Source organism: Giraffa tippelskirchi, chromosome 3 (genome assembly GCF_054371585.1).
Source record: "Giraffa tippelskirchi isolate mGirTip1 chromosome 3, T2T-mGirTip1v1.2.pri, whole genome shotgun sequence".
NCBI lineage: Eukaryota > Metazoa > Chordata > Mammalia > Artiodactyla > Giraffidae > Giraffa > Giraffa tippelskirchi.
In genome coordinates, this window is record NC_137277.1 from 48,708,514 (window position 1) to 48,780,213 (window position 71,700).

The window sequence follows — 71,700 nt, forward strand, 5'->3', positions numbered from 1 at the left end:
GGGAAGAGCAGGCTGTAGCTTCCCCAGCTGGCACTCCGCTCCTACATTGTAATTAATCACTGACAGTACCTACTCCTCATGCCCAGCACGTGCCTGGACCAGAGAAGACATCTGATACATGTATTCAGAAAGGAAGGAGTGAATGAAAGTGCCCCTACTCCAGTTCACCCCCTTTCTCAGCCACTCACTGCTTTCCTGGTTTAGGAGTCTCACGTGTCGGTCAGAAGAGGGTGTTCCCTTGGCTCAGAGACTTAGGTAACAATGTGGCATTACCCAAGGTACACATGGTGTGTGTGTGTCACATTTCTCTGGAAATGTCAGCTTCTGGGCAGGGCTTAGACTCCCGCAGCTCCTAGTCCCAGCCCCTGCCTTTCATTCCAGCTCAGAGGGTGGAAGAGGATAAATTTCTGCTCTTCTCAGCCTTGTTGCATTTTTATCCGAAGACCTCCAACAGCAGCATGAAGTTGGGAGGCTTCCTCCTGCTTGTGACCCTAGTCACCCTCAGCTCAGTGGTGCAGGAGCTTCAGGCTGCGGTGAGACCATTTAGAGTTTTTGGTGAGTCCATGCAGAAGGCAGCCCTGTCCTTTTTGGAATGAAGGAGCCAGAATGTAAGCCATTGGGGGCCAGTGGGTGCAGGGGAAGGAGAGGAAGAAAAGAGAGAGGGGAAGATATTCCAGGCAAGGAGTCACTGCAGAGACCCACCTTGACTGCAGGATCTCTGTGCTTCTGCTTTTCCTTTCTCCCCTCCTTTCCTCCAGTCACCCCTCTGTCGGGACTCTCCGAAAGGGAAGAATTTTGCCCTCTCATTGGCCTCCGTCCATTTCCCCAGCCTCTCTCTCTCTCCACCAGTTTCTTTGTCTCTTGCTACAAATAAGTTGGATTACTTACAGAAAACATTTTCTTAAAAATGTGAAACATGATTCATCTTTTCCTTTTACTGCCAACATTCTCAAAGGAGTAATCTTCATTCTCTGCCTTTTCTTCCCCATGACTCATCCCTTAATCCCCTGAAGGCTGACTGTAGTCTCTATTGCTGCCCCTACCACTCTCCCAGATCTTCTCCTTCTTCACCTTTTCTTTTCTTTTAAAAAGAACCTTTTTTTTTTTTTTTTAATTTACTTATTTGGGCTTCCTAGGTGGCGCTAGTGGTAAAGAACCCGCCTGCCAATTCAGGAAACATAAGAGACTCAGGTTCGATCCCTGGGTTGGGAAGATCCCCTGGAGGAGGGCAGGGCAACCCACTCCAGTATTCTTCCCTGGAGAATCCCACAGACAGAGGAGCCTGGCGGGCTACAGTTCGTAGGGTCGCAAAGAGTCAGACATGACTGACGTGACTTAGCACACAAGTGTTTACTTATTTACTTGGCTGTGCCAGGTCTTAGCTGCTGCACACAAGATCTTCCATCTTCATTGCAACATGCAGCATCTTTAGTTGCACCATGTTAGATCTAGTTCCCTGACCAGGGATTGAACCCAGGCTCCCCGCAATGGGATCGTACCGTCTTGGCCACTGGACCACAAGGGAAGTCTATCTCCCAGATCTTCTTAACAAACCACACAACTGTCTTGAGGAACCATTTAAAGGTTTAAAGTCTTTAAGCTCTGCAGCATCTTTTGGCTTGCCATTCTATCAATTCTAAAGCTTTTTTCTCTGTTAGATTATCTTCACTGTATCTTCTTCTCCCTAAATGTCATTGGAAACCTTTGCCCCTCTCTTCTTTGTTCTCCTTCCCTTACATTGGTTGCCAAATACCAGTCATTCTTTGAAACTAGTTCTTACACATGTTCCTTCCTTTCCGACCCTCATTGTCACACTGCCTTTTCAGCCCTGATTACTCCATGCCTGGCCCAGTGCAATGGCTTCCTGACAGCTCTCCCTGCCCCTCTCTTTTTTCTGAAGGTTGCCTGCTTGGTGAATCCTGGTCCATGCTATGCTCTTACACCAGTTAATCTTTGTAAGTAAACTGCCATCATATCTCTCTCTTGACCTACCAAGTGAAATCTCAATCCTAGGTCCCTCTGTAACTTCATCCCCTGCCTGCTGTGGGCTTCCCTAGAAGCTCAGACAGTAAAGAATCTGCCTACAATGTGGGAGACCTGGATTCGATCCCTGGGTTGGGAAGATCCCCTGGAGGAGGGCATGGCAACCCACTCCAGTATTCTTGCCTGGAGAATCCCATGAACAGAGGAGCCTGGTGGGCTACAGTCCATGGGGTTGCAAAGAGTCAGACAAGACCGAGTGGCAGGGAAGGAAGGCGCTGCCTACCTGTGTGCCTTGACGTCCAACTATTCCCTAGTACTTATCCAGCCTTCCGTTTTCTACTGTTCCTGTATTCCTTGTGTTTCAGGGTGAAGAGTGAGGAGATGAGGCACCTAGGGCACACAATTGAAGGAGGCGCTCACTCTCAGGGTTGTTCAAGGGCCTCCTTAAATGTTGTGTCCTGGGTGCCTCATGTACCTTTCCCGAGCCCCGCCCTGTTGCATTTTCCCCTTGTGAACTTTTGCTAGTAATTCGTTTCTCTTCTCCACCCTCCCTCTCCATTCTGCCTTTAAAAGATTCCTATACTTCAAGACTCACCTTTCCTGATTCACCAGAAGTGATGTCCTCTCTTTTGCAAGCCCCTTTAGTCCTTTGGATAAAGCTCTCTCGGGACATGTGTCACATACTGCTTTGCTTTTAGTACTTTAAACATAAACTTTATCTCCACTGTGAGTCTCTAAGCTGCTGGAAAGTAATAACCTAATCTTACATCTCCATGGGCTTCGCAGGTGGCTCAGTGGTAAAGAACCTGCCTGCTAAAGCAGGAGACTCGTATTCGATCCCTAGGTTGGGAAGATCCCCTGGAGAAGAAAATGGCAACCCACTCCCGTATTCCTGCCCGGGAAATCCCATGGACAGAGGAGCCTAGCAGGCTACAGTCCGTGAGGTTGCAAAGAGTCAGACATGACTTAGCAACTAAACAGTCCAATCCAATCCACATATCCATACTTCCTGTATAACTTAACCTCTGTGCTTTGTACATAGTAAGAAATCAACAAGTATTAACGAGTGATCAAACTGCTGTTAAGTGGAGACAAGAATTTTCCCATTCTCTCACATAAATCAACAACACCTAATAAAAGCATGGAGGGACTGTATTGATTTTCTCTGAGGTCTGCAAGTACATTGTAGACATCCCACCAGGCTCCCATCTTATATCATCAGACATTGCTAATCAATTATAACACTCTTTCTCTTTGAGCCTGGACAAGGCGACCCAGCCTTCTCCACACAGCATCAGAACAGTAACCTTCATTGACTGGAGCTGACATTGCAGAGTGAACTTCATCCAGCCCTCCTGGATCCAAGGACTTCATTTTACCTTTGAGAAAACAAAGGCCCAGAGAGGTTCAGAGACAGAATCAGATAGAGAATCTCCTGATCACAGCTGAGTCACCCACCCAAGCGTAGCACACATTCATCCACAGCTCTGCACACATTTTGTTAGAAACCCTTGCAGGGGCTTAACCAGCTCCCTGGACCTATTTCGTTGGTCCTCAAAGACTAACCTTGAGGCTCTGGGAGTGTGGGGAGCCTCCACTTGGGTCAGGAGTGACTCCTTGAAATCTGGAGATGGACTCTTCATGCCAGGGTCAGTTTCACCCTCTGGGATGGCAGAGAGAGCTTGGCCTAGGGACCAAAGAGCCTGGGTTGTATCCAATTTCTGTACTGACTTGTAGGAAAGTTATCTCAGTGCACCCCAGCTGCCATGTCTGTAAAAAGGGGCCAGTCAGACTCATTGAATAGAGTGACTGCAGGGCACCCTTGATGACATTCGGCTAAGTGTAAATCTTCCCTCCTCTGCCCCTTTACTTGCAGAGAGAAGTGAAGGCATTGAAGTGGGCTTCTCTGCACTTCCCCTACACAGATACAGTTAGCCTCCTTTTCAAAAAAATTTTTGAGTGTAGTTGATTTACAATGTTGTGTTAATTTCAAGTGTACAACAAAGTGAATTAGTTATGCACGTACATATATACACTCTTTTTTTAAAAATTCTTTTTCCATATAGGCCATTACAGAGCATTGAGTAGAGTTCCCTGTGCTATACAGCAAGTTCTTGTTATCTATTTTATACATAGCAGTGTGTATATACGAATCCCAATCTCCCAACTTATCCCTTCCCCTCTTATCCTCTCATAACCATAAGTTTGTTTTCTACATCCATGACTATACTTCTGTTTTGTAAATAAGTTCATTGGTACCCTTGTATTTCTAGAGTCCACATATAAGCGATTTCATAGGATATTTGTCTTTCTGTGTCTGACTTACTTCACTCTGTATGGCAATCTCTCTCAGTCCATCCATGTTGCTGCAAATGGCATTATTTTATTCTTTTTCTTACTGCTGAGTAATATTCCATTGTATATATGTGCCGTATCTTCTTTATCCATTCCTCTGTTGATGGACATTTAGGTTGTTTCCATGTCCTGGCTGTTGTAAACAGTGTGGCAATGAACACTGGAGTGCGAGTATCTTTTTGAATCACGGTTTTCTCTGGGTTGGAGAAGGAAATGGCAACCCACTCCAGTGCCCTCGCCTGGAAAATCCCATGGACAGAGGAGCCTGGCAGGCTATAGGCCATGAGGTCACAAAGAGTCAGACACAACTGAGAGACTTCACTTTTTTTCACTTTTTCTCTGGGTATGTGCCAGGAGTCATTAATTATTTTGTTCTTTAAAGTAGACCTTGCTTTGTTGAGACTGTGTGAATGCATTGCTTTTCACTGAAATATATAAGATGTTAATGAGTACTATTCTGTGATTAATCATTTATAAATTATATTATGTATTGAACTCAAAGAAGGTGGAACTGGCTCCTTAATCATGGGCTGGCCTCCCTAAACACCTGTGTCTATGGCACAGCAGTTTTCAGCTGGTCTGTTCTAATGCAGGCACCTGTGTTGACCTCTGCACTGGCGACTGGGACTGTGGTCCAGAAGAGCGCTGTGTCAGCAATGGCTGTGGCCATGTCTGTGTTTCAGACTAAGGTAAAAACATCAGGTCCTTCCTTGCTTCCTCATTCCATGTTGAAGCCAGGCAGGCAGTACACTTAGCCCTAATGGAACTTCCCAGAAGTAGATGAGACCAGAAGCCTATCTCTTGTGACCTCTGCCTCTTCACCCATCCTTCCCAAGAAAAAGAAGCACCTATCCCAGGATGGTGGTTTCCAAATCTTTAAAATAATTTCATTACCTGGTATATCCTAGAGAAAAATCAGACTATTCACTTGAGAGAAAAAAAAAAGAGATAAAAATCACCCACCCCAAAATGATGTTTGCTTAACACTTTGGTGCATATTTTAAGCACATAACACACATGTGTAATATCTATGTGAAACCGAAATAATTGTGTACCTATTTTGATTTCTTGATTATTTCACTTAGAAATAGCTAGTGAGAGAATTCCCTGGCAGTCCAGTGGTTAAGATTCCATGATTCCAATGCAGGGGACATAGGTTCGATCCCTGGTTGGGGAATTAATACCCCACATGTGTTATACTACAGCCATTTTAAAAAAGGAAGAAATAGTTAGTAAACAAATTTTAATATCAACACTGATGTTTCTATCTCATCATCTTTAATGTGTGCTCCATATGTGTGTCCACCATGTATGCTCATATACTTAGCAAGCTCCATAATACACATTTAACATGTTTCTTATTTTTAATATTAACGTGGATATAGTGAATACTGATTGGTGTACACACTGTTACTAATTTCCTTGGAATAAATTCTAAGGTGTATAGTTGACAATCAAGGAATATGCTTATTTTAAGCCCTGGATGACATTGTCATATTAAATGATAAGAACCCCTTTCCTTTAAAAATATTTCAGAGGCTCCACATGATAATTCCTTTACTGTCAGTAGCTATTGATTGAAAACAATGCAAAATAAAAAAGCTACCAGGATTCAGTTTTGATTACAAATTGTGTTAAACACAACAGAATCAACACATACTTTTAAGATAACCTGCTTGTGTTCAGAATGTATTATTTGTCTTATCCACCCACAATCCCTAGGGCATTTATGGGCTTGTTGGTTCCTGGCAGGTTCTTATTGAGTCCTAGAACCGGAAAATCTTGTTTCTCAATTGTATTCTGTGTATCCAGATCCCCAAACAGCAGGTCTCATGCATAATTGTTTTGTACATTTCACAGGATGAAGACTTATCCTAAGGGCCCTCTTTCTCTAGTAATTGTTCATTCCTTCCTAGGGTTCCTATTTTCAAAGATGTGACTATTCGAAGGTCCTTGCCCAGGAAGACAGATGAAAACAGGGACCTGTGGATGGAGTGGACAAAGGATGCGATTAGGAAGGGAAAATAATTGTTTCTTTTAATAAATCATCATCATTAAAAGTACCCACAGTACTTAAGTTGTTTGGTGAGGGGTGATAAGGAAGAAGACGAGGCAATGGGGAATAGATGACATTTGTTGACCACTTTCTATTCAACAAGGACTGTGTTATACACCCCACAAGTATCATCTAATTTATCCTACAACAATCTTGTGACTATGCTTATTATCACTACCATTTTACATATAAGGACACTGAAGTCTGGAGAAATTAATTCGCTCAAAGTCATCTAACAGACAAGTGCCAGGGCTTTAAGTATATTTCCATGTCAAACTTTAAGTCCTATACATTATGGCATCAGTTCAGTTCAGTCGCTCAGTCATGTCCGACTCTTTGTGATCCCATGAATCGCAGCACGCCAGGCCTCTCTGTCCATCACCAACTCCCGGAGTTTACCCAAACCCATGTCCATCGAGTCAGTGATGCCATCCAACCATCTCATCCTCTGTCGTCCCCTTCTCCTCCCACTCCCAATCCTACCCAGCATTAGGGTATTTTCCAATGAGTCAACCCTTCGCATGAGGTGGCCAAAGTATCGGAGTTTCAGCTTCAACATCAGTCCTTCCAATGAACACCCAGGACTGATCTCTTTTAGGATGGAGTGATTGGGTCTCCTTGCAGTCCAAGAGACTCTCAAGAGTCTTCTCCAACACCACAGTTCAAAAGCATCAATTCTGCGGCGCTCAGCTTTCTTCACCGTCCAACTCTCACATCCATACATGACCACTGGAAAAACCATGGCCTTGACTAGACGGACCTTTGTTGGCAAAGTAATGTCTCTGCTTTTAAATATGCTATCAAGGTTGGCCATAACCTCCCTTCCAAGGAGTAAGCGTCTTTTAATTTCATGGCTGCAATCACCATCAGTAGTGATTTTGGAGATCCAACTTGGAATTTCAAACCTAGGCCCACCACACAACTGTGTGATCTTCAGCAAATGTCCTAACCTTTCTGTGCTTCAGTTTCCTCCACTATATAACAGTATATACTTCATAGAGCTGCAAAGATAAAAGCAGTGAGTTCATGTAAAGTGTATTGAATAGCACCTGACACATGGGAAACATCCAATAAATGTTAATTAAATGACTGTTATTATTATCAAATTGATGGGCTGATGACTCTTAGTCCTAATTTTCTAAGACTCTAGAACAGAACCCAAGGCTAATTCTCCTTCCTGGCCTCTCCTAGTTTATCTCAATATTAAAAACCAGCCCCCCCACCTCCTGTTTTCCCCATTAGAAAATGTGGGAGATTAAAATAGTCTTAAAATTTCTTATCTATGTTTTTCACAGTCACAGATTTAAGATTCAGCTGGTCCTGGATATTCCCGGCCATCCAGTGGCTAAGACTCCGCATTCCCAATGCAGGGGACCTGGGCTCAGTCCTGGTCAGGGAACAAGATCCCTCATGCCACAACAAAGACAGAAGATACTGTGTGTTACAACTGACGCAGCACAGCCAAGTTAATAAATAAATAAAAGTAAATATGAAAAAAAAAAGATTCAACTGGCCCAGGTTGTAGTCTGATGTTGACTTATCTACTGCCTTCGTAGCCCCTGACAAACCATTTAAATTTTCTTTCAACCCACTTAAACTTTCTTTAGCTGTAAAAGGGAGAAATAATAATATCCACCTCATTTGAAACTTAAGGTTTATAGGACTTTACAGTATACAGAACATTTGATTTTCACATTAACCAACAGATGGCAAATAGGGGTTCTGAATAAATAATAGTGAATCAATTCATTCTGTCAACAGGTACTGTGGGTTGCCTGTTACATCCCAGGTGCTATGCAAACAATGAGGATACAGTAGTGAACGAGGCAGATGGTATCTGTGCTTTCATAAAGCTTACATTCTAGAAGAAGAAATAGGTAATAAACAAGTAAATAAAGAAGATAACTCCACATTATGGTCAGTGTTCTGAAGGAAATAAGGATGTGAATTAGAAATGGGGGAGGGGTAAAACAAAGCCTACTTCCATTAGAGTGATCCAGACCCTAATGAGGTGATAAAAATGAAGTTTTAACAGGGTTCCAAAATATGAAACAAGTGAAGGACTTCCCTGGCAGTTCAGTGGTTAAGACTTCACCTTCCAATGCAGGGGTGCAGATTCCATCCCTGGTCGGGGAGCTATGATCCCACATGCCTCTGAGTCAAAAAAAAAAACCAAAACATAAAACAGAAGCAATATTGTAACAAATCCAATAAAGACTTTAAAAAATGGTCCACATCAGGACTTCCCTGATGATCCAGTTGTAAAGAATCTGCCTGCCAATATAGGAAACATGAGTTCGATCCCCAGTCCGGGAAGATTCCACATGCCTCGGAGCAAGTAAGCCCATGTGCCACAATTACTGAGCCTGCACTCTGTAGCCTGTGCTCCGCAACAAGAGAAGCCACTGCAGTGAGAAGCCTGTGCACCACGACAAAGAGTAGCCCCTGCTCACCACAACTAGAGAGAGTCTGCATGCAGCAGTGAAGACTCAGTGCAGCCAAAACTATAAAGAAATACATATTTTTTTAAATGCTTAAAAAAAAAAAAAAGGCTGCATCAAAAAAAAAAATCTTTAAATAAAAAGAAGTTCCAGAATAAGGCTCCAAACCACTTTATGCAGAATTTATAAAAGGAAATGTCTATGAATTTCCGTTCAGTTCAGTTCAGTTGCTCAGTCGTGTCCGACTCTTTGCATCCCCATGAATTGCAGCATGCCAGGCCTCCCTGTCCATCACCAATTCCCGGAGTTTACCCAAACTCATGTCCATCGAGTCAGTGATGCCATCCAGCCATCTCATCCTCTGTCATCCCCTTCTCCTTCTGCCCTCAATCCCTCCCAGCATCAGGGTCTTTTCCAATGAGTCAACTCTTCACATGAGGTAGCCAAAGTATTGGAGTTTCAGCTTCAGCATCAGTCCTTCCAATGAACACCCAGGACTGATCTCCTTTAGGATGGACTGGTTGGATCTCCTTGCAGTTCAAGGGACTCTCAAGAGTCTTCTCCAACACCACTCAAAAGCATCAATTATTCAGCGCTCAGCTTTCTTCACAGTCCAACTCTCACATCCATACATGACCACTGGAAAAACCATGGTCTTGACTAGGTGGACCTTTGTTGGCAAAGTAATATCTCTGCTTTTTAATAAGCTATCTAGGTTGGTCATAACTTTTCTTCCAAGGAGTAAGCGTCTTTTAATTTCATGGCTGCAATCACCATCTGCAGTGATTTTGGAGCCCAAGAAAATAAAGTCTGTCACTGTTTCCACTGTTTCCTCATCTATTTCCCATGAAGTGATGGGACCAGATGCCATGATCTTAGTTTTCTGAACTTAGCATCCTTTAAAGGCTCACAATCACTGTAAGATTATAAAAATATTGAGAGTGAAGACAGGTAAGGATGTGTGAGGAGATATTCTTGGGAGAGCTTTTGTCAGGCTGTGAGTTTCATAGTTTGGAGGTTACTGCCTAAATATAAGCCAATTCCAGGGGGTTTCAAACCCCCTGAGAGTTTGATATATGTTTCCTTCAGTTGGTAATCACCATGGAGTAGGAATGTTCATTTCCTTTGAGAAACCACACTGCCATCCACAAGGATATGTTCCATCAGAAATCAACAGACAGGTATGGTTTACAACATCTAAGTCATTCACTCTTGAATAACACTAATTGTGGGTCATTCACATGTTAACTTAACATGAGCCACACCAAACCTCAGTCCTTTCTACGGTTTCTTTCACTCCACCTTCACTATGGTGATGACCAGGCCTCACCTCCTTCTAGCCCAGTGTGTTGGACATCTCTTATGCACTGCTTCAAATATTCTTGGCCTTACAATCTTATCCTAATTGTTGCTATGTGCTGTGCTTAGTCATTCAGTCATGTCCGACTCTTTGTGACCACAAGGACTGGGCCTGCCAGACTCCTCTGTCCATGGGGATTCTCCAGGCAAGAACACCGGAGTGGGTTGCCATGCCCTTCTCCAGGGGATCTTCCCAACCCAGGGATTGCAACCAGCTTATCTACTGCAACTACTAGCCCAGCACAACTGAACTTGTCAGACTTCTGACCCTAGTGGCTCACACCTCTCACTTGTGCCTCAGGACTTCTTTGTCTATGCAACAGCAGACTCCTGCAGGAACTACCACATATAGATGTATGCTCAACCCAGAAGCACAGCAGAATTAATGCTTAGTGGGGAAACATTTGACAATAGAGGTCAAAGGCTGGCAGATATAAGCTCCCCACTTCCATTCCTCAGGACAGGGTTTCTGAGGGCATTCCATAAGGCTTCTCATGACATCCCAAATTTTCAGCAATCATTCACCTCTTGCAATGATCAACTTGATAGCACATATATGTATAGATTCTCCTTTCCTGTTCATTCCTGAGTAAATCCCTCACATATCAACCTCACTTGAGGCTCTGTTTTAGAATTCAAACTAAAACATCAGTGACTAGTTCTCAGCTCCTGATCTCTGAGATGTTTGAATATCATACATAATATGTATGTATGATACATATTATCACACACACACATAAGTATACACACACCCCAAGAATAAACAGTAATAGACAAGCCTATCATGAAAACCAAATTCAAATGTAAAATAAGCATTTCTCCCCAAAGAATCCCAAAGTCTTCAGAGAGATAGCTTTTTTAAAATATATATTTATTTATTTGGCTGTGCCAGGTCTTAGTTACAGCACTTGGGATCTTCACTCTTCTTTGGGAAGTGTAGGATCTTCTTCAGTTGTGGCATGTGGAAACTTTAGTTTCAACACATGGGAATCTAGTTCCCTGACCAGGGATCGAACCCAGGCTCCATGCATTAGGAGTATGGAGTCTTAGCACTGGGCCACCAGCGAAGTCCCACAACTACCTCTTCTAAAGCATATCCTCTATTTTCATTGCTAAACGTAAATGTTTTATTCTTAGGATAAAACATGTATATTTAGCCGACTTCAGAGGTTTCTCTAGGAATCATGGGTGAGAGTTTGTCTTATATTTGCATAACTTAGATCCCTAGAGTTGGTTTTCCCAGTCTGCCCAAATACAAATTTCAAGCCATCACCTCTCCGGTAACTGAAAACTGTTTACCACTTTTAAATGTTTATTTATTTTGTTTGCCGCTTTTTAAATGGCTATTTTCTTTTTCAGCTTCTTCCTTTTAACGTTTCAGAAAATCTTGGGGTGTCCAGTCTCAACCAGGTCACCCTTAGGCAAGTTATATTTTACATGGTTCAGTTTGAACTCCCAAATTACTTTTGTGTGGTGAGGCTGCTTTAAGATCTACAGGATTCACGGTCAGCTGCAAAGAAGATTGGGGAACATAGTCTTAATTCAGGGTGCTTTTGTGTCTGGAGAAAAAAATTAGGGGCTCCAATACGATGTAAGAAGAGGAGAAGAATGTCGAACTAGCAGTTTCTGCCACTCCTATCCACAGCGGCCCCTCTGCAATCCTAGGGCGAATCTGAAACTCTTAGCACTAAACAGGAATGTCAGCCCTGCTGCTGCTGCTGCTGCTGAGTCGCTCAGTCGTGTCCGACTCTTAGCGACCCCATGGACTGCAGCCTACCAGGCTCCTCCGTCCATGGGATTTTCCAGGCAAGAGTACTGGAGTGGGGTGCCATTGCCTTCTCCGATGTCAGCCCTAGCCAGTAACAAACCCTCTGTGGGGGGAGGGACACAAATACAGTCTACGCTTTTTAGTCAGGGTTCAGGGAGAGGCGGGCGCCGAAACAGTCTCCCAGGTAATTTCTGATACGCTTTCACAAGGTACTAGTCCAAGGACCTTAGAACCCCTCCCACCTTAGGTTCCGATCTGAAACAGGCGTTTCCAGAACTGGCGCGTGGAGGCGGGGGACTGCCCCGGAAGTGTTTGCCTGTCGTCCTACGTAGGAAAGATGGCGGCGGCGCAAGTCGCGGGTTCCCTGCCTGGAGGGCCGCCGCCAGAGACGCCGCGGGAGCCACCCTTCGAGCAGGGGCGTGGGTTTCGCTGTTTGTCGGCCAGGCTCTGCGCCCTTCGCCCGGATGACAGCAGTTCCGCCCGCACGGAGATCCACCTGCTCTTCGACCAGCTCATCTCCGAGACCTACAGCGAGGGCAGCGCCGTGGCCCCTGAGGTAGGCCCGCTGGCCCGGGCCCCGCCCTTCAGGGACCTCTGCCTTTGCCTTTTCCCACCCTTGCTTCACGGTGCTTAGTCGCAGGCTTGTTTGCCCCCTCCGACCGTGGTACATTCTGTAGCCTCCTCTTTCTGGAAGACACTGCGGGGCCTGGTAAAGTCGCTACTTTAAAATTCCAGCTTGCTGACTTGTGCTCTGATAACATCGCAGGTGTCATCTCTGGTGCCGCTTTCCCGTCCCTCCGCTCCCCGCATCCGGAACACTGTGTGTATAAAATTCCCTACTACCACGTTCTTCACTTAACCGTGCACAGTTCCAGGGATTTTGGAACATGGGTGTTATTAGGTCTATTTTATTGATAAACATACGGACGCTTACAAGGGTCCACTCTAATATCGCTGGCAAAAGGCAGAACTAGAATGAGAACTAAGTCTCAGCGTTTTGGCCGTTTTCTGTTCCTTCATGCTAGTTCACCTTCTCTGCCTGTTTAGACGGAGAAGGCAATGGCACCCCACTCCAGTACTCTTGCCTGGAAAATCCCATGGACGGAGGAGCCTGGTGGGCTACAGTCCATGGGGTCGCTAAGAGTCGGACACGGCTGAGCGACTTCACTTTCACTTTTCCCTTTCATGCACTGGAGAAGGAAATGGCAATCCACTCCAGTATTATTGCCTGGAGAATCCCAAGGACGGCGGAGCCTGATGGGCTGCCGTCTATGGGGTCGCACAGAGTCGGACACGACTGAAGCGACTTAGCAGCAGCAGCAGCCTGTTTAAAAGTACTTTTCGTATATATTATTCACACGCATCAGGCCTTGGATAGTACTTACTAAATTCTTTAAACCCAGTCATAAGCTGTCTTCTGGTGCTCACAGGCATCTCAAACTTGACAGTTCTCAAAAATTAGTTCATAGTATCAATAACCTCAGATATGCAGATGACACCACCCTTATGGCAGAAAGTGAAGAAGAACTAAAGAGCCTCTTGATGAAAGTGAAAGAGGAGAGTGAAAAAGTTGGCTTAAAGCTCAACGTTCAGAAAACTAAGATCGTGGCATCTGGTCCCATCACTTCATGGGAAATAGATGGGGAAACAGTGGAAACAGTGTCAGACTTTATTTTTTGGAACTCCAAAATCACTGCTGATGGTGATTGCAGCCATGAAATTAAAAGATGCTTACTCCTTGGAAGGAAGGCTATGGCCAACCTAGATAGCATATTTAAAAGCAGAGACATTACTTTGCCAACAAAGGTCCGTCTAGTCAAGGCTATGGTTTTTCCAGTGGTCATGTATGGATGTGAGAGTTGGACGGTGAAGAAAGTTGAGCACCGCAGAATTGATGCTTTTGAACTGTGGTGTTGGAGAAGACTCTTGAGAGTCCCTTGGACTGCAAGGAGATCAATCCTGGGTGTTCATTGGAAGGAAGGCAGGAGGAGAAGGGGACGACAGAGGATGAGATGGTTAGATGGCATCACTGACTCGATGGACATGGGTTTGGGTAGACTCCGAAAGTTGGTAATGGACAGAGAGGCCTGGCGTGCTGCAATTCACGGAGTCGCAAAGAGTCAGTCACGACTGAACGACTGAACTGAACTGAACTGATCTCCATACACCCACTCCATCCCAAATCTGTCGCATGCCCCGACGCATACAAACATATCAATTGCGCCCAGTCACATAAGACACAGGTGCAGACACTGGTTCTTCACCTTTCCTTCCTTCCAGATCCTTCAAATCTGGATTCTTCAGAATCTATCTAGGAAATGTTTCTCAGTTCCATCTCCTCCTCTGTATTTGCATTGCCAATGCCTTAGGCAAGATGACTCTCCTGGACTGTTCACTAGTCTCCTCTAACTTATTGTCTGCAGCCCTTCTGCAAACCACTATTTGCTCTCCTGCGAAAGTGGTCTTTTCTTTAGTGGGAAAAGAATCTCATTAGAAAAGTAAAACTCGGATCTGGGAAGATCTTCAGTCCATATTGGTAACTGGCCAAAGCAAAGTTACAGTATGAGACCAATATAGGGTGGGGAGGGCTTGAAAATAAATATACATGTATAGATGCAAAAAGTTCAAAACAGTGTATGGGAGAGTTTACAATGCAGTAATAGTTTGTGTCACCAGGGAGCGTAGTGGAATTAAGGGAGGAGTCAGCGACTTTTGCTTGATTTGTGTAATTTGTGCCTTTCCAGTCTTCTGTCACTCTTGCTTTTGTGCCTTGTGTGCAGTCATTTGAAACTTGCCCTTCCTCAGGGAGGCACTGGTGTTTCACACCTACAGGTGTTCCAGACCTGCCCACTCCATTCCCTTTGCTTGCATTGTCTTTATGGCCTTGTCTGGCAGTTGTATTCATCCTTCAGATCATTCTAGTTTCTGTTTAAAAATTGTCTCTACAGGACTTCCCTAATTACTGTTTTCCCATAGAATTTGCAGTTGATTCTTTCAGCACCCAATTCACTTTAATTATTTGTGAGGAGTATTTCTGTCTCCCTTGCTAGATTGTGAGCTCTTTGAGGTTGAGGAATATGTTTACGTTTGGAGCCCAAAGACCTGGCACAAAGCAGGTGCTCAGCCTTTCAGTTCAATAAACATCAAGAGATGAATGAATGGTGTGATTTCCAGATAGTTTCCTTTAAAAAAAAAAAAACAAACAGATTTTCTAACTGCATTAAGTTCATGCAAGTGTCATTTCTGATTTTCCCGGTGGCCTTGCAAATTCGGTTTGCTTACCTTTGGTATTTTTAATTTTGGTGTGTGCTATTATATTCTGGAATCCTTTCTTAGGTTATTTATTTGTACTGTCTCTATATATGTAGAGACTCTGTGGAGTCTTTGACTGTATAAAAATCATTGATTCTTTTCCTTCTTTTTTAGCATGTGCTGTTTTTATGCTGTCATCCTACTCTCTGCCTCAAATTTCATCTTAACTCATTTTGAGTGTGAATGTTCACTTTTAGTTTCTCATTTGGCTATTGGGGGTGGGTCTTTCCCTTGACTAATAGGTGTAGCACCTTTTCATTGTCTTTTTTTTGTTTGTTTTTTGTAGGATGTCAGTACTCTTCTTGTCCAAGCGTGCCGACTCGTGCCTCTTAATCAGAATCATCTTGTCAGCAAACTGTCTCAGCTTATCCATCATTTACTTAATACGTTACAGGTAATCATGTAGGTAACTTTAGAATTCAGATCATGAATTTTGAGAATAAGTAACTATCTTTGAGATACTACATCTGTGTTAGGAATGATAGGCTGGTCTTTTCAAAAGCTGTGCAAATATGAGAAACAATTGCCTTACTAAGAATTCCGTCAAAACAAATATAACTGACCAAAAAAAAAAAAAATATTCTGCCAATTTGTCCATCAGAGGGATTCCTGTCTATTTCAGGTAACCAATATCATTCAAGCCCCCAGACCTTAGAATTTTTCAGGAAAGATGTATTAATATTTGACTAAAGGTATATCTAAGAATAAATTGAAATATCCTCAACCTCTTTCCTATCAATATTTTTTTCCCCTCTCCCAATGCTACCGTTTTTCTCATTTAACCTAAGAAGTTGCTTAGCGGGGGTGGGGCCCTAGATAAAAAGATCCCTGGTATCTTTTTTAGGAACAGTTCAAAAATTGAGGCTGTTACTGTAAACTACTACATGAGTATTTGAATGTAGTTAGCGCAAAACTTATCAACTGACATTATGTAACCTGAGGTGCTTTTGGTTGCAAGAAACAGAAGAGCCAACCCAGAATAGCTAAATAATTTTTTTTAAATTATCTTACATCACATGCCTCAAGGAGTGCAGCTTTAAGGGCACTTAATAATTAAGAAGCTTTCTGGCATCTTTCCATTCTGCCATGCTAAGTGGATGGGTTGTCCTGAGCTAACATCTCTCACATTCATAAGATGCCTAAAATCCAGGAATCCCATGGAAAATAAGTAAATAACACCCAGCAGAAGCAAAAGAGCCATTTATTTTGTGTCTCTTTTATTTAAGAATGAGGAAGCTTACCCCCCAGACTCTGCAGCACATTTTCCCTGATACCAGGCTGGAGCGACCTAGTTTGTATTAGGACCCCTCTGTAGCAGTCTAATCAGGGAATGGAATTACCATGAATGGCTTAAACCAGGGATTTCAACCTTGACTGCTCATTAGAATCACCTGGAGGACTTCTGCTCCGTAAATGATTAACAGTGTGCAGCTCAACCCTTCTATCAGGGTTTCTCATCTTCAGCACTGTTGATATTTTGGATTGGATAAATCTGTGTTAAGAGGGATTGTCCTGTGCATTAGGAAGATGTTTAGCGGCATCCTGGCCTCTACTCACCAGATGCCAGTAGCATCCCTCCAGCTGTGACAGTCAAAAGTGTCTACAGACATTGCCAGGTGTTCCCTGGCGAACAAAACTGCCACTGATGGAAAACCACTGTCTTAGCAGAATTGGGATTTATCTTCAGGTCTTATGTGGGAAAGGTGGACATCCAGATAAGATCAGTCCTCTGCCAGCAAGGAAAGAGGAGATGAATGCTGTAGGTGGCCAACTGTGTCTGCTACATGTGACTTCCTAAATGAAATAAGATGGTTTTAGAGTTTAGAATTTTTCAGACTAGTGTGGTGATGTCTGAACATTGGCTATCCTTAGCTATGTGTGCTAATAAGCCGCTTCAGTCATGTCCGACTCTATGGACTGTGACCCTATGGATTATAGCCTGCCAGGCTCCTCTGTCCGTGGGATTCTCCAGACAAGAATTCTGGAGTGGCTTGCCATTTCCTTCTCCAGGGATCGCACCTGCGTCTCTTATATCTCCTGCATTGGCAGTTGGTTTCTACCGCTAGCACCACCTGGGAAGCCCACATTCTTAGCTATATCATCTTTTTAACACTGACAGTTAGAAAAGTTCCCGATCACGCATGGCACCCACAGCCCTGAACAAGTTTCTGGCATTTGAAGACAGTTTATTTCAGTTGTCCATGAATTGATACTTGGATTAGTGTACTTTATCCAATAAAATCATAAACTCCTTAAGGACAGGAATATGCCATTTCTTCCTGTTATTTTCCCCATGTCATAGCAGAGACATAATAGCTATTTAGCAGGCATATTTAGTCACAGTGTGCTTGTCAAGCATTTACCAGGCATAAAGAAACATAGTTGAAACCAGTACAACACTGTAAAAATTAAAAAATAAATAAATTTAAAAAAAATTTCTTTTCAGTGGATCGAGACTTAACATCTGTGTATTTACAACTGCTAGTGTCTGGTTAGTTCAAGGAAAAGTTACAAGGACTTTGCCAGGTTCTACTTAGAGTTGAAGGAGTAAAGGGGAAGAAGGGAGCAGGCACTGGGGCAAGGAGAAGTTTCTCTCAATCAGACTTTCAAGGTCTCTAAAGCTAATCTTTTTGACAAAAAAAAAAAATATGAACACACGCATGCTCGCTCTCTTACACAGCTTGATTCAGGTGAGCATTCATGTCTGAAAAGGAATATCTTTTTAGAAGTTAGATCATATATATTTTTTCCTCTCGATAGGTGATTGTTGACGAGCAGAACCTGGATTTTCTGTTGGCATATACTATTTCTGCTATTCAGCAGTGCAGTTCCTGGACACACATGCAGATTCTCCAAGCTCTGTCAGCCCTGGTTTACTGCAATGGCTCAAAGTGTCAAAAGGTAAATTGTGTTCTCTCTTTTTCCTTTGAAAGGTTGGGAGCGCAGGCTCTAAACCCACAGGCATGTTTTCAGATTTCTCTCCTGCCATTACTTAAATGTGTAACCTTGTGTAACCTTTACAAAGTCACTCTGAGCCTTGTTTCCTCATGTGTGAAATAGTTCCTCTGGGGGTGAAGTCTCACTTTTAAAGTGCTTGGGACTTGGTACGTATCAGTTGTTATTATCATTATCTTTCATCTCTTCAGCCAAGCCAAGACAAGAGAGCTTTAGTAGCAGCCTTGGCTAAGAGTACTGAGCCTTACTGATGTTTTTTGGCATATTTTTGTATGCCTATGTGAAGGATTTACCTAGCAACTAGTCTTTTGGTACTTAAATTTCCTTTAGTTGGAAAAAAAAATGAAATCTGTTTAAAAAATAATATCTTCCTAGCAGCTTTTCTTCTGCCAACATTGGTTATGATTTTGTTTCAGTACCTTCCAGACTTGCTTGGCAAGAGTGGACTCTTGATGAAGTTGAGCGACTTGGCTCAGTCGGACCCTGAAGTTAGGAGAGCTGCAGTGCATTGTATGGCAAACTTATGTCTCAGGTATGTGTATTCAATCAGATTTCCCAAGCTGTGATAAGATAGGGCCTCTCATGGGCCCTTTTTAGGTGGTTCAATCTGTATGAAGCCAGAGCCAACTTAGAAAAATAATCTGTGTTGCATTTTTCATGCTCTTGCTAATAAGATCATCTTATGTTGCTTTAATTTTAACATTGCTTGTAAAGAAAGCTCATAAGGACGTAAAGGAAAAAACAGACTAGGGCCTTATTTCTAAAATATGGTGAAAATGATAATATGTGCAGTGTGTCGAGGTTTTGTTTTTCCGTTGGTATAAATTGTAACCGTATCAAGTCTTTTAGAAGGATGTATTCATACAAATTTCAGCTTTTGTGAGATATGTCTGTCTCGGCCAATTTGTTCAAAGAAAATAGAACCAATACCAGCTGCCCAGTTCTGGATTCATGCAATAGAAAGTGAGTGACCCAAGCTTGAACTGATGTATAATATCTTGTCTCCACATTGCTGTATGACTGTCCAGTGGCTCAGGAGGCAGTAGATGATTCTAGCTGGACATCTGTATTATTTCCCTTTAAGAACTGAAAAGCAGAATAAAAAAGATTTCTCTTTCTACATACTTGTTTCACTACAAACTTCTGTAACTTTTCCCTGTGGAAATCATTCTTCTTCCTGTTCATTCCATCCTTGTGCCTGTCCACAGCAGTAGTTAACCAAAGTGCATAATCTTCTGTGATAGTTTGATTCAGGATATATCCCAATTCCATTAGTCAGTGGTACTGTTACTGTTACTCTTTCGCAAGCCCTAGTTCAAAGGCAACTGCATTTTGAGTTGTTTTCTCTGTATGTGTTTTAGTGTGCCCGGACAGCCGTACTTGGAGGAGCCCTACCAAAATATCTGCTTCCAAGTTTTCTTGACCACTTTACAGTCTCCAAAATCATCTGACATGGATGACATCACGTTCTGCATGGTGGGTGAGACTACCTTTAATCTTATGACAGTTACCGATGTGTCTAGAAGCAGCAGTGGAATGAAAGCTGCTATTAAAGAGTTTAATTTGGTTGCTGTATTAGTTTTGTCTAGAGATACATGCATAAGGGGAATGTTTATAATCTAAAAAGACTGAAATCATCTTTCAGATTTAAATCACAAGAAATTGTTTTTATTTGTTTTGTTTTGCCATTGTTTTTTGTTTTGTGATTCTAAGTTCTTAAAACTACTTTTCCACTCCTGACTTTAAAAGCTGTACAGTTTCAGACTAGTGACTGTCTTTTAGATGGAAGGGAAACGGGTGGATTTCAACAATATCTGCAATATTTTATTTCTTTTTTAAAAAATCTGATGCAAAGATGATAGTTTATTAACATGATTTAAATTCAGTAACACTTTTCAAGAACTATAGATCAAAGATGGTGAAAATTTCTTATATAAAATCTGCTTAGATAAAACTACTGGGAGCAATTTATTCTCCATGCCCCCAGGTTTTTTTCTATATTTCTAAAAAAATGAGCATATTTTAAATTTTTAAATGGGATCATATTTAGTGTGCTGTTTTGCAACTCTCCTTTTTAAAGTTAATATATCTTGAACATCTTTTTAGTACCTGTTCCTGTACCTCATGCTTTGCAATTGCTATGGCTGGGAGACCTTGGCAGGATCTTGAGCCTATGGGTTCTTCATCTCTGGAATGAGACAAAGGTTATAACTACCTTGTAGAGGTCTTATGAGATGTATATGATCTAAAAACATTTAAAATGCTGTTATTGTTAAGTTTCATATGTAGCAGAGGGTTAACTTCTTAAATAATCATTGTCAGAACTGATGGAAATGAAAGTTTCTTTCAGCATTTTTACTACTTTAAACAAGGCTACAGTTCATATCCTCTCCCTGTAGGGAGTTTTTCTTAAGTACAGAATCCTATAAATGAGGTTACTGGCCAAAAAGTTAATCCTGATCAGAATTGCCCTCCAGAATCCTGTTCACATATGCATTCCTTTGCTTTTAAAAGCTGCTGTAAAAAAAAATAAGATAAAAGAGCTCCTGTGGTTACCACATGATAAAAGAGATTTCCTGTTTCTGATCTCTGCCGCCACATTTTTATTCCTATCATATTCTTCCCACTAAACATCTTTTTTTTTTCCTTGCTCACCATTAGTATATGCTGGCTTAGGAACATGTACGAAAAGACTGCTCATACTCAATAAAAGCACTCTGTTCTTCTAGAAAATAATTGGTAGTCAATCATCAGCTCTCTTCTCTGGATCCTCATCTTTGCTTTTCTCTCCTCCTCCCACATCTAAAGGTTTTTTTTTTTATTTTAATCATCTAAAGACCTTTTCTTTTCCATCCTACAAAGTGCTAGAAAGTTGATCCCTGGACAACCAAATTTCATTTACTTCTTTAACTTTTTCTCCTTTCCCCCCCAGTTGTTACAAAATGCCTTAAAAGGTATACAGTCTCTCCTAAATGGTGGGAAGATGAAACTGACACAGACTGATGAACTGGGAGCTCTTCTAGCTGTGCTGAAGGTAAAGCATTGCCTCTTTAAACCCCAAGTCCTCACTGTGGTTAGTGTCTTTCCTGTTGACACCTCAGGCATAAGGACCGCCTGACCTCTTTACTCCAAGGCTAGCTTTAGAGTATCATATTTTAAGAGAGAAGAATAAAATGTTCATGTTCAAACATATTTAAAGTTAAGAACTCAAAAGAATAAATCTTGCTTTAGTAGATTTATCAAAATTCTAAAATTTTATCAGAAATAGTTAATGAGGTATGATCTGTAGATTATTTTAGATTATCTTGAATCTGTTTGGACTTGGAAGAAGAACCAGATATTCTCCTTGCCTTTAGCTCCCATATATTAGGCGGGCCAGTCAAGATGTGTATAATTAGGGGGACTTCCCCGGCAGTAGAGCAGTTAAGACTCCATACTTCCAATGTAGGGGGGGCACGAATTCCATTCCTGGCCAGGAAACTAAGATCCCACATGCTGTGAGGTGCTGCCAAAAAAGACGTGTATCATTAGGCTGTCATCCTTTGGCTTCTGTGCCTGCCAGTCAGTGGGAAAGTCATGTCAGCATCTCTGAGGATCCAGCTGTCTTCATTTCAACTAAGAAATAGTAAGAACTTTGTGGTGGTCCTAGATCAAAGCCACATATGATAACTTAGCTTTATCATGACTGAAATTTTGATTTTTTTCCTGTGCCATCTCCCCTGCTTCCAAGTACATAGAGAGCTAGATTTGGATATGGATATGAGAGATGGGTTAAAAAAAAATTAGGTAAAACTGATTGGATAAATTTTTTAAATTAATAAGCAAAAGTAATAAGTAAATAAATAAAATTTAAAGTTAAACCTAGCCAAACCAGATCTCTCTGGACTAGATGAAATTAAACTCCTCTTTAAGCTCTAAACTTTCAGGGTATCTATTTTCTATCCCATTTTAGTTTTCTTTGTAAAGCTGTTAAACATCAGTCTGTTCATCTGTGTGATTCAGAATATGGTGAATAACCTTGTTTGATGATTCATTTTATGTGTATGTCTCCTTACTCATTATTAGAAATCCATGTTCCATGGACTCCCTGGACTAAACTTAGAGATGCCCACTGTGTTGTACCCCACTCCGCTTCCTCAGTACGATGGACGACCGCCTATCCAGCCACAGCAGTCCGAGTCCAGCACTTCTCGCCCGGCTGTGGTACACTGACGTCTATTTAGATTTAAGCCATGGGTTGTTTTTAATTGCTTGCTCTATGTGTTTTCTATGATTTGCATCACTGCTGTGCCAAGGCTCACCTTGAATTTTATTTCAGCTTAGGATTTTTAGCATAGTAAGTTTAAATTCATCAGATGGCTAAAAATACCAATTAGAGCATCTTAATACTTCTAAGTGGTTCATGCAGTATAACAGCTATAAAAATGGGCATTCACTTTATACCCATAGCCAGTCATCCTCATCCCTCAAATGCTCAGGGCCACGGCTCAGCAGACATTTTCTCTAAAAGGCTGGCTGGAAAACATAGGCCTCTGTTGCCACTGTCAGATTTCTGGGTCTTTCCAGACAGCTGCCATCTCCCTCATGTTTCTGTTGGAGAACCATACAGATATATGGCCTAGGTGTGGCACCTGAAAGTATAATACCTGAGAAATGCTTGTAATTAGAAATTATTTCACTCATTGACTTACTCAACATTTACTGAGCACCTGTTACATCCCAGACATGCTAAGCATTAGGAACATTGACTCTGGTTTTAGGAATTTGAGGGAGAAGGTGAAGGTGGATAAACAACCATATTGTAGTCTTATGATTTCTTTTATCAGAATATCACGGTATTCTAGGGGCACTTTCAGGGCTACCAATAGACGAGTAAGGAGTGCTTTTTTTAAAAGACATAGTGGCTCACCTGAGCCTCAGGAATGAGTACAGAGAAGGAAGGAGAGTGTTTTTTCCCGAGAAAGCAATGGTACACAACCATGGGGAATGTGAATGCATGCAGCCTATTTATTAACCAGTGGGCTAGAGTGTCAGGTGTGCAGAGGGGAAGGTGGGGCAAGTATGTAGCAGAGGCCAAATCATAAGGGTCTTACAACCGTGTGCTGAGGAGGTCGGGTTTTTATCTTAGAGGTGGTGGAAATGAAGAATCTTATATAGGGGAGTGATATGATCAGATTTGCATTTCAGAAAAATCACTGTGGTAGCAAATAAAAAGGGTGAGAAGTCTGGAGCCACAGTAATAATCCCAGGTAGAAGTGATGAGGTTAGGGACCTTGAGCATGCAGAGGAAGGCACAGATTCCAAAGATCTTTGGATGTCTGAAAGAAGGAAGTAGAAGAAAGGAAGAAATTGGTGTTTACATTGTATTTACAAAGCCCCAATGCCCTAAAACATGGATTGTATGTAATTGAGTCACGTCTCTCCTAGGCATCTAGAGTGGTACTAGCTGTGTATCCTATTTGGGAGAACTGAGAAGATAGTCACCCAGGTTGTTTTCTGTAGACCTCAATCTCTTGCAGAACCTCTATTGAGAAGCCTGAATGCTTTCACAGCCATGCAAGGAAGGTGGCATTAGCCCGTACTTAAACAGATGAGGACAGGCAAGCTCAGCGAGGCTAAATGATTTGCCCAGGGTCATAGAGATAGAATTTAAATCCAGGTGACACATTTTGCTCTGTCCCATGTATTTCATACCTTGTTTCTTATAGTCCAGTAAGGTGTATGTCAACACTTAGCGTAGTGCCTGATGCAGAGAGTGTTGAGTAAGTGCCACTTTTTTCTCTTCTCCTCTTCTTTATCCATACTACATGTTGGGGACATACTTAGTAATTATCAAATGAGAAGTTACCAATAGCTATCATGTGTATGTTTTCATTTGCTCCTAAAATCAGAATAAAAAGAAAAAATCTAAAGTAAAAGTGAAGAAAATCCAGCAAGGAGAGAAGGAGGAGGAGGAGGAGGAGTCCAGTGGTGAAAGAGAAGTAGCCCCAGTCTCTGGCCCAGGCAGACTGAACCTGCACAGAGGGGACACTCAGTGCCCCTCCTCCCCGGGTGCTCAGAGTTTGCCGTTAGCTGGAAGTGGAGCTGCAGGAAAAGACCGAGTCTCTTCACCCTTCAGCTCTTCCAGTTGGAAGAGGGTCAGCAGTAGTGAGTCAGACTATTCTGATGCTGAAGGAGGCATGCAGAGTAAAGTGAGGTAGTAGTATTTTGTTATATTTTTATGCTTTATATTCTGAGTTGAGTATGTAAGCTCATAACCTTACTTTAAAGTCTGTCACATGTGATGTAACTTGAAGATTCTCATTTATGTGGGATTTTGCATTACTCTGCAGTTTGCATTGTTCTCTCCTCTGCCTTTGTCCATGTGGTTCCTCTGCCTGGGTTTATTCTTTCTTTTAACTTGTTTTGCCTCTTTCCTTATTAACCACTACTCATCTTCTATGTGAGCTCAACAGTCACGCTCTGAGAAGCCTTTTCTGGCTCCCTAGTCCAGTCACTCCCTTATGTGACTCATCTCTGATTACTGTGCTGTAGTCTCTTTAATTGTCTTTCTTTGCCATAATACGCTTGTCAAGGGCAGGAGCTTTGTTTATGCCTGCCAGCCTCAGCACAGTGCCTGGCACATACTTAAGTATTCTCAGTACCTGTCTGTTGGATGAATGGGTACTGTGCAGTATCTCATAAGGTATACTAATTTCATAATATCAAAATGTTGCCCTCTTATTCACTAGCTAGTAGTTTTTTTTTTAATTATCGACCTTATTAACTTGTTATGTAAACAAATTGCTTTAACATGTTTTGATCACATTTTGAAATAACTTAAAAAATATGTTGGCGTCTTTCAGACTTATGTGGAATGCTGAATTTCTCACTGTATCATTTGAGTTGCCTGTAAAAAATAGCATTTCATGCTCATATTTTTAAAAGCAATTAAAAGACTTTTCCTCCTTCTTTCGGTTGTTAAAGGTCTTACCAAGCCAAAGTTCGCCAAGGAGCATTAGCGTGTTTTCTTTCTACTGTAAAATCAATAGAAAAAAAAGTTCTGTATGGCTACTGGTCAGCCTTTGTTCCTGATACACCAGAGCTTGGAAGCCCACAGTCTGTGTCCCTGATGACACTTACGTTAAAAGATCCTTCTCCAAAGGTAAGAGCATTTAAATTCTAAGTGTTACAAGTAGGAAGACTTCACAAGTCTTTGTTGTTCCCTCTGCCCCATCTGATCATCTCAGAACAAGGCTCTTACTAATACTGACCTGAGTCCTGACTTGAGAATCACTCAATGGGCAGGGGGATAGGAGGATAGGGCTTACATGACTGTCAGGTTGAGGGAGGCCACGCTGAGGTCTCCTGCCCCAGGGCTGGCTTGAAGCATGAGCACGTTGAGTTACTGCTTCAGTGTCCTCTCCGAACTGCACTGAAGCAGCTGTGCTTCCGTTTCTTTTATGAAAATGTTGCCATGGTGTTTACAATAGAAAAAAAATTCAAAATGGCTTAAATACTCACTGGAATATCATGATATATAGTGGTTATGAAAGATATGTAAGGCTAGGGAATATGGATGATGTTTTATGAAAGTATTGGATAGAGAATTTTATGATCCCAGTGTGGTTTTTTTTCTTCCAACTTTTCCGTATTTTTCAAATCATATGTAATAAATAGTAATACATAGTTTAATGAGAAAAACTTGTTTTTAAAAAAGAAGAAAAAGTAACTTGGCAGTCATGGATAGCTACAGCAAGGTAGCTGTGGCTGATCATATATTTGCCTCTTCTTGGATATGTTAACTCTTCTCTGGAAGTTAGCTTTTTACCCAAATAAGGAAAGTAGTCTGCTGTTTAGATTCCACTTACGATAATGAACATTAAAAAGTCATGCTGAATGGCATCTCATGTCCTCAGGTAACCAACCTACCTTTTCAAAGTAAATAGTTTTAATGAGGTCAATAGTATATTTCTTTTCTGTTTTTAGAATTTTTCCCTTAAAAGCAAGGAGGAGGGCTAGCAATTCATAGTACATTGGAACTCCCTTTGATCATCTCTGTGAATAGCTAATTACTATATAAGAAAACTTCTAAATGACCCTTCAACATTTTTTATAGGGTGAAGAAAAATAAACTAGCCTCAATTATGAACACAAAAAATGTTTTATAGGGTAATTTCAAATACTGTATATACTAAATAGTTAAACTGGTAAAAATGTTTTCAGTTAACAAATGAGAACCTGGGAGGAAAATAGAAAATGATGGTGGCATAACTAATGAGGCCATTCTAGTAATTGGAAGGAAAACTGCTTAAAAGGTTGAAAAAATATATATGTATTTATATTTTTGAAGACCCTCCAGCTGAAGGGAACTGCAGTAAATAGTTGAGAATGTGGAGGATAATTTTCATGATACTTATATCTTTTTTATTTTTGAAATGTTTAATGATAGTAAAAAGTGTTTTATCAGTGAGAGAGCCTTTTTAGAAAGACTGCTAGAAAGTTATGTGTGAACATTAAAAGTACTTAGATCATGTCATTGGAATGGAATAGCATTCTGGATTGATCAGAGCTAGGTTTAAAGGTGCAGCCATGTGTAAAAGCTGAGTGGTCATTTTCTCGGGCGCTTGTGGAGTATGGAGTTGGAGAGCATAGACTGAAGTTTCTCTCAGCCAGGATGAAGCATGACAGGGCAGTAGTGTCACACCTTCTCCTTGACGTGCACACTGATGATGGTTTGGGGTTCACAGCAGCTCTTAGAGAAACCTGTGGTAGATTCAGTTGGAAGCACAGTTGTCACTGACATACTGAGAAATTTTTTAATGTTTAGTTTTATTTATTTACTTTGGCTGTACTGGGTCTTCTTTGCTTTGTGGACTTTTCTCTAGTTGCAGTGAATGGGGGCTATTCTCTAGATGCGGTGCGCAGGTGGCATCTCTTGTTGCAGAACATGGTCTCTAGGGTGTAGGCTCGACAATGTGGTGCACAGGCTTAGTTGCTCTGCACAGGCCTGTGGGATCAAACGGGACCAGGATGTGGACCAAACGGTGTCTCCCACATTGGCAGGTGGGTTCGTTACCACTGAGCCACCAGGGAAACCCCTCACTGACATTCTTTTGTTTTCATCTGTGATAGTTACGAATGCTTTTTCCCAGTTAGGAAGCAAAGTTAATTGAGCTGAAAACTTTTTATTTTGAGTATTAGTTTCTTTTTACAGCTTGGCTTTTAATTTTGTTTGGTTGGCGAGCTCTTGAAATTGTAGATTTTAATTACATTTTAAAGAAATGGCAGTTTCTTTAGCATAACATCTACCTTTTTTGGTTAAGACCAGCCAGTCGTCTAATCAGAGGGTTAGCAGACTATGGCCAATGGGCTGAATCTGGCTCACTACCAGATTTTGTATGATCTATGAGCTAAGTGGTTTTTAATGCTTTAATTTTTTTTAATAAAAAAGAGTATTTTGTGACATGCAAAAATTGTCTGAAATTTAGATTTCACTGTCTAAAAGAAAAATTTTATTTGAAAATAGCCACATTTATTTATTTATACAGTGTCTGTGCTGCCATAGCAGAGTCGAGTGGTTGCAACAAAGACTCTGTGGTGTGCAGACTCTAGAATATAAAATTAGTACTACTGGCCCTTTACAGAAAAATTTTGGTAGCCCTTTATCTAAGTTCTTGGGTCAGCTGACTTGTGCTTAAGATTGCCCTCTCTCTCTCTGCCCCCCTACACACACACACACACACACCACTGTCCTCATACACTGTCAGCTTCCTAACGTTCTTAAGTGATTATGCTTAATTCCAAAGACATAAATTTGTTCTCACAGCAATAAAACTTTGGTTTTTGTTTATGATTCTACTCTATAAAAGGCATGTAGAAATGATTTATTTTGACTTAACTCCTGAACAACAGCAGCAATTTGGAGATAACATAGTTGAAGATTTTCTGGAAAACCTTTTTCACACCAAACTCCGACGTACTTCTTATTGAGTAAATATTTAGATTAGATCCTAAAGTTATAATGTTGATTCCTTGCGTTTTAAAAGTCTTTTTAATTGGCATTTTGGGGTGAGATGGCCAAAGAGGGTATAGTACTATTTCATTAGTAGTCCTGCATTTATCACCTACATTCCATTTTGGTTAAATTTGGCTTTCTTTCCATTTAGTTTTTCCTTTCTGATTTTTAATACTGCAGAATCGTCAGAGTACCAATTAAAAGTAATTAACCTTATAAAGAAAATCTTGATGCAAAGGCACTATCCCTGACAGATAACCGCAGTCCACTGACAGGTGCACGTATTTTCCTTTCCATCCATAAGGTTATATTTAATAGTGTTTCTTTGAATATCAAAGATTTTTATTGCAGGTAGTGTTATTTTCTGTACCTACGAATATTTCTGAAAGTTGGTCACTAATGGTGTCTGCCAAGCTGATTATACATGGAGTTCCAAATATCCTATTTAATTAACATTGAGCGCTCATGGATGCTTTAGGGTAGAATGTAAAGCAGAACATCCTCAGGAACTTTGATATGAAACAGATTGTTGATGGGTCTATCTTTTTCCACCCATCTCTTGTCCGTTGGCTTTATGCTTGACTAAAGTAGGCTTCTCGTCCTTAAGTTATTTTCATGCTTGTGATTTCAGGTTTTTATACTATGGTATAGCTTAGACTTATTCCCTACAGTAAGAAAACCTAACAGCAATGTGATTTAAAGTTCTTTGGTTTTTTTTTAAGGAGGGTAGGGAATGAGAGTGCAAGGGCCTTAGTCCACAGCTACTTTTAGGACCTGATAGAAATTGCCTTGCCTTTATTTGTCTAATTAAACTGATCTAAATACTTTGCAAATGAAAAGTATATATAGGAAGAAGGGGATTTGACTCCTGATTTTTAACTCACTGATGTGAATCCTCCTGAAATTTCAGACACGTGCCTGTGCCCTGCAAGTTTTATCTGCCATCTTGGAAGGCTCAAAGCAGTTTCTTTCCGTTGCTGAAGATACCAGTGACCACAAAAGGGCTTTCACTCCCTTTTCTGTAATGATCGCTTCCAGCATTAAAGAGTTGCACAGATGTCTTTTGTTAGCTTTGGTGGCGGAATCATCCTCACAGACCCTCACTCAGATAATTAAGGTAAATGTGCCAAGATATCAGTGAGTTGGCAGAGGCAGTTTCTCTATTTCAGTTTTGTGTAATGTTTATATTGCCCACAAATAAATTGACTTGATAATATAAGTAATTTTATTAAAGATAACCTGATTGGAAGTGTGTTCTTCCTACTTGTCTGCCACACTCTTTGTATGTCCAAATAAATGATTTACTAAGACAATTCCTTTAAGTTGTACCAAGTTCCCTTTTCCCTTTAAAAAAGAAAAAGGAAAAAAAGACTGACTTTCAAATGAATGTAAAGACTTTTGTTTTTTTAATTAAATGCTTTAAATTTTGTCTCTGTGCTGTGGCTTAATCAGGTCCATTAATGAGCTACTCTTTGTGTTTTGTAGTGTCTTGCAAACTTGGTATCAAATTCTCCTTATAACCGTCTGAAACTCAGCCTGCTGACCAAAGTCTGGAACCAGATAAAGCCTTATATCCGCCACAAAGGTTGGTGGTAGTTTGAAATTGATTGCTTCTTTATATCAATAAAATCTGGATTACTAGTTTAAAATATTCAGAACACTTTTATAACACTAAGATAATTCTATTTATTATCCTCAAACTTTGAGGGGAACCAGCTATCACCAGAACCCTACTTTTGATCCCTGAAGCCCCCGTCGGCACCACTGGAAAGAAGTAACTTGGAGAATCAGCTGTAAAGTTCAATGCCTTTTCAATGCATCAGTGCAGTGACTGGAGTATCCCTTTAGAATTAAGACTGAGCAAATCCTAGGGGTTCTGCTCTAGTGGGGCTTCCCTCGTGGCTCAGCTGGTAAAGAATCTGCCTGCAATGTGGGAGACCTGGGTTTGATCCCTGGGTTGGGAAGATCCCCTGGAGAAGGGAAAGGCTACCTTTTTCATTATTCTGGCCGGAGAATTCCATGGACTGTATAGTCCATGAGGGTCGCAAAGAGTCGGACACAACTGAGTGACTTTGACTTCATTTCTTCACTTCTGCTCTGGTATATAATAATTCATAGTCTTTAGATATAAGTAGAAAATGTATAGACAGATAGACATCTTCCTCTTTTTGGAAAGAAGTGGAGTATTAAACCTTGTTTTGCTAGCAGGGTAATGTTGGCCTGATACAGTGAATGTGGAAGCATTCCTTCCTCTTCAGTTTTTTACAATAGTTTGAGAAGGATTGGTATTAAGTCTTCTTTAAATCTTTGGTAGAATTTACCTCACCCTTGAAGCCATCTGGTCCTGGGCTTTTGTTTTGGGGGGAATTTTTTGATCAATGATTTGATTTCATTACTAGTAATTGGTCATTGAATGTTTTTAGAAATTTATCCATTTCTTCTTGGTTGTCCAGTTTGTTGGCATACAACTATTTATAGCGATCTCTTATGATCTTTTGTGGTGTTGGTTGTATCTTCTCTTTCATTTCTGATTTTATTGATTTCAGTTCAGTCGCTCAGTCATGTCCGACTCTGCAGTTTGGGCCCTTTTATTGATTTGGGCCCTCTCTGTTTTTCTTGATGAGTCTGGCTAAAGGTTTTTCAATTTTGTTTATCTTTTTGAGAACCAGTTTTTGGTTTCATTGATCTTTTCTATTGTTTTGTGTGTTTGTGTGTGTGTGTATCATTTTATTTATTTCTACTATGATCAATCCCAAAGAAAGGCAATGCCAAAGAATGCTCAAACTACTGCACAATTGCACTCATCTCACATGCTAGTAAAGTAATGCTCAAAATTCTCCAAGCCAGGCTTCGGCAACATGTGAACCGTGAACTTCCATATGTTCAATCTGGTTTTAGAAAAGGCAGAGGAACCAGAGATCAAATTGCCAATATCCACTGGATCATCGAAAAAGCAAGAGAGTTCCAGGAAAACATCTATTTCTGCTTTATTGACTATGCCAAAGCCTTTGACTGTGTGGATCACAATAAACTGTGGAAAATTCTGAAAGAGATGGAAATACCAGACCATCTGACCTGTCTCTTGAGAAACCTGTATGCAGGTCAGGAAGCAACAGTTAGAATTGGACATGGAACAACAGACTGGTTCCAAATAGGAAAAGGAATACGTCAAGGCTGTATATTGTCACCCTGCTTATTTAACTTACATGCAGAGTACATCATGAGAAACGCTGGGCTGGAAGAAACACAAGCTGGAATCGAGATTGCCGGGAGAAATATCAATAACCTCAGATATGCGGATGACACCACCCTTACGGCAGAAAGGGAAGAAGAACTAAAGAGCCTCTTGATGAAGGTGAAAGAGGAGAGTGAAAAAGTTGGCTTAAAGCTCAACGTTCAGAAAACTAAGATCATGGCATCTGGTCCCATCACTTCATGGGAAATAGATGGGGAAACAGTGGAAACAGTGTCAGACTTTATTTTTTTGGGCTCCAAAATCACTGCTGATGGTGACTGCAGCCATGAAATTAAAAGACGCTTACTCCTTGGAAGGAAGGTTATGGCCAACCTAGATAGCATATTTAAAAGCAGAGACATTACTTTGCCAACAAAAGTCCGTCTAGTCAAGGCTATGGTTTTTCCAGTGGTCATGTATGGATGTGAGAGTTGGACGGTGAAGAAAGCTGAGCGCTGAAGAATTGATGCTTTTGAACTGTGGTGTTGGAGAAGACTCTTGAGAGTCCCTTGGACTGCAAGGAGATCCAGTCAGTCCATCCTAAAAGAGATCAATCCTGGGTGTTCATTGGAAGGTCTGATGTTGAAGCTGAAACTCCAATACTTTGGGCACCTCATGCGAAGGGTTTACTCATTGGAAAAGACCCTAATGCTGGGTAGGATTGGGGGCGGGAGGAGAAGGGGACGACAGAGGATGAGATGGTTGGATGGCATCACCGACTCGATGGACATGGGTTTGGGTAGACTCCGGGAGTTGGTGATGGACAGAGAGGCCTGGCGTGCTGCAATTCATGGGGTCGCAAAGAGTCGGACACGACTGAGCGACTGAACTGAACTGACTCTGATCTTTATTTTCCCTTTGAGTTTTATTTTTCTTTTTTTAGTTCCTAAAGGAACTCAAATGGTTTATTTGAGATTTTTCTTACTTTCTGAGGTAGGCCTGTATTGCTATGAACTTCTCTTTTAGAACAGCCTTTGCTTTATGCAGTAGATTTTGAAACACTGTGTTTCCATCTTCATTTGTCTCAAGGTATTCCTTTTTGATTTTTTTCAATGACCTATTGGTTGTTTAATGGCATGTTGTTTATACTCCACTTGTTTGTGTTTTTTTCTAGTAGTTGATTTCTTGTCTCATAGGATTTTAGTCTGAAAAACTGCTTGATATGATTTCAGTCGTATTAAATTTATTGAGACTTGTCTTATTTTGCCTAACCCTCTGTTTGTTTGTATGTATCAGGTAGATCAGCTGCATCTCCTGTTCTAGATAGAGTGGCTAAGTGTAGAAGTGAACTCTGAGGCCCAGTAGTGTGGTTCCCCCAGGCACCAGAGCCAAGTGCTCCAGGAGTGTCCCCTGTGTGAGTGGCAGCTGCCCTTCTGTTGTTCCTGGGCCACACTTTCTGCAGGTGTGTTAGTATATGGGGTTGGCTCCCAGTGCAGCTGGCTGTAACTGGGAACTGAATTAGATTAGCATGTGTTAGGTGGGATCCACGTATGCATGCTAGTAAATTATATGGCAAGAGCCAGAACTGGTACCTGCCAGTGCTTGGCTGACTAAGGAGAGAGAGAGCGAGAGAGAGGAAGAAAAAAAAATTTTTTTTTAAAGTGGCACTCACTGGCTTCTCAGTAACCCTCAGGCGCATGAATCTCCTTCTTTGATCAGCTTCTTTTCAAACTGCTGTCTGTATGCCATAACCTGGAGCCAGTGAGTTTTTGTGCACAGCCTTTTGGAGTGGATTCACAATTCTCTACAGCCCTCCAAGTCTCTCTCTCAGGTGTAAGCCCCACTGGTTTTCAAAGCCAGGCTTTATGGGGGAATCATCTTCCTGGTGCAGGTCCCCTGGGCTGGGGAGCCCAACATTGGGTTCAGAACCCTCATTCCTCAGGAGGACCTCTAAGGCTGTGAAATCCCTCCTGCCTATGGTTTGTAGCACTCAGGGGGTGTAGGTCCCTCCCAGACCATGTCTCTGTCCCTCCTGCTTGTCTCAATATGGCTTTAAAAAAAAAAAAAAGTTGTGGAAAATTTTTCCTGCTGGTCATCAGGTCATTCTCCGAGATGGTGGCTCTACATGACTGTAATTTTCCTCTCTATGAGAGAGCCTAGCATCTTCCTACTGTGCCATCTTGTCCTGTCCCCTCACTTTAGCCTTTTGGACTCTGCAGTGGACCGCCACTCTTTTTCTTTCTTTCATGTTTGATATTCGAAGGGTCTGAGCCAGTTGTCTTTTTTTGGGGGGCGCTGCACTGGGTCTTCGTGTTTGTGCGGGGGTGTCTCCCTAGTTGCTCGAGTCACATGGGATCTTAGTTCCCCAACCAGGGATCTAACCCGTGTCCCCTACATTGGAAGGTGGATTCTTAACCAGTGGAACACCAGGGAAGTCCTACCAGTTGTCTTTATAGTATGTCTCACCCTCAATTTGTGGGATCTTTTCCTTTTGATGTTGTTTAACTTATACATGTGTTTCCTGTAAACTGGAAGTTCTGTCTAGATGTTTAATTAGATTCAGGTTAAACAAGAAAGTCATAATTCTTAATTGCCTGCAGGGATAATTATGATCTCTATGGTCACCGTTCCCATGGTGATAGGTTCTTACTGTTCCCTTTGACAGATGTTAATGTTCGTGTGTCAAGTCTCACACTGTTGGGAGCCATAGTGTCCACTCACGCACCTTTACCTGAAGTCCAGCTACTTCTACAACAGCCCTGTTCTTCCGGACTCAGCAGCAGCAGCTCAGCCACTCCTCACCTCAGTCCTCCTGAATGGTGGAAGAAGGCCCCTTCAGGACCCTTTGTAGAAGAAGGAGCAGTTAGCTCACCTAAGTTGTCTTCAGAGCCCTGCTGGCTCATTCGACTTTGCATTTCCATTGTTGTTCTGCCCAGGGAGGATTCCTGTTCCGGTAGCGATGCTGGTTCTGCAGGAGGAAGCATCCATGAGCCATTCCCCATGCGGTTGGAGGCCTTGCAGGTAGGAGGTTTCATTTCCTCTTCTCTGAAATGGAAGTAATCATTCTTTCTTCACAGGGCTTCCCTGGTGGCTCAGCAGTGATGAATCTGCCTGCAATGCAGGAGTCACAGGAGATACAGGTTTGATCCCTGGGTTGGGAAGATTCCCTGGAGGAGGGCATGGCAACCCACTCTAGTATTCATTCTCACCTGGAGAATCCCTTGGACAGAGGAGCTGGTCACAAAGAGTCAGACACAGCTGAAGTGACCTAGCACACACGTGCACACACACACACATTCTTTCTTCACAGGGTGATTACTTCATGAGGAGTAAGTCTGTGAAAATAATGTAAAATCAAGCCATGTGTCATTGGTATTAGTGGGAGTTGTGCATCAATTCACATTTTAGGTGTGAATGCTTTGTTGTTTTGGGGTGGGTAGGTGGAGGGGCTTGGTTGTAAAATGTCAGATTCATCCATTTTTGTTGCAAGCCATTTTAGTCATCTCAGGTATTATATGGCCAGTAGGTGTTATAGATTATATAATAATTCTGAAAGAATGGAGTTAATCTTGGATATCTGCATCTGAAAATTAAAATAAATGTTTACTTCTCTTTGGTCTTATATCTGCTTAGAGACAGCAAAATATTTGATCCTTCAAAGGAAGAGAACCACCCTAGATTAAAGTATTTGTTTTTTCTGTATTCAGGTACGACCTAAGACACAGGTTTGGTGTTGGGGTCTGCTGCTAATTATCTGGTTGATATTACGCATGTCCTTTAAACTCTTAGGGCTTCCCTGGTGGCTCAGTTGGTAAAGAATCTGCCTGCAGTGCAGGAGACCCGGGTTTGATCTCTGGGTCAGTAAGATCCCCTGGAGAAGGGAATGGCAGCTGCTCCAGTATTCTTGCCTGGAGAATTCCATGGACAGAGGAGTCTGGTGGGCTACAGTCCATGGGATCACAAAGAGTTGGACACAACTGAGCGACTAATGCGCAACAGTTTAACCTCTTAAACTTTTTCAGTCATAGTTTCTTCAGCTAGAATTTTTAGTTAATACCTCCTTTGAAAAATTGTTCCCAGGCTTAAGTGAGACAGTAATGATAACCTTAAACACATTTTGTAGATTATAAAGCACCATAAAATTATATGATAATGCTTAGTTGATTTTAGTCATAAAATAAAGATTATGGTTGTTTTTCGTTTTATTCAACATCAGGTTTAAGCCCCTTGTTGAGTGTGAGTGATTTCTGAAATACTGGAACACTTTTGGATCTTGCAGTCCTGCATTCTGTTCTCAGGGTTAATCCTGTTTTCTCTGCAGGTGTTGGCTCATCTGGCAAGGGGCTACTTTTCGATGACACAAGTCTACTTGATGGAGCTTGGAGAGGTGATTTGCAAGTGCCTGGGGGAGGCAGATCCATCTGTCCAGCTTCATGGAGCAAAGGTAATTTTCACATGTGCTTTTTTCTTTTCCTCCTTTTAGGTTCTTTCCTCTGCCACATATCCATGAGTTCTGAGTTTCTTTAGGATGTTTCAGATAGGGAAGTGATACATTCTTCTATTTTCAGCTGTACATATAAACCCAAGAAATTGATTTGGTGATAAATTAACGAAATATACCTGGTGATTTTGTTCCTATTGAGAATGCCTCTGAGATAGGAGTTGCTAAGGAAAGAAAGAAAAGCAATTGGAAATTATTTTTCCCCTTGATTTGAAGTAATCTGTAAATTGAAGTTACTTTTTACCTCCATGGTTCTAATATTCATCTCTGATAATCTGTTTCTTTTATCTTGGCAGCTTCTGGAAGAACTGGGTACCAGCTTAATACACCAGTATAAATCAGATTCTTCTGTAGCACCTGATCAGAGAGTGCCAGTCCCCTTGGTAAGTAAATGTGTATTCACTGTTTTCTCTTTTCTTAGTGCTTCAGTCAGTTTTATTTTGAGGTTCAGTGATGGTTTCTTTCAGTATAAGAAAGTATCAGAGAGTTTGGTTTCTTTCAGTATCAGAAATTATGGTTTATAATTTAGGATGAGTAGGTTTTATTTGCATTTCATTTTATTTGCAGTTCAGTATGTGGTTATGTATAACATAGAGCCAGCAATGGAAGAACCAGTTTTGTTGCACAAAACCTAATTCTATTACTCAGTATGCCCAAGAGACAGACTAGAATGCTGGGAAGAGCCCAGGATTTGGAATATAAAGTCATGAGATTAAACCACTTAATGAATATTATGAACATAATTTCCTTGTTACAAAGAGGAATAAAAATCCTTGACTCACTGGACTTTTGGAAGATTGAATGAGATGTGAAAACTGGCAAATAGATGTTCAATAAAGCTCAATTTCCTTAACCCCTTCACTGCCAGCCCCGTCTCCCCATTATTTCCATTAGATTTTGTAATCTTAGATTATTTGTGTTGCCCCCACACTGCCAGTTATTCTCTGGAGGAGGAACACGTGAGCCCACCAAAGAAACCTTCTACTTAGTGCCAAATGCAAAGTCAACTGAACATGAGTGAGGTTTTCTCCCTCTGTCCTCCTCAGCCTGCCTGTCCTTTTTCTCTTCACAGTTTCCGTCATCCTTGCAGGGAATTAAGAATGTCTAGCCCTAGTCCTTCCCTAGACAGTCACTAAAACTGAAGTGTCACCATTTGCAGGGAGTTGTGTTGAGCTTCGCCATCAGACAGACCTGGGTTTAATCCAGACTTGTTCTCTTGCTCCATGTGACTTTGGGCAAGACTCTGAACTGCTCACACTTCGGTATTATTTCATATGTCAAAAAGGGATATACTATCTGTATTACTGATACACTGTTGACTGATAAATTATCCTAAACACTTAGCAGCTTAAAGCCATATCCTACATTTCTTCTCTCACATAGTTTCTGTGGGCCAGGAATTGGGGGCAGCTTACCTGATGGTTCTGGCTGAGGTCTCATGAGACTACAGCCAGGATGCTGGCAGGGACTGCAGTAGCCGAATTTGACAAGGGTGGGAGGCACCTCTTCTGCGGTGTCTCACTCACCCACACACCTTGCAGGTTAGTGCTGCCTGGTGGCAGATCTCATTCATTCCCTCCCCTTGAGGACCTCCCCAGAGAGCTGTGCAGAGTCTTCTCTGCACAAGGCAGCTGGCCACCCTTGCTCAGTTGCTAAGTCATGTCTCACTTTTTGTGACCGCAAGGACTATAGCCCACCAGGCTCCTCTGTCCATGGGATTTCCCAGGCAAGAATACTGGAGTGGGTTGCCCTTTCCTCCTCCAGGGGATCTTCCTGACCCAGGGGTTGAACCCACGTTTCCTGCATCTCCCACAGCGGGTTCTTTACCACTGAGCCACAGGGGATGCCCGGCCACCATTATAGCAATTTAATTGAGAGAGAGCAAGATAGAGCTATAGGATTTTTATGATCTAGCTTTGGAAGTTCCTCACTGATCAGCTCAAGTCAGTGTGTGTGGGGGTGGCCTCCTAAACATTAGGAAGTGAGAATCCTTGGGGGCCAGCTTGAAGGCTGGCAACCACACCTGTCTGTCGTCTTCTGGTTTGGGGCAAGAGGGCCCAGATTGGGGGTCTGGGTGATAGGATTGTGGAGGTGAAAGAACTGGCACGTGGGTACAGTGGCAAAATTTTGGACTAAGTCCATGGGCAGGAAATGGAGACACCAAAACCCCAGACAGATTTGCATGTGGGGCATGATACTTCAGGGTTTTTAAAAGCATAAGAAGGAAACTGTTAAAGGCACTTGCAGATGCCTCCTTTGAGGGGCATTGAAGTGAGAAAATTCTTCAGAGTGCTCAAAACAGAGCCTATTGTTCAGTTGAAGAATCTCCACTATGCACCCAGCACTGTGCTAGAGACTTTACACACAGTCTTACATTTTATTATCACACAAACTCTGCCAAGTAGATGTCTTTGCCCTGCTTTACTGAAGGGGAACCAAAACTTAGGTTCAGCGACCGCCCGAGGCTGCAGAGACTGGAAGCAGTGGCTGGAGGCCTCAGCCCCAGCTCTGCCTCTTTGGGCTCCAGCACACAGCCTCTGGGCCACCCTGGAACTCCGGCCCTGGGCCACCGTGGGGCAGGTTGAAAGAGCGCCTGGCTGGGGGTCAGTTGATCTGATTCTAGTCCAGCCCTGCTGCCCACTAGCAGGTTACCTCTTTGTGCCTCAGTTTCCTTGTGTGAAAATGGAGATAATGATATATTCTTCATTTAGTTGGGCTGAAATTAAAAAGAGTTGATGGGGGGACTTCCCTGGTGATCCAGTGGCTAAGACTCCACGCTCCCAGTGCAGGGGGCCTGAGTTTGATCCCTGGTCAGGGCCCGAGATCCCACATGCCGCAACTAAAAATTCACATGCCACGAGTGAGAGAAGATCCCAGATGCCTCAACTAAGACTCAGTATAGCCTAAATAAATAAATAAATATTTTTAAAAAATGCAATGAGTTGATACGTGGAAAGCATATAGAACAACACCTGGCATACGGGAAGCTCTGCAGAATATAAGCTGTTGCTGTCCTCTTCTTTTTGTCCCCATTACTACTGTCACTGTTGCTGCTTCCCTGTACCGGACTGCGGAAGCATTTAATTAGTTGCTTTCTAAAGTTCCTTTCATTGCTGCTGAGGAAGTACTAGTGAAAGCGTTTACAGCCAGTGACTGCTTTAAGGAAAACACGCCGTCAGTCTGGTCCCTGGCAGTAGTGTGAGCAGTGTGCTGGCTCCACTGTCATCTCTTGGGCTGCACTTAAAACTGTGCCTGTTCCAGGTGGTGACGTTCTGGACCACGATGCTCAACGGTCCTTTACCCAGAGCCCTGCAGAACGCAGACCATCCGACGCTGCAGGCCAGTGCCTGTGACGCCCTGTCTTCCATCTTGCCGGAAGCCTTCAGCAGTCTGCCGGTAACCTTTGGGGTGTTTTCTCATCTTTAATTTGTGATGCTGAGCATGAGAGCTTGAGTTTGATTTTGACTCTTTTGAACCAGTATTCAACATCATCTCTGAGGAAAAGGTGCATGTTCTACCTGAGTATAGGGTGAGGGCAGCGGGGAACAGCACTGAAATCTTAATGTCTCAGGGGAGCTTTTCCTCCCTGTGCTAAGAAGGCAGAGGGGAGAAGGGAAAGTAGCAGAGGCTTTGAAGTCACATTTTAGGATTTCAAATCTAAAAGTTAGAAAATCCTAGCTCTTTGGATTTGAATCCTAGCTGGTTTAAATCCTGGTAGCTCTTCTGCCTTCTAGCTCTTTGGTTATCTTAACTTCTCTAAAACTTAGTTTTATCACCTGTAAGATGGAAATGATGTGCATGATAATGTGAAGCATGTGAAAATGCCTAGTTTGGTGCCCAACACATGATGTATTTAGACTGCTGCTTCCTTTAACCCTTAATGGCATTTGCATCCATTCTTATTTATATAAATTAGTTTTTATAAGGAAGGCAGCATGATTAAAGTAGGAGAACAAAATGACCTGATTCCCACAGTGGTAGAGGTTACACGTAGTCACAAGGCTGTATGAGCCCTGCCTCGAGTGGGTTCTCTGATGTTAACTGGATCTGAGTTGAACCTTTGTTCTCTGCCAAGTTAGCCTCAAAGACTCAGTTGTGTTCACCTCCCTGACTGTGGATTCAACACAGACATGTCACAGTCACTTATTGAAGGCAATGGCTCACAACTATTTCACTCACGCTTTTGCTTGGCCTCCCTTTTTCATTGCAGAGTGACAGGCAGATCCTGTGCATCACGATGCTGCTGGGGCTGAACGACAGCAAGAACCGTTTAGTGAAAGCTGCCACCTCACGGGCCCTCGGGGTCTATGTGCTTTTTCCTTGTCTCAGACAGGTCAGTGAACCCACGTAGCTCCACCTTGCTGCTTTATAGTTGTTTTATTACTCTATGTGGTGATATAGAGCTCCTGAAGTAGACAGTAAACGCGACTAAATTGGTTTGTAATCTGGTTTCCTTAATTGCTACTAAAATATGCTAATGTCTGTAGTTCATTTAACTATTTTTCACATTGCCCAGGACCCTAGGCCAGTGAATGTTTAAGTTAATGTACAATGAAAAAAAGAAGTGAAATGGGACATTGTCATACAATAGTAATAATTTAGAAAGTTAATAAAATTTTAATACAAAGAAATTTCTCCTTCACTCTTGTTTGTGACATTTATCTCACTGAGAAGTGTGTAAGTGAACAGGGTGTATTTAGAAGTGTGTTTCATTGTCCACATCTCTTCCCAAGGTGGACATTAAGCCAAGTGCAGGATTCAGAGATAATTGTCACAGGCCAGGTTATAAGATGTTCGCAAGAGCAATCTGTAGTCTCCTTGAGTGTGCGTGGCACGTATCAGAATCATGGGAGACCTTCCTGTGGAATTTTAATGAGTATCTAAATTGTCATATAAGAAAACAGTAAATTGATTAAATGAATTTTGATTTCCAGATACAAGTTTGTGGTAAAGGTTCATATAGCTTTATCTGAAAAGAAAATTGAGAACTTTGAAGGTAGCAGTGTGAACTCTTAAGGTAACTACAGTGTTTTGTTTTGTTTACCTTACAGGACGTCATATTTGTTGCAGACACAGCCAATGCAATATTGATGTCACTTCAGGACAAGTCTCTTAATGTCCGGGCCAAAGCAGCCTGGTCCCTTGGCAACCTGACCGACACTCTGATTGTCAACATGTAGGTGACTCAGCTCATTGTCTCTGGTTGACTTCCAAGGCTAAGGTCCCAAGAGGACATCTTTGATCCTACTAGAAAGGAATTAGCAGTAGTTCCCTTACATTATGTAGTCAGTCTTGTTGCTTTGTTTTGTTTTATATTCTATATTTATGTTATATTTATATTTATTTTATATACTATTAGTAACCTGTTTTTAATACATATATATAAAAAATACTCTATGCTGATACAAGTAACACATCCACATTATAGAAAACGTGAAAACTATAAAAGTAGAAAATCAAAACCTTAGTAATGGTTGCCCTATTTTTAAATATTGTATTTGTATATTTTTAAGTAATATATTCACAGCTTTATCCCCTAATTTCCCTCCCCAGAGGCCACTGCTCTTACGCATACACAAGTATCTTGCTTTTTGTTCCTTCATTCTAACATGTAACATGTATAAGCATTCTGCTGACTTCTACAGATTCTTTATAAATTGTTATTTGTTATTACACAGTCATCACTGTGTGCTGATTATTTCGCCATTCCCCTGTAACTGAACATTCGTGTTAGTGTAGGCTTTTATATGCATTGAACATTTTTGTGTGTGAAATCTCCCTTGTGAGATCCCCTTTTTGGTTACATCCCTAGATGTAGACGGAGTAGGCACTGGCAGCCCACTCCAGTGCTCCTGCCTGGAAAACCCCATGGACGGAGGAGCCTGGTGGGCTGCAGTCCATGGGGTCGCGAAGAGTCGGACACGACTGAGCGACTTCACTTGCACTTTTCACTTTGATGCATTGGAGAAGGAAATGGCAACCTACTCCAGTGCTCTTGCCTGGAGAATCCCAGGGATGGAGGAGCCTGGTGGGCTGCCGTCTGTGGGATCACACAGAGTCGGACACGACTGAAGCGACTTAGCAGCAGCAGCTAGATGTAGATCTACTAAATCAAAAGGTGTAAACCCTAAATAAATTCTCAGTATAATCTGAACAGATTTGTGGAGCTGTTTCTGTAGTTACACTGAGTAAGTATATTTGTACATGTGTATGTTTAGGTGAGTTTTACAGTTAACGTGTTTTGCTTGCTTTGGGTCGGACAGGGAAACACCAGATCCAAGTTTCCAGGAAGAGTTCTCAGGCCTCCTGCTCTTGAAGATGCTGCAGTCAGCTATAGATGCTTCCAAGGATAAAGACAAGGTAGACTGACAGTACAACCTCATATTTCTCAGTTAGACACTTAGTGTATTACAGTTTTATCTCACCAAATTTATCCCTGTTCAAAGCAGATTGAGAGTGTACTCAGGGTATATAGTGTACACTCCATACTTGTACAGTTTCTTTCCTATCTCATGAAAAATATCAGTGCCATTTGTAAGACTATTCCATGGTTGTTCTTTCCAAAAGTCTCTTAGTAGAATTGACAAGTCAGAAAGATGGGCAGCTTGGCTTTGAATATTCCCTGTTACACTATCAAGTTTTAAAAGTGTAAACGTGCACTTTAGGGTCAGCAGACATCAACCAAGTTCAAATCCTGGCTTGCGCTTTAGTAGCTGAGTGACCCTTGGTGCATTATTTAACTTCTCTGAAGGTGAGTTTCCTCATCTGTGACCTGAAAATCATTCCATATACCTCATTGGACTCCAAGATGCCTTTTATTACAACACCTGATGACTTTTATTACAGCACCTAGCATAGCAGCAGGCCCAAACCAAGTGCTTGACTTAGTCAGTGGTTTTAAAGACCCAGGAAGCCCTACCATAGGTTAATTCAATCAGAATTAGTTTTTGTTTTCTTAGAAAAAGCTCCTCAGATGATTCTAGTATGTTGCAAAGTTTGAGACTTTAGGCAGTAAAGTATTGGACTGGAGTTATGAAACCTAGGTTTTCCAAGCCTTGCTGCAAACCAGCCGTGTCCTTTTGCCCCTAGGCCTTACACACCATCTCTGTAAAACAAGGAAGATAGACCTCTCTGAAGTCCCATCTGACATTAAAAAAAAAATCAGGGCAAGGAACTGTAGAACCTCACCTCTCTGATGACTCAGAATGTTGACCCCACAAGACCTTGCAGAGTTCTAAGAACCTGCACCTTTATAAGCTACATTTTTCATTACCATTGCTTTAAGATGTTTTGGGCCTCCTGTTTGTTTGTTTGTTTTTAAAACTAAAATTATACTTTCTGACACATATCTTTGGCAAAACAGACTTCTAATGCTTTTATATCTTACTCCAGGTAAAAAGCAATGCAGTCCGAGCCCTTGGAAATTTGCTTCATTTTCTGCAACCTTCTCATATAGAAAAACCCAGATTTGCTGAAATCATTGAGGAGGCTATCCAGGCCCTGATTTCTACTGTTCTGATTGAGGCTGCCATGAAAGTTCGATGGAATGCCTGTTATGCAATGGGAAATGTATTTAAAAATCCTGCTCTTCCCCTCGGTAAGAACGTTTCCTTCTTCTCTCTGATGGAGGGCTTCTTTGGACAATACACACCAGTCTCCATTATTAATAAAACCACACTGTTATCCACGGTATTTTACTGAACACCCCAGTTTAAGGCAAAGGTGAGATAAACCATGGTCTATATATTTAAAGGGGTATTGTGTTGCTACTTAAAATTATGTTTACAGAAAGTTTTTGATAATCTGGGAGGATAGTTCTGATGTTAAGCAAATGAAAATGAGATATGGAAATTGTTTCTACAGTATGATCTAAATAAATGGGTAGAAAAAAGACTGAAAGGAAATTAACCTAAATATTGACAGTGATTGTCTTGATGGGATGATAAGTAGGATTCTTTTCTGCTTTTATTTTTCAAAATTTTCTGCAGTGAGCATACATTGTTTTAGCAATCAGGGAAAAATTAAAGGGGAAAACAGACATGGAAGGAAGAGGGTTTAACCGGAAATCCCACAGGAGCTGGTGGCACTGGGGTGGAATGCTGCAGGCGAGCAGGGATCTGCCTCTGAGAATGACAGGCCCTGCATCTCAGTACATCAGCAGTGGCTGATAGCTGCTCTGGGGTCTGGATCACAGCCTCCAGATCCTACTCACTTGAATTGCCAGCATTTCTGAAACACAAGGATGTCTTCCTGAAGAGGTGACGTTCTTCTGGACTAGCAGAACCTGCATTGCATTAGGGAGGTCTGTCTCTGCTCCCTGTACTGCTAGAAGCGTCCAGGTAGACCAGTCAGCCGGGAGCCAGTGGAGGTGTAGCCTCATGGCTCCATCCACTGAGGAAGCAGCCTGAAGTGGCTTTTGGCATTGGCACTCATTGAACTGGGTATCTACTCCTGTCTTCAGAGGCAGCAGAGGAGTTGGGAAGGGCTGGGAGCCTTAAGGAAGCTGCATTGTACTCTGCTGCCCATCTTCAGGAATAAGACCTCCCAAAACGGAGTGGGTAGTGGTAGCTCTGACGAGGAATAAAGCTGGCTGACTTTCTGGGGCCAACAGGAAGGGACTGAAGACAGGAATCTGGGCATCATCTTCTCAGTATTAGGAAATTGAGCCTCCAGTTAATCTGAGTACTCTGTCCCCCAGTCACTGCCAAGACAGTATTTTCTTTTCCTTTGCAATAAAATGCAGGACCCGCTTTTTAAATGAGAATTAAGTGAAAACATGGAAGGACTAACTTGAGCAGTGGTGTATGTGCTTCCTTCAGCCCCCTTCTCTCTCCCCCCACTTACTTTTAAACCTTCATTTGCTCTAATGACTATGGATTCTTTCTAGAAACAGCTCGGTGGACCTCCCAGGCCTATGACGCCCTGACATCAGTTGTGACATCATGCAAGAACTTCAAAGTGCGCATCAGATCAGCCGCTGCCCTGGCCGTCCCCCGCAAGAGGGAGCACTATGGGTCAGTTGAGCAGTACGCTCAGATCTGGAATGCCCTGGTCACTGCCTTGCAGAAGAGCGAAGACACCACAGACTTTCTGGAGTTCAAGTACTGTGCCAGCCTGCGGACCCAAATCTGCCAGGCGCTGATTCACCTCTTGAGCTTGGCCAGCCCCTCAGACCTGTCCTGCATCAGGGAAACCCTCGAACTGCACAGGGACATGGTCCAATCCTGTATCCTGCAGTTTTTAAAGTCAGGAACAGAGAGAGATGACAGCGGAGCACCCCACCACCCGCAGGAAAGAGACCAGGTGGTCAGAACGGCCCTGGAGCACATAAACAGTATCCAGGCACTGTCTGGCGACCCAGCCAAAAGGGCCATCGTGGCCTTTTTAGAAGACACCCTGACCATTTATTTTGACTCCTTTGGATCTCAAATAGCACTCTTAGGATTAACTTATCGGTGAATATTCTACCATACTTTCCAGGTGTCAAGTGGAAACAGGAAGACCTGAGCTTGAGCCTCAGATGTGTGGGGTTTAGTCTTAGGGGCAGAAACAGTCCTTTCACTGTTTATTTAGAACGAGTTAGCAGCTACTGAAATTTTTCTCAGAGGGTTTATCCACGTTGCAGAGTGGTTTCACTGCCGTGGCTGTGGCTGTGGCTTCTAGAACCTCTAACTTGTGCATCTGGGAGCCAAGGAGTTGGGTTGTCCTGTGGACTGAGTAGGCTTGGGTTCTAAAGAGTGGTCTCAGAAGAGTATTTAAAAAAAGGAAAAAAGCAAAAGGATTTAGGAGTTAGAATGTTGTATATTGTGTCTCTGGGAATTGTTTTTCTTTTGTAATAAACTAATGTAAAGCAGTGTGCCCATAGTCTACCATTTTTGTCAAGTTGCATTTATAGAAAGCTGCAAGCAGAGCTGCTGTTCAGCCAGTTCATGCTGGTTCAGCTGCATCGGCTGCTAAAATACTGAAGGGGTTCCTTTCAGGTTGATAAATAGCTGTTGCAATGAGCTCCCCGAGTGGCACCCCTGGAAGCCCCCTCCATGCCTTCCCACAGCCCTGTAAAGATGAACTGGCATTCAGGGCCCTCTGGCCGAGGCCCATGTCCATTTCACCCTGGCCATAACATCAGCTTCTATCTGAATTTCCTAACACCCCTTAGGAGAATGTGGTCCCCTATGCTGAATTTTTGGTGGTTTTGCCACGTTTGGATTTGTGCCTTAAAAAGGATTATTTGTTTAATTTACATGATCACAAGGAGAGGTTTTTAGATTATATTTTGATAATGCCCAAGCAGTTATAAAAGTAGTTTCTCACTGAAACATTATTTATATTTAAATTTTGCATATGTCTCTTGACCACCAACTTGATTATAAGTGATTTCAGTCAGGAATTTAGAGATACATGATAGAAGATCCCACACTTCCACTTGATGTGGATAATTAAGAATCAGGGTACATAGAGTGAGTTTTGGCAGTATATTACGACTCAGGTGGTAAACAATCCACCTGCAATCCTGGAGACTAGGTTTGATCCCTGGGTTGGGAAGATCCCCTGGAGGACAGAATGGTTACCTACAGCAGTATTATTGCCTGGAGAATTCCAAGGACAGAAGAGCTTGGTGGGCTACAGTCCCTGGGGTCACAAAGAGTCAGACATTACTGAATGACTAACAATAGTTGGCAGTATATTATTTAACTGCAGTTATTTAGTTTAAAATACACATTTCAGAGCATCCATGTGTCCTTGTTTCTCCTTTACTCTTTGCTTTCTATGTTGCTGTTTGTTCAGAAAATATATTTAGGCAGAGACCAGGGAGCAGAGTATTCAAATAGCTGAAGTCTCACTTTTTTTTGGTAGAATACTAATTTCCAAAGCATGAGACTACCAGCACGGTAAAAACTACCATATAGAACATTCTCTGGACTTGCTTTTCTTTGGAGGATTCTGGGCAAGAATAGTTACAGAGCCCATGGAACTGAGTTGAACCTGTACTGACCCTGTCTTGAATCTTAGAACTTCCTTCTCTTAAAGGAATATATTCTTAGTAGCAGTTTATTTACTTGCTATTTTCATAAAAGTAAAAATATGCCATATATAACGTACTCCTGGTTCTTTGAGCTTTCACTGGTGGGTTTCTTGCTAAAATATCTGTGAAATGATTTTGAATGGTTTCCCTTGCTGATTTGCTTACTTTGAATAAATTTTTTTTCTTTCTAAACCTTTCACTGCTTTTAAGGCTTCCAGGTTTCTGAAAACAGATGTTAATGTTCATATGCAGGGAGAAACCAAGGCTAATAAGCACTTCCAGAAATTCCTAAGTGTGGACTGAGGGCTTTTGTCTGGATTGGATGCTACTTCTCTTCGCCCTGTGGTTTTGTGGCTGTACACTCAGGCTGAGGGCTCAGTAAAGCTGCCATCATGGAAGGAAGCCACCCAGAGAATAAAGGGCCAGGATTTATTTGCTGCAGAAACAGTAGGAAGTCTGGCTCTGATTCAGAATGCCAAATTCTGAACTTTCTTTTGATACATGATACTGATATTTCTCTTGATATTTAAAAGAAAAAATTTGGAGGAGGAGTCAGGTTGGCACAGAAATCTAGAGCAAACTCATTGAATCAAGAGCATTAGGAAACATTACTTACCTTCCAACCTTTCCTGTGAAACTCACTAATAATAAACCCACTTCCAGAACCCAGGGAAGATGCACACTATAACCTCTTGCAGATTTAGTTAATGGTAGAACCAGTGCCCTAAGGTGATGAGAGGTTAGACAGAAACCTCATCAAGAACACCAGGGCAACAACTTCCCTGATTTTGATATTTGTGCATGAATCTAGACCAGGAGCAGAACCTCACCACCAACTAAGTGAGTTCTAGTTATTCTGGTTCATTTGGCCTTCATGTCATTAACAGAGTGCAGTGGTTAAGAGCCTGGCTCTGCTCTCCATCTGTGAAAGTTATTTAACCTCTCATGCCTGGTTTTCTCATCTGTGAAATGGGGATAATGGTGCCTGCCTCATAAGGATGTTGTAACAGTGAAATTTGTTAATACATGGAAAGTTCTAAAACAACTTTTGGTAGAGAAGGGCATGGCAAACCACTTCAGTATTCTTGCCTTGAGAACCCCATGAACAGTATGAAAAGGCAAAACTATAGGACACTGAAAGATGAACTCCCCAGGTCAGTAGGTGCCCAATATACTAATGGAGATACGTGGAGAAATAACTCCAGAAAGAATGATGGGATGGAGCCAAAGCAAAAACGATACCCAACTGTGGATGTGGCTGGTGACAGACGCAAAGTCCAATGCTGTAAAGAGCAATATTGCATAGGAACCTGGAATGTTAGGTCCATGAATCAAGGCAAATTGGAAGTGGTCAAACAGGAGATGGCAAGAGTGAACATCAACATTCTAGGAATCAGCGAACTAAGATGGACTGGAATGGGTGAATTTAACTCAGATGACCATTATATCTACTACTGTGGGCAAGAATCCCTTAGAAGAAATGGAGTAGCCATCATGGTCAACAAAAGAGTCAGAAATGCAGTACTTGGATGCAATCTCAAAAATGATAGAATGATCTCTGTTCGTTTCCAAGGCAAACCATTCAATATCACAGTAATCCAAGTCTATGCCCCAACCAGTAATGCTGAAGAAGCTGAAGTTGAACGATTCTATGAAGACCTACAAGACCTTTTAGAACTAACACCCAAAAAAGATGTCCTTTTCATTATAGGGGACTGGAATGCAAAAGTAGGAAGTCAGGAAACACCTGGCGTAACAGGCAAGTTTGGCCTTGGAGTACAGAATGAAACAGGGCAAAGGCTACTAGAGTTTTGCCACGAGAACGCACTGGTAAGAGCAAACACCCTATTCCAACAACACAGGAAAAGACTCTACACGTGGACATCACCAGATGGTCAACACCGAAATCAGATTGATTATATTCTTTGCAGCCAAAGATGGAGAAGCTCTATACAGTCAGCAAAAATAAGACCGGGAGCAGACTGTGGCTCGGATCATGAACTGCTTATTGCCAAATTCAGACTTAAATTGAAGAAAGTAGGGAAAACCACTAGACCATTCACGTATGACCTAGATCAAATCCCTTATGAGTATACCGTGGAAGTGACAAATAGATTTAAGGGTCTAGACCTGATAGACAGAGTGCCTGATGAACTATGGACAGAGGTTCGTGACATTGTACAGGAGACAGGGATCAAGAAAATCCCCATGGAAAAGAAATGCAAAAAAGCAAAATGGCTGTCTGAGGAGGCCTTACAGATAGCTTGGAAGAGAAGAGAAGCAAAAAGCAAAAAAGAAAAGGAAAGATATTCCCATTTGAATGCAGAGTTCCAAAGAATAGCAAGGAGAGATAAGAAAGCCTTCCTCAGTGATCAGTGCAAAGAAACAGAGGAAAACAACAGAATGGGAAAGACTAGAGATCTCTTCAAGAAAATTAGAGATACCAAAGGAACATTTCATGCAAAGATGGGCTCGATAAAGGACAGAAATGGTATGGACCTAACAGAAGCAGAAGATATTAAGAAGAGGTGGCAAGAATACACAGAAGAACTGTACAAAAAAGATCTTCACGACCCAGATAATCACGTTGGTGTGATCACTCACCTAGAGCCAGACATCCTGGAATGTGAAGTCAAGTGGGCCTTAGAAAGCATTACTACGAACAAAGCTAGTGGAGGTGATGGAATTCCAGTTGAGCTATTTCAAATCCTCAAAGATGATGCTGTGAAAGTGCTGCACTCGATATGCCAGCAAATCTGGAAAACTCAGCAGTGGCCACAGGACTGGAAGAGGTCAGTCTGCGTTCCAATCCCAAAGAAAGGCAATGCCAAAGAATGCTCGAACTACCGCACAATTGCACTCATCTCACATGCTAGTAAAGTAATGCTCAAAATTCTCCAAGCCAGGCTTCAGCAATACGTGAACCGTGAACTTCCAGATGTTCAAGCTGGTTTTAGAAAAGACAGAGGAACCAGAGATCAAATTGCCAATATCCGCTGGATCATCGAAAAAGCAAGAGAGTTCCAGGAAAACATCTATTTCTGCTTTATTGACTATGCCAAAGCCTTTGACTGTGTGGATCACAATAAACTGTGGAAAATTCTGAAAGAGATGGGAATACCAGACCATCTGACCTGTCTCTTGAGAAACCTGTATGCAGGTCAGGAAGCAACAGTTCGAACTGGACATGGAACAACAGACTGGTTCCAAATAGGAAAAGGAGTACGTCAAGGCTGTATATTGTCACCCTGCTTATTTAACTTATATGCAGAGTACATCATGAGAAACGCTGGGCTGGAAGAAACAAAAGCTGGAATCGAGACTGCTGGGAGAAATATCAATAACCTCAGATATGCGGATGACACCACCCTTATGGCAGAAAGTGAAGAAGAACTAAAGAGCCTCTTGATGAAGGTGAAAGAGGAGAGTGAAAAAGTTGGCTTAAAGCTCAACGTTCAGAAAACTAAGATCATGGCATCTGGTCCCATCACTCCATGGGAAATAGATGGGGAAACAGTGTCAGACTTTATTTTTTGGGGCTCCAAAATCACTGCTGATGGTGATTGCAGCCATGAAATTAAAAGACGCTTACTCCTTGGAAGGAAGGTTATGGCCAACCTAGATAGCATATTTAAAAGCAGAGACATTACTTTGCCAACAAAAGTCCGTCTAGTCAAGGCTATGGTTTTTCCAGTGGTCATGTATGGATGTGAGAGTTGGATGGTGAAGGAAGCTGAGGGCCAAAGAATTGATGCTTTTGAACTGTGGTGTTGGAGAAGACTCTTGAGAGTCCCTTGGACTGCAAGGAGATCCAATTAATCCCTCCTAAAAGAGATCAATCCTGGGTGTTCATTGGAAGGTCTGATGTTGAAGCTGAAACTCCAATACTTTGGGCACCTCATGCGAAGGGTTGACTCATTAGAAAAGACCCTAATGCTGGGTAGGATTGAGGGCGGGAGGAGAAGGGGACGACAGGATGAGATGGTTGGATGGCATCACCGACTCGATGGACATGGGTTTGGGTAGACTCCGGGAGTTGGTGATGGACAGAGAGGCCTGGCGTGCTGCAATTCATGGGGTCGCGAAGAGTCGGACATGACTGAGCGACTGAACTGACTGAACTGAAAATCAAATATTTGTTTTCCTTGAATTTTCAGAGCACCGGGCAAAAACAATGTCAACACACCATGCGCTTTTAGGATGCCGGTTGAACAGCTGGAATGCCCTGACTGCACCTCTAGGTAGTGAACCTGAATCCAGCAGGGTGGGATGGGCACTCCCCCCAGGCACTCCCCCAGGACCTCTATGGCCAGCCAGAAACAGCCCCCTATCGGTCCCCACAGATCCCTAATGGGCAAGGGAAAGGACAACAAGTGAGTTCCGCCTCATGACCCATCCCTGAGGGCCAGTCTTTAGAAATGATAGATCCAGTTTACACAAACTTCGGAATTACACCTGTTTTTTAAAGAACAGCTCTTCTTAGCAATTATGTCCTTGGGCAAGTTTCTAGACCTCTAATCAGTAAAATGGGGATAACTACCTCATGGAGTTTCAGGAGTCAGTCACGTAACACATGTAAAGCATTATCTTGGAGCCGGCACAAAGCAGACGCTGCCCTCGTTACCCTTTATTTTCCTCCCCAGGCTTGACTGTCTCCTCATTAGGGTGAGATCTCTGGAGTGGGATATTGGGGAAGGAGTTTCTAATCTACTTCTAGTACAGTCCTTGAGTTCTCAGGTCTAAACTAAAGCTCATCTCTATGGATGAGGATGTTATATTTGGTCACTTCAGTTCAGTTGTTCAGTCGTGTCCGACTCTCTTCGACCCCATGGACTGCAGCATGCCAGGCCTCCCTGTCCATCACCAACTCCCAAAGTTTACTCAGACTCATGTCCATTGAGTCGGTGATGCCGTCCAACCATCTCATCCTCTGTCGTCCCCTTCTCCTGCCTTCAGTCTTTCCCAGCATCAGGGTCTTTTCAAATGAGTCAGTTCTTTGCATCAGGTGGGCAAAGTATTATATTAGGATTGGGCCAAATTCTCAGCAAAACAGCATTCATTTGCCATTTCTGCCCAACACTCCCAAGGACCCTCGCGCTGCCACCAGTAACAGTAACCAGGGAGAAGGTGGTGGCGGTATGGCTGCTCCAGGGACATAATTCAAAGAAAAGCAGCTGTGTTGGGGAAAAGCCCTTCCTTGAGAATTAATTGCTCTGCAATCTATTCTGTGACCTACTAGAAGTGACTGTAGGAACACAGGTGTTTTTTTAAATTTAGAAGTTCTATTAAAATATTACCACAGTAATAGGTCAAGTAAGAAAATGCAAATGGTCATTTTATGTATACTGAAAGAGCATTTGATAAAACTCAGTGTCCTTTTCTGATCAAAATTCCTTTAAAAAAATTTAAAAAGATATTTTATTAACATTATGAAATATTTCTATCTTGAAGAGTGACTTTGCTAAGGTCACAACCAAGACAAGCAAGTCTATCATCACCACTGTTACCTAATATTGTATAAGATTTGATGGTCAATATGATTAAATCAAAAGCAGAATTTTTCAGAAGTTTTTTAAAGAGAGATTCCAAATTAGCATTATTTGTAAAATACCAGTCTGAGAGACTGAATTCATGAATCATTATTTGTAGAAAATCAAGAAAATCAGCTCCGAAAATAACAAAAGTTTTGTAAGGTAGCTGGTTACAAATTAGGCCAAAATTAATAACTCTTCTGTATATCAACTATAACCAATAAGATTTTATGTTTAAAAGATCTCATCACAGTAGCAACAAAATATCAGGAGTAATCTAACCAAATTGTACCACAAAGATTTTGTGAAAAAAAATTTTTAATTGAAATTTTTTAAAATGTCATTGAAGACATTTTTAAAAAATGAAAAGATATACCATGTTCTAGATAGAAGGACCCAAAATTATAAAAGGACTGTGTCTCTCTGAATCCAGGAATTTAGCTAAATTCCTATCAAGATAAAAAAAAAATACTTTTAATGGCAAAATGATTCTAAAGTTCATCTGGAAAAATGGACATAAAAATTCAAACCAAGGAATTTGACTTTTAGCCACCACACCGTGCCTGGACAGAGCAGGGTGGGCGGTAAGCAGGGAGGGTGTGCAGGGAGAGAATTTATCCTCAGTTAGGGTGCCTTAAGGGTGCATCACGTTTTTCAGCCTTTGTAAATCCACGGCTCTGTGATATAAAAATCCATCTCTCATTCTTACTCCAGTGCTAGTCCACCCTCTCTCTCTCACTGAACACAGCTAGAGTGCCGGGACTCAATGCATGCAGCTGCTGTCTCGAAAAGGAAAGCATAACAGGAAAACAAGGGAAGGAAAGGGAGGAGAACTCCAAGCACCATCAAACTGACAGTAAGTTTACTGTTATTGCCCCCTGGTGTCTCCTGGCCTGGACCCCAGATGGACAGAATCCTGGACCCGCACACCATGCAGACAGAGCTCCTCGAGAAGCTCTCTTATTTCTGCCCCTAGGATTGGGTATGAGGGACTGTGTAGGTCAGGGAGAGAGGGGGACACCCCTGTTTGTTGCTTCTCCCCCCTCCCACCCCTGCCCCTTGGCAATCCCAATGCAGCCGTGGCTGTCACAGCCAGGCAGGTGCCTAAAGCTTCAGGGAGGGGAACCCTTCTCTGACCAGAGGAAGTGTGGTCCCAACAGCAAGAGAGTGAAGCCCATTGCTTTCTCTTGCTCTCTGAGTTTTTCTCACTTGACCTTGTGGGAATATTTTGTTGATAAAACTATGACACCAGAGGGACTTTGGGAATGAAGGAAGAGTAATAGATGTGGGAAATATTTGGATAAATAGACTGTTTTTCTCATCTTAAGCTTTTCATAACGTGTACAAACTTCTGATATTGTCTGATGGGGTCTTCAGTGAATATAGGTATGTATGTGTGTGTGTGCTCAGTCGGGTCTGAATATTTGTGACCCCCTTGAACTGTAGACCACCAGGCTCCTCTGTCCATGGAATTTTCCAGGCAAGTATACTGGAGTGGGTTGCCATTTCCTATTCCAGGGGATCTTCCCAGCCCAGGGATCAAACCCTCATCTCTTATGTCTCCTGTGTTGGCAGGCAGATTCTTTACCACTGTGCCACCTGGGAAGCCCCAGTTATTCACGTAAAAATTGCCATCTAAAGAGGAACAGTAAAGAGATCTATATGGTAGTAAGATTTCTATATTTCACTTGAACAACAAAAATGTTAATTCCAAACAATCTATGAAAAGTTAAGTATTTTGTAGTCGCTAGAGAAACCGCATGCACACACATACACACACTACACAAAAGATATATTCAAAAACTCACCAAGTGATTAAGGTGGAGTATTAAAAATTACCCAAATAATCCAGAAGAAGACAGGAATGAAAAACATAGGGGGCAAATAGAAAACCCAGTATAGTAGATCCAAGCATATCAACAATTACATTAAGTTTAAAAGATCTAAATATACTAAAAGAGATTGTCAGAATGTAAAAATACCCAAGATTTGTGCTAAGGCTAAAGTCGATTCAGTCGTGTCTGACTCTGTGTGATCCTGTGGACTGTAGCCTGCCAGGCTCCTCTGTCCATGGTTTTCCAGGCAAGAATACTGAAGTGGGTTGCCATTTCCTTCTCTAGGGGATCTTCCCAACCCAGGAATCGAACCAACGTCCCTTATGTCTCCTGCACCAGCAAGCGAGTTCTTTATCACTACCGCCACCTGGGAAGCCCCTCCAAGATCCAACTATACGCTATTTATAAGAAACCCATTTAAAATTAGTAAAGTTTAAAAGGAAAAAAAGAAAACTATACCATGCAAGTATTAGTACCAATCAAAAAAAATATGGAGTAGCTATATGCTATCAGACAGGATAGACTTTGGAGCAAGAAAACTTATCAGGAATGAACAGGGAAATTGCAAAAAGATAACAGTGTCAAGTCACAGACAAGGCCTAACAATCCTAAATGGCTGTGAACCTAACAACATAACTTCAAAACACATGAAACAAAGACTGATAGAACTGAGAGGAGAAATGGCGAGTCAGCAGTTACCATTGTAGACTTCAGCACTCACTCCTTTCTCAGTAACCAACAGAACAAATAGACCATATTCCGCATCATGAAACAAATCTGGACAGATTTGAAAGAGTCAAAGTCATGCCAACTATGATCTCTGACCATAATGGAATTAAGCCAGAAATCAATCACCAGGAAATCTCTTAAGTACTTGAAATTAAGTAATACACTTCTAATTAATCCATAGGCCAAAGGGGAAAGTCTCAAAGGATATAAGAAAATACTTGAAACTTAACAAAAATGAAAATATAGCATATCAAAATGTATAGGTACAGTTAAAGCAAGGCTTTGATGGAAATTTGTAACACTCAGTCGTGTCTGATTCTTTCAATCCCATGGACTATAGCCCCACTAGGCTCCCCTGTCCATGGGATTCTCCAGGCGAGGATACTGGAGTGGGTTGCCAAGTCCTCCTCCAGGGGATATTTCCAACTCAGGGATCGAAACTGCATCTCCTACATCTCCTGCATTGCAGGTGTCTTCTTTACCCCATTGGTTGCTTTTTATTTGCCAAGCACAGAAAAGATCCTAGATGCATTACATTACTTCTTTTTCTAACACTTAAATCATCCTATTATAAATAAGAATTTATTTTGCAGCTATTTCTGTTACTTAAAAGTTTTAAACTTTTTTTGGTTCTCTGATTTCTTTCAGTAAATATTCTTTTTTAAAAGTTGAGATATTGTTGATATATAGCATTATATATTATATGATTATCAGTTCAGTTCAGTCGCTCAGTTGTGTCCGACTCTCTGCGACCCCATGAACCGCAGCACGCCAGGCCTCCCTGTCCATCACCAACTCCCGGAGTTTACCCAAACCGGTGTTCATCGAGTTGGTGATGCCATCCAACCGTCTCATCCTCTGTCGTCCTCTTCTCCTCCTGCCCCCAATCCTACCCAGCATCAGGGTCTTTTCCAATGAGTCAACCCTTCGCATGAGGTGCCCAAAGTATTGGAGTTTCAGCTTCAACATCAGACCTTCCAATGAACACCCAGGATTGATCTCTTTTAGGATGGATTGATTGGATCTCCTTGCAGTCCAAGGGACTCTCAAGAGTCTTCTCCAACACCACAGTATATAAACATAAATATATAATACATATATATGTTATCTATATAAATAAACATATAATAAGTTTCAGGTGTACAACATAGTGACTCACAATCTTTAAAGGTTATACTCCCATTTATAGTTGTTATAAAATATTGGCTATATACCCTGAGCTATATACAATATATCCTTGCGGCTTATTTATTTTATACATAGTAGTTTGTACCTCTTAATCTCCTACTCCTACTTTGCCCCTCCCCTGTCACTTTCCTGATTGATAGCCACACTAGTTTGTTCTCTGTATCTGTGAATCTGCTTCCTTTTTTTGTTATAGTCACTAGTTGACAAACATTCTTAAAAGTAGAAGCAGCAGCATGTCTTGGAAACTCAAACTGTAAACTATAGCAATGTAGCAGAATAGCCAGCAGATGGAGACAGAGGACACAAAATGATTCAGATGCAGGCCTTTCACCAAAGCTGTGTTTCTCAGGCCACGGCACCTGAATTTCAGGTTGCTTTCATTAGAACAATGCTTCTCAAACTGGACTGCACGTTGGAATTACTTGAGGGACTTAAAAAAATATCGATTCTGAGTTTAGGGGTATGTTGTTGTCAGTCACTAAGCCACGTCCAACTCTTTGTGACCCCGTGGACTACAGCACGCCAGCCTTTCCTGTCCTTCACTCTCTCCCGGAGTTTGCTCAAACTCGTGTTCATTGAGTCGGTGATGCCATCCAACCATCTCATCCTCTGTCGTCCCCTTCTCCTCCTGCCTTCAATCTTTCCCAGCATCAGCATCTTTTCTAATGAGTCAGCTCTTCACATCAGGTGGCCAAAGTATTGGAGCTTCAGCATCCGTCCTTCCAATAAATATTCAAGGTTAATTTCCTTTAGGATTGACTGGTTTGATATCCTTGCTGTCCAAGGGACTCTCAGGAGTCTTCTCCAGCACCACAGTTTGAAAGCATCAATTCTTTGGCTCTCAGTCTTCTTTATGGTCCAACTCTCACATCCATACATGACTACTGGAAAAACCACAGCCTTGACTAGATGGGCCTTTGTTGGCAAAATTATGTTCCTGCTTTTTAATATGCTGTCTAGATTTTTCATAGCTTTTCTTCCAAGGAGCAAGCGTCTTTTAATTTCATGGCTGTGGTCACCATCTGGAGTAATTTGGGAGCCCAAGAAAATAAAATCGGCCACTGTTGCCATTTTCTCCCCATTTTCTGGGGTGTACTTTTGCCATGGGGAGGTTTAAAATCGCACAAATGATTCAAATTATAGCAAACTGTGAGGCCCACTACTTGAGAACACACACCAACAGGAGGTCTCAAGCTGGTATGTTTCAGAATCACGTAGAGGAACTTGTGAAAAACAGACACCCAGGCTGTTGTAATCTTCATTCTTTCAAGAACCAGTGCATACTGAAATGTTGATGTATCAACTTAGTGTGAAAGTGAAAGTTGCATAGTCATGTCCAACTCTTTGTGACTCTTTATAGTCTGTGGGATTCTCCAGGCCAGAATACTGGAGTGGGTAAGCCTATCCCTTCTCCAGGGGATCTTCCAGACCCAGGGATCAAACTGGGGTCTCCTGCCTTGCAGGCAGAATCTTTACCAGCTGAGCTGCCAGGGAAGCCCATCAATGTAAGACAGTTACATATATAATCAAGAATAAATCTGGGATTTCCCTGGTGGTCCGGTGATTAAGAATCTATCTTCCAGTGCAGGTTCAGTCCCTGGTTGGAAGACTAACGTCCCACATGCTGCAGGGCAGCTAAGCCCGCAAGCCCCACCTAGAGAAGCCTGCACACCGTAGTACTGAGCCCTCATGCTCTAGAGCTGGTGCTCCACAACAAACGAAGCCCGTACGCCACAACTCGAGAAGGCCCCACACCACAATGAAGGGCCTGCACTTTGCAACGAAGCCCCAGTGCAGCTAAAAAAAGAAAAGACTAAATCTGGTACAGTCTCAAAACTGGATTCTAATATATCAGAGTAACATCAGACATCAAATGTTTAAGAACATTTTATAGGAGAAAGTTTTTAATTGAGAAAATGCTAACCATGAACTTAGTTTCCCCCCTGGAAATGGAGAGATGGGCTGGGTCACCCCTCGACTGTCTGGTGTCACACAAGAGCAGGTTCCTAGACTGGGCCAGCAGGTTCCCTCACCAGAGAAACACAGCCTACACACGGTGTCAGGTTCCAGAAGTTTATAGCCGTGTTTGGTCATTCCGCTGCAGGACATCAGGAAGAAGTAGAGCTGCTCTGGCAACTGCAGCCCAGCTTTCATGAGGGAGGCCCCCGCAGCTTGTTTCCACTTTCCTTCACCAAAGCGTTTAAATCATTTTAATATTAGATTTATTTTCTAAATAACATTTCCTGATTTTCAATATTATACAAGTAACGAATCTTCATTGTGGAACTTTAAGAAAAAACAAAACAGTAAGTCTATGTAAGTATGATTGAAGGCAGGAGGAGAAGAGGGTGACAGAGGATGAGATGCTTGGATGGCACCCCTGATTCAATGGACGTGAACTTGGGCAGACTCCGGGAGATGGTGAGGGCCAGGGAGGCCTGGCGTGCTGTAGTCCATGGGGTCTCAAAAAGTCAGAAATGACTGGGTAATTGAACAACAACAAATACGTAAGTAAAAATGTCTTGAGATTATCACTATTATCAGGACTTCCCTGGTGGTCCAGTGGTTAAGACTTTGCCCTCCAATACAGGGCTCGATCCCTGGTCCACAAGCTAAGACCCCACATGCCTTGCGGCCAAAAAAAAAAAAAAAAATAGTATAACAAATTCAATAAAGATTTGAAAAAAACTGTCTAAAAAATCACTACTACCATTTTTATGTACATGGCATATGGTACATGTCTGTGTATGATATACACTATATATATGGGTTCACATACACTTTATGTATGTGGACATAAACACTCTTCCAGATATATTGTGGGAAAACAGTCAACAAAATTTTGGTTATAACCTGTATACTTTCTTGTAGTCTGTCATTTTACTTAATAATATACCATGAGCTCTAAATAGTCTTCTAAAACCTGACTTCAACGATTTGATAATAGCTCATAGCATCAGTATCCCATAACATATCCAGTTCTCTATTGGACATTGTTTTCCAGTTGTTTGTTGATTTATATGCACTCTTTTTTTTTTTTTTTTGCACTCTTTCATAGATGTTAGAGTTCTGGGGGGACATGTGGTGTGAGGCAGAGATATAACTCTGTGCCTTCCTAAGCAGGCAGCCGGGAATATACTATACACTGATGTATAGTAATAGAAACAGTAATCACTCCATCCTTCCCCCCGGGTCTGCCATGCCTCCTTGCCCAGTTACCACACTCTTATCTTCCTGCAGAACTGTGTGTGCTCCCTGGTCTTCATCCCACTGCTCCTCTATCCTCATGCTAGTCCCAACCCTCTTTAACTCTTGGACTTTGTAGTAGGAAGTTCAGTAGCCAGATGACCCACCAGACAAGTCTGGTTCTGCCCTCGCTTTCTTGACTAGACAGGGCTTTTGACTCCACCTTTTGCTTGGAAATCTCAGATGCAGCTAATCATTATTGAACATTTAGTAGTGACTTTTAAACACCTCGTATTTAAGAGGAAATGAATATAAGCTGTTAAGAGGAACAGAAAAGGTTTTGTTTTTTTTTTCCATTTAACAAGTGTCCATAAAGTATTTTTTCTGTAAAGTCTGGCCTCCTGCTATCTTTGTTCTGCAGAATCCTTGCCAGGCCAGGAAGGCTTGGTCCTCCACCTCTGGGTCCTTCCCCACGTGTTGACAGCTGAGATGGCGGATGGGCCAGTGGTCATTCTGGCAATGAACCTGACGCTGGAACCTGGGATCCAGCTTTCCAGCAGCCCACTTGGTACATGACCTCACTGGCCTTGATCACCCTCTGCCCCCATGATGCACGGTCACCAGCTTAGGCCATCAGTTCCCTCTGACCTCCAGCCCTCAGCTCAGGTCCTCACCTCTTCCTGAAAACTATGACAGCATTCTCCAAGAGGGCCCTCAGTCACTGGAGGTCTATGGGGCTCCAGTCTCCTTTCTCAGCCTGCTCAACCTATTCTCCGAACCACTGGCCACCAAGCTGGTTCTCTGGGGCCTTCAGCACCCCCTTCACATGGCTTACAAGAGCCCTCATGGCTGCCCCCCACCTCCCTGTCATCACCAGCCCCCCAACCCACCCAGCCCCACATGGGCTCCAGCTGTATGGGCTCCTGTGGGCCCAGGCCTTGGTTCACCCTTCAGACTGCCCATTACAAGCTCCTGCATACACCGCAGGTCTCGATGGACACACACACCCTTTTCCTCTAGGGCACCTTTCCTGTGAAACAAGGATGTTTGTGGTGTCAGCTCATAGGGTCGATATAGGACTGAATGCAACAAGCAAGCCCCTAGCAGAGAGCCCAGCGCTGAGAAGCCCTAGCTGAATGCCAGCTCTTGTTCTTTTTACTACAATTCTTGCATCTCTCACTATCATGGACCATGATCGTTTATATGGCTGTCTCCTGGCTCAACCTGAAGTTCCTTGTGAGTTCACATCGCATCTCACCCACCTTCTATCTCCTCCCCCACCTAATACTAGGCCACGCCTACAGGAGACTCTCAGCACGTGTCTGTTGAATGACAGGTAAAGATATGAATGTCCCCATTTTTCAATCAGAAAACTGAGGCCTACAGAGGGGAAAGTGACTTGCCCCAGAGGGCACTGCCTGTCAGAGCAGGAGCAGAACTCAAGTCTGGGAGGTGTTTTATCCAGTGCTGTTCTCCCCTGGTGTGTGCAGAGGCCAGATGTAGAACAAATGAAAATACAAAGAGGAGTTACTTTCAAGTTTGCTATTTTTTTGCCGTGTTTGGCTCATATCTTCCCAACTATAGTTTTCCTAACAACTCAGGCCCTAAGAGGAAGACTTCACACAGCTTTGCACTCAGGTGGGACTGTGACATTGGAGTTGACAGCCACCTTCAGGGTCACCTGGTCCACCCCACCCCATTCCTGAACCTCAGAGGGAACCACAAACCTGAGAGGAGAAGGGAGTCACCCACAGTCATGTGGCTGACAGCGGAGCCAGACACCCTTGCCAGTGCTCCCCTTAGTCACGGCAAGTGACTACGCAGCATCCGCATAGACGGAGCCGCAGAAAGGAGCCCAGGATTTACAGGGCGCAAACTCCCCAGGGGCCTCCAGCGCCAGCAGTCAAGGCCTGCAGCCTCCAACAGGTCCCCCCAGAGACAGTGCAGCCCACCCCAGGAAGGGAGGCCCAGGCGGGGCGCCTGCAGCCAGGGCCGCGCCCAGGGGATTGGTCCAGCCTGTGTTCTCTGCCGACCGTTGATGAGCCCTGCTCTTTATAGCTTCTCCAGCGGAGAGCAATTAACTTCTTGAGCCTGGAGGTTTATGGCCAAAGACGAGAGAAGGGACGTTCCACCCCACTGGGGCCCTTTGAAAGTAGAAGCATCTGATTTATCTCTGCGCTGGGGTACTTGGCCTTTAGCTGCAGAAGGACTGTCCCACCCAGTCCCCCTCCCACTTTGCTGCTGGCACAGGCCTATGGCTGGAGAAGTGAAACAGTCACGCCTCGGGGCGGGAGATGCAGCTGGATGCGGATGCAGGGTGGACGGCGTGGGGACTCATGGGTCCAGGCAGGGAGGCCGCTGAGTGAACTGCTGGCTCCCCAAGGGCTTCTGTTGGGACTCGGGAGTGGACCACTGGGCAGGTGGTAGGATCGCCTCCCTGGTCCCTGCCCCCCTGGGTCAACAGGCTTTTATATCTTCACCCTTCCCACCAACCCAGACAGACAAACGCCACCTGTGTGTTAGCAGGTGGAGGGTGCAGAGATAGATGATATATCAGCCCTGGCCCTGAGAGAGACAAGGCCAGTGAACACACCATGATAGTGTGGAAGGGGGAGGCTGCCCAAAGGGAGACTCACTCAGTCTGAGCCAGGTCCCCAGGGAAGCGGTCTGCAGACGTGCAAGTCTGCACAGGCAAGACTTGCTGGAGGAGGCTGGAAAGATGGAAAAGGCTCTGGAGAAGGGGCACAGACGTGTGGTGAGTGGGCACATGGAAGAAAGCGTGTACGGCTCAGCATGGCCAGGTATGCCAGCACCCTGAATCAGGAAGGGAAAGAAGGAAAGACCGGGAGGTGGGCAGATGGAGATCACAGAAACCTGTGCACATCCCGGGGTGTTCAGATTTTTTTGTGGGGGAGCCAAAGAGGGGTTTCGAGAAGAGTGTGGGTAATATGATCAGATTTACTTTAGAAAAAGCGTTCAGGTGGCAGGGTGATGACAGATTAGAGGGAAGGAGGCGCTGTGGTTCTCCCACTAGGCTGTCCATCATCGCCACCTGGGGAGCATCAGAAAGGCTGATTCCCCGAGGCCAGCCTCCAGAGAGGATGCAGTTAAGTGCTCTGGGGTCCCTGTTTCTCCGGGGGTCCCAGGAGTTCTTAGGAGGCGCTGTGGCCGTCCAGGTGAGAAGTCTGGAGACAGAGGAGGACGTGCATTCAGGAGGAAGAACCGCAGCCTGCAGTGGTTGGGCAGATATGTATCCTTAGAGAAAAGGAAGGAGAAAGCAGTCAGGCAACTCCTCAAAAGGTTACACATAGAGTTCCCAGATCACCCAACCACTTATAGATGTACACCCAAGAGAAATGAAAACATGTTTGCAAAAAAAAAAACCAAAAAAACTTCTATACAAATGTTCATGCAGCACTCTTCACGATAGCTGGAAAGAAGAAACAACCCAAATGTCCATCAACTATTGGAAAGATAAATAAGATGTGGTAAATCATCCCAATAGAGTGTTATTCCATGAAAAGAAGAATGACACACTGATACAGGCTACAGCAGGAGTGGACCTTGAAAACTTCACGCTGAGTGAAAGAAGTCAGTAACAAAGGAACCATATGCACACATAAGGGATGATTCCACTTATATGAAATGTCTAGAATAGGCAAATCTGTAGACAGAAAGTAGACTAGTGCTTGCCTAGGACTTGGGGGGAAGGTGAGACTGGGAACTGATGGCTTAGGGGGTGTGGGTGAGTTTTCTTGGGAGGAATAATCAGAGTATTTCAAAATCCATGGTGAAGGCTTCCCTGGTGGCTCAGTGGTAAAGAACCTGCCTGCCAATGCAGGAGACATGGGTTCGATCCCCAATTTGGGAAGATCCCACATGCGGGGGAGCAACTAAGCCCGCGTGTCGACTACTGAGCCTGTGCTGTAGAGCTCGGGAGCTGCAACTACTGAGCCCACGAGCCACCACGACTGAAGCCCAGGCACCTAGAGCCCGCGCTCCGCAACAAGAGAAGCTACTGCCGTGAGAAGCCCGTGCACCGCAACTGGAGAGGAGCCCTGCTCACTGCAACCGCAGAAAAGCCCTCTCAGCAATGAAAACCCAGCACAGCCAAAAATAAATGAATAGAATATTTTTTTAAATAAATACACCAATAAAAAATGAAACCCATGGTGGTGATGGAAACATGACTGATTACTAAAGGCCACTGGATTTTACGATTTGGAAGGATGGGTTCTGTGCGGATTATAATCTCAATAAAGCTGTTAGAGAAAGGGGAGGCATGAGGACTGCAGATTTTACTCTGGGAAGATGGGAGACTTGAGAGGGCTGTGAGCAGAGGGGCGCCACGGTCTCACTACCTTACACAAGCTTCCCTCTAGTTCTAGTTTCTCAGTCTCGGTGCTGTCGACATTTGGGGCAGGATAACTGCTCGTATGGCGACTGTCCTGTGGAGGTGGGATGTGTCACAGCATCCTTGATCTCTAGTGGCGCCAGGAGGACCCCCCTCCACTCTTGTGTGACAACCCAAAACACCTCCAGCCACTGCCAAACATCCCCTGGGGAGCAAAAGCGCCCTGGCTGAGAACCGCTCCTCCAGACGGTAGGGGGGAGGGCGCACCGGAAGGGGGTGGGGCTTATGAGGCCTCTATGTGGAGACGTCCCTTGAGCAGATTGGTGGGGCCGGAGCACCCCAAAAAACCGGGCAGCTTCACTGACTTCAGACTCAGAGGCTGTTGGAATGAATGTCACAGGAAAAAAGAAAGCAAAACCCGAAGAGTCAGTTCAATTTAATTTTACTTTTTGAGCACAAATATTATGCTAAAGGCCTCAGGGGAGATACCAAGGTGAGTAAAATAAGCTTCCGATCCCACCTCACAAACACTGAAATGTCTCCGCCAGGGCAGGAGTGAGGTACAGAATGCTCTGGAACTGCAGAAAAGGGAGAGTAAATCCAACTTGTCCAGGAGGGAAATTCCATCAACAGTCGAAATAGTTCTGAACTGTACCCTCCATACCAGGCAGTTTCACTCAGGTCGTCTCATTTAATCTTTAAAACTGTGAAATGCATATCCTCCTCTCCTATTTTTTTGTTTTTACAGATCAGGAAACTGAGGCTCAGAAAGACTAAGTAACATATTTACAGTTGCCCTGTCCGGGATAGAACTGGAGTTTGAACACAGGCTGTTTAATGCCAAAGCCCGATGCTGGCTTCCAGAAGCTTCTAGGAGGTGGGACTTGAGCTCAGCATTGCAGAGATTGTCAGGCAGCATGGGGGTGAAGTGGGACAGTGACATGGAGCAGGCAGAGGTGACTGCCTGGGCAAGGCTTGGAAGGGATAAGACAGACAGGAATTTGGGGACAGGATGTTTTCTTAGAACACAGAGCTCATTTTAGTGGAAAAGTGTTCCAGAACAGAGCACAGGGAAGCTCGGACACAGCCAAGTGAAAAAGAGAGGGCTCTGCTAATGGTGGTGAGTGGTTTTGCATTTTATTCTGTTGGCACTGAGGAGGAAAATAATGAGAACTTCGACTTTCGAAAGAAGGTTAAAGACCAACATATCCCAAATGTATCTCATTCTTAGGTTTGAAGGCTGCTGTGCCCCATCTTACCTCCGAGGCACAAACACACCTCCCCAAGTCAGGCACAGAGACTCCCAAGAAGGGTTACCTGGTGCCGATAGATGAACGCCCAGAGGTGACTGATGATACAGTAAAATCTGGACAGTTACCTGCAAAATAAACACATCGGACTACTTTCTCACACCATGCACAAAAATAAGCTCGAAATAGATTAATGACAAATGTAAGACCTGAAACCATGAAACTTTTAGAAGAAAACAAAGGCAGTATTTTTTTTTTTAGATATATCTCCTCAAGCAATGCAAAAAAGAGCAAAAGTAAACAAATGGGGCTGCATCAAACTGAAAAGCTTTTACATAGCAAAGGAAGCTATTGACAAAATGAAAATATGTCCTCCTGAACAGGAGGATATATTTCCATTCGAGGGAACATATTTTCAAATTATATATTTAAAAAAGGATTAATATCCAAAATATACAAAGAACTCATATAATTCAACATCATAAAAACCAACTACCCAATTTAAAAATGGGCAGAGGACCTGAATAGACCTGAAGCCCAATCCCAATTCAGAGGTCCTAAAGCCCAATTCAGAGGTCCTCTGAATTAGGCTTCCCTGGTGGCTCAGACAGTAAAGAATCCGCCTGCAATGCAGGAGACCTGGGTTCAATCCCTGGGTTGGGAAGATCCCCTGGAGAAGGGAATGGCTGGCTACCCACTCCAGTATTCTGGGCTGGAGAATTCCATGGACAGAGGAGCCTGGCATGCTACAGTCCATGCAGTCACAAAGAGTCGGACATGACTGAGTGACTTTCACTTTCACCCAGTTTAAAAATGGGTAGAGGACCTGAACAGACATTTTTCCAAGAAAGATATACAAGGCCGATAAACACATGATAAAATGCTCAGCAGCACTAATCATCAGGGGAATCAGAACCACAATGAGATACCTTTTCACACCTCTTACAGTGGCTATCATCAAAGAGAAACAAATAACAAGTGTTGGCAAGGATATGGAGAAAAGGGAACCCTTGGTCCCTGTTTGTGGGAGTGTAAACTGGTGCAACCACTATGGAAAACAGTACGGAGTTTCCTCAAAAAAAAATCGACGGCTGCTGGAACTTCTCTGGTGGTCCAGCGGCTAAGAGTCCACGCTCCAATGTAGGGGCCCACGTTTCATCTCTGGTCAGGGCACTAGATCCGATGTGCTAGAATGAAGCTGGAAGATCCCACGTGCCGCAACTAAGACCTAGCACAGCCAAAAAAAGAAAAAAACAGTTGTTGATCTCTTTACCTGAAGGAAGAATCACATAAGGTGAAGTTCATGACACTTGTAATTTTTGAGCCAAAATATGAACACTTGAGAACCTAGCTGTGAAGAAAACTTGCTCCTAAATTACAGATGGGGGAGGGGCTAGTCAGACCTGCGCTAGCAGGAGGTGGTAAGTTTCGGAAACTGGCCTGAAGTGGCCCAGTCTGAGCTCTTTCCAATAACAAGGCCACCTTACGTGCACAAACCTGAGTGTATTCAATCACATCGGCTCAGATCAGAGTAGCTTCAGGTTCCCATGCTTTTGGAAAAAGCTTAGCAATATGTATCCCAAAAGCCTTAAAAATCTTCCCACCTAGGAATGCCATTTCTGAAATTATTGTAAAGAACTCACCCAAAGTGCAAGGAACACCAACCATATATCACAGGGGACTCTACTTAATACTCTGTAATGACTGATATGGGAAAAGAATCTAAAAAAACAGTAGATGTATGTATATGTACAACTGATCCAACTCACTTTGCTATACGCTTGAAACTAACACCACATTGTAAATTGACTATATTCTAATAAAAAAATTTTTAAGAAACCCAAATGCAGGCAAAACATGCATAAAACTATCCATCACACTTTAATAGACAAAACTGGACATAACCCAGATGTCCAGCAGCTGGGGAATGGTTAAATCAACTATGGGGCTTCTCTGTGTTAAAGACCTTACAGCCATATAAGATCTTTATAAATGAGTCTTGAATGGTGTGGGGTCACATTCACGTTATATGTTAGGGCAGCAAAATAGGCTACAAAAGTAAAACATATACATTATACTATGTTGGTGCTCTGGGGAAGAAAAACTTTCCAACATACTCAGAGTGTTTATTTCTGAATAGAGAGACAATGAATGATTTTTCATTCTATTCCATATATTTTTTAAAGTATTTTCTCCTTTTCTACATGTTTTTGTGTAGTTCCAGATTTTGCACAAAATAATCAGGAAAAGATAAACATTGATTTAAAAAGGAAAAAAAAAATGACCAAAAGCTGAGTTACCCAGCAGATCTAAATGGCATTACAAGCACTATCGTGGTATCCAGAAAACCCTCCCCTATCTGCGTGATGCCAGTTTGGGCAGGGGAATGCTATGTACCAAACCCCAGGGACCACTGGCCCTATGTTGTAGTATCTGTGTAGAACACACGCTATTCCTTAATAATTTTGTAGAAATCAGCTCGGGTTTTTTTTTTTTTAACTTAAATACATGTCCTTTAAGATAAATGGAAAAATAATACCAGCTTCCATTCATGGAAAGTAACCACAAAATAAATGCAATAAAGCAAGACAGTATTATCAAATTATAGACTGGTAAAGATTCCGAGCCTGAGCCCTTCTTTCCTCTCTGTCTAGTAAAGTGGGGATAGAGGGAAGAGTGTCCCGGAGAAGGGGACAGAATAGCAAAGGTTTGAGAGTTATTAAAATGTCCAAGCCCCACAACAGGCCTCTTAAAGGAATCAGGAAGACTGAAAGATATTTGAAATGATCTTTTCGCTGGAGATTTTGATTTGTTTTTAGTGATTTGCCCAAGTAGCACCCAAACTGCCCCCTATACCACATCCTAGGGGAAATTCCCAGACAGTATTCCCAAAACAGTGGGTCTCCCTCAGTCTGTGGCCACAGGTGCAGCCGGTTTCAAGATCAGGCACAGGTGTTTCTACCATGAACGCCTTTCCATTCCTCTTACAATTCCAAAGTCCTACCCTTGTTCAAGACCTTGGTGTTTCCATGCAATACTCCAGTGACTTCATCATTTAATTGCAAAGCATGTTTCAGGGCTTGTAAAACCATAAATGTGCTGATGCTGTGCCAATTCTGATTTAACACAGGCAGGCAAGTTTAAAAGGGGAAAAAGATGCCACCAGTGCTGGGAAATAGCAGAGGCTAGATAAAAGCTTAGGACACTTGGGGACTTCCCTGGCGAGGTGGTCCAGTGGCTAAGACTCTGCACTCCCAATGCAGGGGAAACACGTTTAATGCCTGATCTGGGAGCTAGATCCCACATGCTGCAACTAAGAGGCTGCTTGCCGCAATGAAAATCAAAAATCCTTCGTGCTGCAACTAAGACCTGGTGCGGCCAAATAAATAAATGTAAATAAATAAATATGTTTTAAAAACCCTTAGAATACTTAGGCTCTTTCCTGATGGCTCTGTGTAAAGAATCTGCCCGCTAAGCAGAAGACATGGGTCCCCTTCCTAGGTCAAGAAGATCCCCTGGAGGAGAAAATGACAACCCACTCCAGTATTCTTGCCTGGGAAATCTCATAGACAGAGGAGCCTGGTGGGCTACAGTCCATGGGGGCCAAAAAGAATTGGACACAACTTGTCGGCTAAACAACAACAGTAGGACACAAACTTATTCATTATACAGATGAAGAAACTGAGGCCCAAGAAGAGGGTGGGGCCAAGGGTCAGTGACAGAGTTGGGTTAGAATCCGGGTCCTTGAACCCCAATCCAATGTCATCTCTAAAGTCACTGTTTGCTTTTAGTGTGAGAGGTTTGCGTACTTTGGAAACTCGTTCCAGCTGCAGGACCAGAAATCAAAACCAGAGACCAATAAAGATGAGACGCGTCCTCCTGCCAGTGTTTCTCCTTGGTTCCTTTAAATGTCAGTGACCTCTTTGTCTCCCTCCCCTGATTGACACCCAGCTGTCGGCTTGCTTGGCTGGAAGAATCATGGATCTGTGAACTCCGGCAGAAAGTAGGGACCTCATCTCACTCATACAATTGATACCTAGAGAGACTCTCCTTCTTTAAGAGTCCTGGTCCAGCTGCCCCATTCATAGAGGAGACCGAGTCCCATGGAGGAAGCATGACTCTCTTAGGGCCCTCCAGCTAGTAAGTGGCAGGGCTTGGCCTGGAATGTAAGTATTCTGGGTACAAGAACAGTGCTCATTTTATTTTATTTCTTAATATTCAATATCTTATAAGAGCCTGTAATGGAAGAGAATCCAAAAAATTATATATATATATATATATATAAAACTGAATTACCTTGCTGCATATCTGAAACCAATGTTATAACAATGTTGTAAATCAACACTTCAATTAAAAAAAAAAAAAAGAAAGAAAGAAACCAAGTGTCAGAAGTGATCAGTGACTTGCCCAGATGAATACCAAGAGCTAGTGGCAAAATGATGGAAACTTTGTCCCCTGATTCTGGATTTAGTGCAGCTTTCACTATACATCTCTTTGACCCGGTGATATGCCAAGGCCAGTGCTCACTTTGAAAAAATGTTTCTAAAATAAAATTCACTTTTAAACTCGGACAAGCATAACTATAGCATCAACAGGACCCTAGATAAAGTTTATTTATTTAATCCATTCACTCAGTGGGATTGAGTGGGATATATAGCAACATACATTGACTAGGGGTGCACCGTATGGTTGCCTAGCAGCGCTAAGGCGCCATCGAGGTTTGAGGTCGTGAATCTGAAGTGTGAGCTGCCAGCCTGGCTGTGCGCTTTTCTCAAATCTCATTCAGGTACACGGAGGTCAGGAGCTAAGTCAGCAGAGAGTCAGATCTAACCAGGGTTGTGGTTTTGCCACAAGAGTGTGATGAAGGAAGGGGGTGAGAAAGTGAATAAGATGAAGATTTATAAGATTTAAAAGGGAGTTTTATTTTTTATACTATATAGATATATATATGATTTTTTAATTTCACACAATGAATACTGAAACCAGGTTGTGATGCCCATTCCGGTTGAAATGGTAGTGTTGTCATCTTTGTTCGGAAGCTGTCTCAAGGGTGTTTGGGCAGGTTCAACCTGGAGACTGGAGGCTGTACTTGATTTAAATTGTTTGAGCCAGTGCTCCACCTAAGAGTCTCAGGACTTTCCTTCCTCCGGAAGGAAACTTTTGAGACAAATCTAGGGTTTCGTCCAAAGCTCAGGTGCTGCAACTCTGCTTATAAAGCCCTTTTCTAGTGTTATTTGTGTAAGTAAATAGTTGGCTTCCTATTTCAGGGAAGGACATATTTGTCCCCAAGGCTGCCTCGTATCCTGGGCACCCACTGGGGTGCTGGAAAACAACTGCTCCTCTCCTGATATTGTTTGGAAATAATAGGGCAAATTGGGCAGTTTGGACCCTTTGACCACAAAAATCAACCATACACTGAAGCTGAAATACAGGTCACTCTGCTCCCCCTTCTCAGTTTTATATTCTGCCCATCCCTACCTCATCCTAACACTTAACAAGAATCCAGCCTCCTTTCTCCTCATCGTAGGTGTCCAGGCAGACGATCTGCATTACCTGCTTTTCATTGATGTCAGCAGTGGTAATGATTAAGTGGCAACACCCCGCCCCCTTCAAACATCCCCCTCTTCCTTGTTGATCCCCACGGAGAGCAAAAGCACAGTGTGCCTTCCAGGCTTCCTCCCAGAACTTGTGCCTAGGGTGCAAGTGAGGTGAAACAATGGTGAGTAAATCCTCTTGACTCCAATCATACCACCACCCTCCCAGCAACTCCACACCTCAGCCTCCACCCCGTGCAATGTGGCAGTCTTTGGGAAAACTCAGGACGGGTATTTCACTACCGAGTGGCACCAAACAGTAACTAAAGGAATAAGCAAAGCAGAAGTACAGGCACATATAAAAGTGTACCAAAAGGCACACTTCCGGTGCGTTCTCTTTACGTACATTGTAACCCAGGATAAAAACGTTTAATAAAGCAGAATTCTAGAATCCTAAATAATGTAGGATCTAGGGGTGGAAGCAATCAAGAATGCTGCCACCCACTTTAAGCTCCCAACGTGCTGGTTTGCCTTTGACAAGAGGACATCAAAACAGTGAAGAATGATTGCCAGTTGTTTCTAAAAAAGAACAATAAAAGGTAAGGCACCTCTACCACACACACACACACACACACACACACACACACACACACAGTCTCAATCCCTAGAAGAGATTTGGAAAAGAAAAGCCCAAGAAATTCCAAGCATGAATACCTCCCCAGATAAGACAGAAATGGAAGAAAACCAAACTTTTTAAAGTAAGCATTTTGATCTTCATGCAAACATGGAGTTAATCTGGGGACAGCTAAGCACAATTACACAGATGAATTCATTGTGTGAAATGGTCATTGAGCGTAGAGAATGTTAGTGCCAGTCCAGAGTCCAAGCTCTGTAGGGGTCATACCTGAATCTGCTGAGCTGAGCACATGGAAACCTCGGTGTGCATTCAGCCTTGACCACTCTTTTTAATTTATTTTAGAGTTGCTCACTGGGGTGGCTTCAGGAAATGCAAATAGAATGTCCATAGCGGTGTCTGAAGACGACGGGGTTTTGATGCGTGTTAAACTGAAACTATAAATAAAAATCTCTGGGCCTGTATTTACCTGGATTAAAGTTGTTCTTAAGATTACAGTCTGATATTTTTAATCCTTTACTCTTCCAGTTGGCT

At 42.7% G+C, this 71,700-nt stretch overlaps 1 protein-coding gene and 2 long non-coding RNA genes across 5 annotated transcripts; all 3 read left to right on the plus strand.

Moving 5' to 3' along the window:
• The first annotated feature begins 300 nt into the window (after positions 1–300).
• LOC145543329 (uncharacterized) lies at positions 301–7,500 on the plus strand. Its single transcript, XR_014080644.1, has 3 exons — positions 301–555; positions 4,932–5,027; positions 6,255–7,500. It is a non-coding gene; the product is annotated as an uncharacterized LOC145543329 (long non-coding RNA).
• A 4,780-nt stretch (positions 7,501–12,280) lies between these two features.
• HEATR6 (HEAT repeat containing 6) lies at positions 12,281–45,755 on the plus strand. 3 transcript variants are annotated; one of them, XM_081584496.1, is made up of 20 exons: positions 12,281–12,518; positions 15,561–15,676; positions 18,035–18,175; positions 18,646–18,761; positions 19,591–19,705; positions 21,162–21,263; positions 22,295–22,432; positions 24,121–24,425; positions 25,196–25,373; positions 29,137–29,343; positions 29,712–29,811; positions 34,067–34,422; positions 35,723–35,845; positions 36,199–36,285; positions 39,164–39,298; positions 40,113–40,235; positions 40,954–41,078; positions 42,166–42,262; positions 43,295–43,499; positions 44,790–45,755. In XM_081584496.1, exons 3-20 carry the CDS (start codon positions 18,116–18,118, stop codon positions 45,359–45,361), a joined length of 3,144 nt encoding a protein of 1,047 aa, XP_081440622.1. In that variant the 5' UTR covers positions 12,281–12,518; positions 15,561–15,676; positions 18,035–18,115; the 3' UTR covers positions 45,362–45,755. The 3 variants fall into 3 exon arrangements, with proteins under 3 accessions (XP_081440622.1, XP_081440620.1, XP_081440621.1); XM_081584494.1 differs by having other exon boundaries at positions 15,561–15,668; XM_081584495.1 differs by lacking the exon at positions 15,561–15,676.
• Positions 45,756–51,081: 5,326 nt separating this feature from the next.
• LOC145543331 (uncharacterized) lies at positions 51,082–54,122 on the plus strand. Its single transcript, XR_014080646.1, has 2 exons — positions 51,082–51,166; positions 53,205–54,122. It is a non-coding gene; the product is annotated as an uncharacterized LOC145543331 (long non-coding RNA).
• The last annotated feature ends 17,578 nt before the right edge of the window (positions 54,123–71,700 follow it).

What these genes read in the sequence shown, in the direction of transcription:
- HEATR6 (XM_081584494.1), top strand. Translation starts at nt 12,300, where the DNA reads ATGGCGGCGGCGCAAGTCGCGGGTTCCCTGCCTGGAGGGCCGCCGCCA. An exon ending in TCCAGCTTCATGGAGCAAAG is followed by an intron (nt 35,846 to 36,198) that starts GTAATTTTCACA and finishes TTATCTTGGCAG; the next exon opens with CTTCTGGAAGAACTGGGTAC. An exon ending in TTTTTCCTTGTCTCAGACAG is followed by an intron (nt 40,236 to 40,953) that starts GTCAGTGAACCC and finishes TTTACCTTACAG; the next exon opens with GACGTCATATTTGTTGCAGA.